The following is a 72,089-nucleotide window of genomic DNA, read 5'->3' on the forward strand; positions in this document are numbered from 1 at the left end:
TATAATGTAAACTGTAGTAGTGTTGTATTGGAGTTACTATGTAGTGACAGATGCCCCTTTTTACATTTGAACCCTTGAGAAACACTCTGAGAAGAGTTGTATACATTGTATACATGTATGCCCTGTATACATAGGAGGATTTTAATAGGTTAAAGTTACCAAATACATCTGAAAAAACGGGGTCATCTTATAGTCGGCGTCTAGACTGTTACATTTCAAAAATGCACCCGCAACCACAGGAAGTGCCAAATAGGTGTAAAATGAGTGTTTGCCCCAGGACTGAAGCGATACGCCCCTGTAAACGGCCGGTTGTTAGCAGTGTCAGGGGACTGTATGATGGCGAATGACCGTCTAGAACACAGCAGTTCAAAAGTTGAGCAAGTGAACAGCAACTGAGGAGAGGATATGATGCAAACTTTAAGCTCATGGTGAGAAACGCTGTGGAGTCATCGAACAACTCTCATTAAGAAGCCGAGAAATACGGCGTCAGAGTTTAATGTTAGAAGATGGCGAGCCCAAAAAGGGTCTTAAAAATGCTAACAGTCAAAGAAAGCTTACCGTGGCTTTAAAAGCGGCGGCTTCGAAAAAATTGACAGGCAAGTTTGTCAGTACATAGCTGAAAAAAGAAATACCTGAAGGACCTGGAAATCATCAAATAGGTGAACTTATCCACCAGTGAGGCCCTCGTTTCTTATTACAGCTATGTACCAACACACCTGCCTTTCAATTTCTCAAAAGCGGACGCTTTAATGCGGCATAAGAATACAATACAAATTTTATTTCTATAGCACATTTAAAACAACTACTGTTGCCGTTGCTGTCCAGCGTAATGAATACAACAAAAGCAATAGCATAGTCACACAATCAGAATAAAATCCTGTTCACTCTAATCAGTTCTAAAAGTGAAATGTATCTAAAAATATATGATTTGAAACTAGCTTTAAAAGCATCCACAGATGGGGAAGATTTAATATGCATTGGAAGAGGAATCCATAAGTGTGGAGCTGCAACAGAGAAAGCCCGATCACCCTCTGATTTTAATCTAGTTTTAGGAACATGAAGAATTGTCTGACTAGAAGATCTCATATCTCTTGTATTTTGATAAGGTATCAAAGGTCCAGATTTTTTAACATCAGGAAATTGGACAGATAACCTACAGATACGCATGCCCTTCTACACTGCCAGAGTAATCACGATAAATATATATTTATGGGTATAGTGAAAGCTCAACTATTGAGATTCAAGAGATTATGCACAAGGGAAGCGGATAGGACTGCGGCAGATTTTCAAGATGTTGTTCCAAGCTCTGAGAAAGAGGAGGTACAAATGTGAGACATTCAAACTCACCAATCAGATAATGACAACTTCCCCCACCGTAATAAAGGTGTGACAGTTCGCTTTGGTAAGCTGTTTCTCCCAAAACAAACTCCAAACAAAATTAGTTTCGGCCTGATTTTGTTCGAAATTACATCACATCAGTTTGTTCTTCGATTTGGTTTGAAGTATATCGAGGCCTTAAGCCTTACGGAAAGAATACAGTTGGATGATGGAAATTTATGGAATTTTAACCTAACTAAGGAAAATATGTTTCAGATGAAGGAATAAGAAAATATAATTATTTCTGAGAAGGGAGGGAAGCTGATCAACCCTTTCAAAAACATGCCCTGGCCAGTGCCTTTCTGCGGCCTTCCTAAACCAAACTGGGCGGCCTGGTGAGGTCTACAAATTCTACAAATTCAATTTGAATTCTACAAAAAACCTAATGCTATCGAGGATGGCAGATCATGTGGACAGTGTAAGTTCAGCAAAGAGGGTCTGAAAGCTCAATTTATTTAAAGGAAATTGGCAAGTTCCTTTAACCACCAGGAATCAACCATTGAAAATTTCTGCTTTGGTGATGCCAGATCGATTTCTACAATATAATGTTATATACAATCGCTCTATACATGTGTGGGGTCATATCGACCCCAGAGACCAGTGCCCGGTTGCATAAAGCACCTTAAGTGTAATTTTCCCTTAAGTTCGCCCTTATGTTTCCCTTAAACCTAAAGGTGTTGCGGAAAAAAAACCTTAAGTGTTACTTAAAGGTTTCTTTTAGTGAAACGTCATAAACACTTAGATTTTCCCTTAAATGCTGTTTTTTCACTTAAGTAATCCCTTAAAAAGCATTAAGTGTTGCATAAAACCCGTTAACGGTCATCTACCTAAGTATAACTTAAGGTTTGGAAATCGTAACCTTAAGAGTAACACGGACAAAAGTAAGACGACGTGGCTGAATTTATGGAACCAGCTGAAGATCATTATGTGCAAAGAAGAATTTTTAGGGATAGGGAGAACCCTTTGGACCAACTTAGCGATGAAAAATTGTTGCAAGAATACCGATTTGATCGACGCGCAATGTACAGCAATAAAGCGAACTCTTCACCACGGTGCGGTGCATACAATCTTAAAAGCGTAGTCTTGCTTAATCTTACCTATTTTGTTGGCTTCTTTCTTTTCAGCACTCGGCTCTTTTTTTGCAAACACAGAGATGTTTTCGTATTTTCTAAAGACTTCCTGAACCGTCCTCTTAAGATCAAGATTCCTTGCATTGTTTTTTTTTTCCGTTATTTCTTCCCACTGTTTCTGTTTTTTTGCAGTAGTTACATTGGGATTTAGTTTGCTTTTCAAAATTGTTTTTCTTTTATCATATTTGTCAAGAAGAATGCATTTCTCCTCTCTCCAATTAGGCTTTCTTTTTTTGTTTTCTTTATCCATTCCGATATCCTAGCCTACTTTATTTGATGAAACTGCGAAATTGCTAGTGTTAGTGTTTTGCGTATATATGGCAACAACAGACTTTTATAACATGAATCCAGGATCGCTGTCATGAAACCCTTAAATGTTTCCCTTACCTAAGAGAACCGTGTAAGAGATTATATGCAACACCCTTAAGTTATTCTCTTAGGTAAGGGGAAATCGCCCCTTAAGTATCATACTTAAGGGAAAAACTTAAGCGGCTTTATGCAACCGGGCACAGAAGTGTAAACAGGAAACAAGGACCATTTGGTCATGTATCTTTACTAGAAACGTCTACGGTTACGTATGTAACCCTCGTTCCCTGAGTAGGGAACGGAGACGTTACGTCGGATGACGACGAATGGGGTTTCGCTTAGAAAGCCTATCAACTTCGAGTATTACAAAACGAGCCAATGGCAAAGAAATGCCATGGGTCTGCGGAATTTGCATGGCGTAACTCCGCCCCACCTCGTGGGTATAAAAGGAGGAAGCCGGCAGCAAGCAGATATGTTTCTTCGCTGAGGAGCCAAGACTGAGCTCAGGCGATCCCCGCGGTACAGCGGAAAGTGGCAGGCAGACGTAACGTCTCCGTTCCCTACTCAGGGAACGAGGGTTACATACGTAACCGTAGACGTTCCCTTTCGTTGTCACTCCGAGTTACGTCGGATGACGACGAATGGGGTTACCAGTCTAATCACGCCACCTTCTCAGCTGTCTTCCAGTGCCCTGCGTAAATCGAGATCCCTGTCAGCCTGGACAAAGGACTCCATATAACACAGGAATACCAAGGTACACTGGGAAGCATATCCCAAGCTTAGGGGAAGTATGCAATTAATGCCAGCCCGGAGGGGGGGGGACTTAGAGAATACACATATGACCCGAAGGAAGCATATGGAAAACACTGGGGTGTCCAGCCGCAGGTGGAATATTTCAACCCCAGGGGTGGCAAGGTGGCTTGCCAAGGGAAAGACACATGCTCAGAGAGGCTTACAGTGGAAATACACATGTGGGGGTCGCTCAGAGGAGGGACCATGCACACGGGAGGCACCTAGCCGACGCACAGGCAATAGACACTGGCGCCGACGTCAGGAGTGCTGGAGGAGCTCAGGGCTTTCGGAGAAGCTCACCTGAGGAAAATATCGCACGTATCCAGTCCGTGGAGTGGAATGGCGAGCAAGCGAAGACACCTGAGCGGGTCCGGTACTAGCTGGTTGAAGCGAGTACACGAGAGGACACAGGCTCCACTCGGAGATTATAGAATCTGGCGAATGTGTTAGGTGTCGCCCAGCCTGCAGCTCTGCAGATGTCTGTTAGCGAGGCGCCATGCGCTAGAGCCCAAGAGGACGCCACAATCCGGGTGGAGTGGGCAGTCACACCAAGGGGGCACGGTCGACCTTGCTGCTGGTAAGCCAAAGCAATGGTGTCCACTATCCAGTGGAGAGAGCCTTTCCCTTCAGCTTCCCACCATAACAGACAAAGAGCTGGTCTGAGGTCCTGAAACACTGCGTTCTGTCTACATAGGCCCGGAGAGCGCGTACTGGACAGAGCAGTGCCAAGGCTGGGTCTGCCTCCTCCGAGGGCAGCGCTTGCAGGTTCACCACCTGGTCCCGAAAGGGAGTGGTAGGAACCTTGGGCACATATCCAGGCCGGGGTCTCAGGATCACGTGAGAGTAAGCCGGCCCAAACTCCAGGCACGCTTCGTCAACGGAGAATGCGTGCAGGTCCCCAACCCTCTTGATGGAGGCCAGTGCAACCAGGAGCGCTGTCTTCATAGACAGGAACTTAAGCTCGACTGATTGCAGGGGCTCAAAGGGAGCACTCTTCAGGGCAGTTAGAACCACTGAGAGGTCCCAAGAGGGAACGAGAGGAGGACGAGGAGGATTTAGTCTCCTCGCTCCTCTCAGGAACCTGATGATCAGGTCGTGCTTCCCCACCGACTTACCTTCGACGAGGTCATGATGTGCGGCAATGGCGGCAACATAGACCTTCAGGGTGGAGGGAGACAGCCTTCGCTCCAGCCCCTGTTGAAGAAAGGAAAGCAAAACACTGATCGAGCATCTCCGGGGGTCTTCTCGGTGAGAAGAGCACCAGTTGACGAAGAGGTTCCACTTCAACGCATAGACGCGTCTCGTGGACGACGCTCTAGCGGAAGTGATGGTAGCCACCACCGCCGGTGGTAGGGTACTCAAACCTGCCTCGTCCCATCCAGGAGCCACACGTGGAGGTTCCAAAGATCGGGACGAGGGTGCCATAGGGTGCCCCGTCCCTGAGAAAGAAGGTTCTTCCTCAGAGGGATCGGCCAGGGAGGTGCTGTCGCGAGGAGTACTAGTTCGGGGAACCAGGTCCGGTTGGGCCAGTAAGGGGCAACCAGAATGACCTGCTCCTCGTCCTCCCTGACCTTGCGCAAAGTGTGCGCAAGAAGGCTCACTGGGGGAAACGCATATTTGCGGCCCTGCGGCCAGCTGTGCGCCAGAGCATCCGTGCCGAGCGTGCCCTCGGTCAGGGAATAGAACTGGGCGCAATGGGTCGAGTCGTGAGAGGCAAACAGATCTATCTGTGCGTCCCCGAACTGGTCCCAAATCAGCTGAACCGACTGGGGATGGAGTCGCCATTCTCCAGGGAGGGGCTGAAGCCGTGAGAGCTCGTCGGCTGCACAGTTCAGCGCTCCGGGAATGAAGATGGCTCGAAGCGACCTCAGATGCTTCTGACTCCATAGGAGGAGGTGGCGAGCGAGTTGTGACATACGGCGGGAGCGTAGACCACCCTGATGGTTGATGTACGCTACAGTGGCGGTATTGTCTGAGCGGACTAGTACGTGTTGACCCCTGAGCAACGCTCGGAAGCGGTGCAGGGCAAGGCGTACTGCCAACAACTCGAGGCAATTGACATGCCATAGCCGCTGGGGTCCTGTCCAGGAGCCCGCAGCAGCATGTCCATTGCACATGGCGCCCCAGCCCGTGGTGGAGGCATCTGTTGAGACAACAACATGCCGGGAAGCTCGAGCCAGGGGGACACCGGCCCTGAGAAAATCGAGGTTCGTCCACGGGGTGAAGAACTGACGGCAGGTCGGAGTAACTGGTACTCGGAACGTGCCGTGTTGCCATGCCCACCTCGGGACTCGGTCGCGAAGCCAAAGCTGAAGCGGTCTCATATGAAGCAATCCGAGCGGCGTGACCGCGGCTGCAGATGCCATATGCCCCAGGAGCCTCTGAAAAAGTTTCAGTGGAACCGCACTCTTGCCCTCGAATTGTCTTAGGCAAGTCAGCAGTGACTGCGCGCGCTCGCTCGTAAGCTGCGCGGACATGGCGACCGAGTCGATGTCCATACCGAGAAAAGAGATCCTCTGCACGGGGCAAAGTTTGCTCTTCTCCCAGTTGACCCGAAGGCCCAGACGGGCTAGGTGCCGGAGCACTAGGTCCCTGTGTTCGCAAACCTGATCTCGAGAGTGAGCTAGGATCAGCCAGTCGTCGATATAACTCAGGATGCGAACCCCTTGCTCTCGAAGGGGAACAAGGGCCGCCTCGACGACCTTCGTGAAGATGCGAGGAGACAGGGCTAGCCCGAAAGGGAGAACCGCGTACTGGTATGCCTGCCCCTCGAAAGCAAACCGGAGGAACGGTCTGTGTCGAGGAAGAATGGAGACATGAAAGTAGGCGTCCTTCAGGTCGATCGCTGCAAACCAATCCTGGGGCCGTATGCATTCGAAAACGCGTTTGGCGGTGAGCATCTTGAACGGCATCCGGTGAAGGGAGCGGTTCAGCACGCGCAAGTCCAGGATTGGCCGTAACCCACCGGTTTTCTTGGGGACAATGAAGTAGGGGCTGTAGAAGCCGGACCTCATCTCGGCTGGAGGGACAGTCTCGATTGCACCCTTCGCCAGCAGGGTGGCAATCTCTGCTCTCATGATAGGGGCATTGCCACCGACCAAAGTGGAGCGGACTCCCCTGAAGCGGGGAGGAGACCGTGCGAACTGAATCGCATAGCCGAGCCTGACGGTACGCGCGATCCAGTGGGACAGACGGGGAAGCTCTAGCCAGGCTCCCAGGAACTGAACCAACGGGATCATGCGAGCCACAGGCGTCCCCCCGGAGGGACAGCGAAGCGGAGTAACTGGCCCAGATGTGGACGGCATAGCGGCCCGGAGAGGGGGCACAGTTAGCAACCGCGCCCTGGCAGAGGGGGCCAGGGGAGGACCAGGCTTGTCGTCCCGCGGGGGCCTGCTCTGCCAGGGGTCTGGCGACAGAGGGGGACAGGGGCGAAGCGGTCCGTGGACGGCACGCCGTGTCAACCGCCTCTGGGACAGAGGGGGGCGAGGAGAGCACGGCTTGTGAGCGGCGCTCTGTGTCGCCCGAGAACTCTGTGAGCTCAGGGAAGAGGGGATTGTTTCTGTCTTTAACCACATTAGGGTGCTGCCCACCCGTGGGTGAGCAGCGGGGAGTGGAGAACAAAAGATTCTCCCCCGGCCCTCCACCGGGGGAAGGAGTGGTCCTGCTACCACCTCCTGAGAAACAATCATCATCCCTGAGCAGCCCGTCTCAGGAGCGCCGCTTGGCCCGGCGTTTAGCGGGGGGCGGGGCAGGAGAGGGCTGTGGCGCCTTCTTACGGCTTCCTCCGCGACCGGCGAGCGGTCCCGAGAAGACAGGGGGGTCTTCCAGGACTTCGAGATCTCATCATGCACATCCGGGAAGAAAGGTATTGGGGTTTGCCGAGGACGAGGGTCGGCGGCCTTACCCAAAAACCAATCGTCCAGCCGCGAGCGCTCAGGACAGGGTGGAGGCCTCCACTCAAGTCCGATGCTCGCGGCTGCCCGGGAAAGCATGGCCGTCATCTCCGGATCAGACTCGAGCACAGCCGTATGCACACCGGAAGGTGGCAGCTGTGACGAGCCCTCACTTCCAGAAGAGTCAAACCCGCCAAGTGATGCTGCAACAGACATGGCATCTTCCTCTGTAGCTTCAACTGAAGCACGCGGGCCACCAGAGGGTAGACCCGCGGGAATCAGCAGTTCACTAGCGGGCACCGTCATTGAAGAGGGGGGCTGGGGTCGCGGACACATAGTCGGCGCCTTGTTCCAGACCGTAACCCTCAGATCACCCTGGCCACCAGCCGCAGGACGGGGGGTGGATGAGGGGACTCTCACTCTTGCGAGTTCACCGAGTCTCGACCGTAATGACGCGATGGTCATGTTCCCACAGAGAGAACATGAGTCATCCACGAGCGCTGCTCTAGCATGATCAATGCCCAAACATACTATGCAACGCTCGTGCCCATCAGAGTCCGATACCAATCTGCCGCAACCAGAAGTACACGGGCGAGACATCTTTAAAAAGACGTGCCACGTGTAAGCTCTTTTAGTGAGAGAAAACTCAAGTGTTGAAGCACCCGGGGAGAAACGCACCGACTGGCAGACCACTGCAACAGATCAGCAGGAAGCACGCTCTCGCCGTAGATCGCCGTCACACCAACACTCGAGGTACTCGTTTGTAAAGCTGACAATTCAGAGATGGCTTGTGGAGAGAAGAATACACTTGGCTCCGAAGCGAAAACATATCTGCTTGCTGCCGGCTTCCTCCTTTTATACCCACGAGGTGGGGCGGAGTTACGCCATGCAAATTCCGCAGACCCATGGCATTTCTTTGCCATTGGCTCGTTTTGTAATACTCGAAGTTGATAGGCTTTCTAAGCGAAACCCCATTCGTCGTCATCCGACGTAACTCGGAGTGACAACGAAAGGGAACAGTATTAAACACCTTGAAATGCATCCTTGGCACTAAATCTCGCATAGTGTGAGATCAGGAAAACGACTGTGACCTGTTTAGATAAATTGGTCGGACAGGGTCAAGTGTGAGCCAACTAATAGACACCAGCTGCATAGATTTCTTGGCATGGCTGGTTATTTTAGGATTTTTTTTTTTCAAAATGCTTCCCCTGATGTCACTCCTTTCCTCAGTCCTGCAGGGTCATATGTATGGTCACTTGCTTTTGACCACATCAAAGCCCTGTATTGCAGTGCTTCAGTGTTCCCATTCCCATTCAAGCTGGAAGTAATGTAGGAGCAAGTGCTGTTCTTTTGCAGGAAGGGACAGATATGATTAATCACCCTGTTTGATATTTTTTGAAAGTTAGAAAAACATCTGTGTAACCATTTTACTAACATAACACACACAAACCAAGAGACTGTGATCGCCCCAGTCGACAGGAAAGATATTTAGCCATCATTATGCTTTATGTCACCACTGCCTAAATTTTGTAACATTATTAATTTTACAAATAACCTGCTCAAAAGACATTGCTTACAAGTATTTATCTTTTGCTGTTATGTCTTTTCTTTTAAGAAAGGGCGAGTTTTGACATTGTTAGTGAAATTTGTGATAAAGTGATAACGTGTAACCAAGGGTTTTATGCCTCAACCACTAGAGGCCAAATCTGCCGCACTTCCGCTTTAAACATTGATATAAGATTTTGAGCATATCAGATTTTTATATCAAGTCATTCATTTAAAAGCAATCATTCCTTCCCTATTTGACTTCACACACACTATATGTGTGTATCATTTCTAAACACACATCCACACCCATCTGTGGCTATATTTCAGTATTTCAAATCGTCAAACTTATTTGTGTATTTATTTATTTCTGTGTAGATTTTTTTACGCCATTTTTTACAAAATGCTTACCATTTCTTTTGTATGTTTTTATGTATCTTATATATATATATATATATATATATATATATATATATATATATATATATATATATATATATATATATATATATATTGCCAGATTCAGGCCTCCATAGTGAATGGTGATCAATGTAGAAAGACCGTGCCTCGTATCTCCAAGCTGCATTTGCTGAAAGAGCAGCCTGACATCATGTTGAAGATCTAATCTCTTCAGCTGTTGCAGGAATAAATGTCCATAATGATTGTGGTTACAGGGGACAAACACCAGACTATCCTGCCACTGCGCTTTGAGCTGAAGCAGATGTTGGAACTGAATGAATGATGAAAGACGTCTCTCGCTTATACAGCAGGTGAAAGCACTGTGTGTCACATCACATACACAACACCTGCTGTGAAAGATCCATTACCACAGCAACACACACACACTCAAACCTGTGAGCCGCATGGTCAGCTTCAACCATTACCTTTGATGGGTTCAAAAGCACTTTAAAAGGAACATAAAAGGGGTACATAAGCACCATAAAAATCTCATTAATGTTATATATAAGGAAAAGGTTGACTTATGTCCAATATAAATTAGACCAGAGGTTCCTAAATTGATAATTTCTGTTTATTACTGTAAAGCTGCTTGAAAAAAGTTATATTGTATAAAGTGCTATAAAAATAAAGGTAACTTGACTTAATAAAGTGAATCAATGCATCGCAAAATGCATCCCTCACAATTACACATGTAGTGAAATAAATGACCTAAATTATTATTGCACTTTTAGCATTGATCAGGAAAATTAGGCTGGCATTTATTTAACGTCACAAGGTGATATGTACTGTAACAAACTTTCAGTCTATATCCACCTTTTCCTGACGAACGGTCTAGATTAAGGGTGGCACTTCCGGTTTGGGGAATTTCCACACAAAAAGACTGAAACAAATCATTTTAGATCATAAGGTTGTACTACAGATAGCCATTATCCAAATATCAAAAGCGCTTTTGCATCCTATTTCTCCCAATTATTTTCTTTTTTTCATTTGTATTTCGATGTTACATATGAAAAAAAAAGACAAGATATATTTGCATTTGTGTTCTGCTCTCCCGATTTAATTTATGATATATCCCATGAATAATTAATTGGAATGCACTGAGAATCTCTCCTTTTCCTCCCTAAATCCTTACGCCTCTTTCCAGGTTTTTCACATGGATGCTGTAAAATGTACTTGTCTCCCCTTTTAACTTCTAATCTCTATTAGCAGTTTACTGGAATGCTTTTAAAGCATTTACGGTCTGTCAAAATGACGGAGATATCATCACTCAATATTCCCGTTAATGAACATTTTTGCTTCTAGCTTCAGCAAGAACCAATGAGGTTAATTATCGTGTTACCCAGCACCTTTGAGCTTCAACAAGCTTCAACAAGAACCAATGAGGTTCATTCTTGTGTTACAAATCACGTTTGTGTCACATGTCTGTCCTGTCTTGTTATGCACATGGGTGTTTTGTTATTTTGAGCCATGTGCTCTTGTCATTGTTTAATCCCTCCCCCTTGTTATCTGATTATTGGTTTAATTGCTCCACCTGTCTGTCTCGTTACCCTCCTTTGTTTGCCTCCCTATTTAGTCTTCCTGTGTTTGCTGTCCTGTGCTCGTTCGTTCTGTCACGGTGGGTAGTGGGAATAAATCCGTGGACTCAGGTGCAGAGTGAATAAGTATTTTAATAAAGACTAAACATAAAATAAACAAATCAACAAAAGAAAACCATGATCATACTAACTAAATCCAGAAACAAACAAGGCAGGGCAAGACAGGCACGGAACTAAACGCAACAACATATGTAACAAATACAACGAACGAGCACAGGACAGCAAACACAGGAAGACTAAATAGGGAGGCAAACAAAGGAGGGTAACGAGACAGACAGGTGGAGCAATTAAACCAATAATCAGATAACAAGGGGGAGGGATTAAACAATGACAAGAGCACATGGCTCAAAATAACAAAACACCCATGTGCATAACAAGACAGGACAGACATGTGACAGTTTGAGCTTCAGCAAGAAACAAAGAGCTTCATTATCGTGTTACTTAGCACGTTTGAGCTTCCTCAAGAACCAAGGAGGTTCATTATCGTGTTATGCAGCACCTTTGAGCTTCAGCAAGAACCAATGAGGTTCAATCTCGTGTTAAACAGCACCTTTGAGCTTCTGCAAGAACCAAAGATGTTCATTATCGTGTTACGCAGCACCTTTGAGCTTCAACAAGCTTCAACAAGAACCAATGAGGTTCATTCTCGTGTTACGCAGCACGTTTGAGCTTCAGCAAGAACCAATGAGGTTCATTCTCGTGTTACGCAGCACATTTGAGCTTCAGCAAGTACCAATGAGGTTCATTATCGTGTTACGCAGCACGTTTGAGCTTCAGCAAGAACCAATGAGGTTCATTATCGTGTTACGCAGCACGTTTGAGCTTCAGCAAGAACCAGTAATGTATGTTCTCACGCATCAAGCATGTACGGTTGACCTTCTGTTTATGTTCGATGATCAATGTTTTCCTTGCAGAACTTTGGACTATATTATTGTGTGGACCAATTATATTAAATGTTTTTACAAATATAGTGAAATATTATAGGCAGGGGTTAAAGTGGGCCGGAACGGTCCAGAACTGTGCTCCGGCACCTCAGATAAATTAATAAATAAATAGATGCATTAATCTCAATGAATCTCACTGGTCCCGAGATCAACCTCCCTTCCTCCCCGCTGAACGCGAGTGATTATAAATTCGTGCAATGCACTCACGGTGGTTGAGCGCGGTAAAGTTAGTTTTAGATTCGATATTTCCCCGGACATTTGTTTTCCCTTGCCACTGTTATATAGGGTCGGCAGTCTTACAAAGATATCAATAGCAGGATTAGTTTTAACGTAACCATTATCAACATTAAACATTCGTTCAAAATCACCGTGCATTAATGCTGCATATTTATACCTGAGAATGCTTTGACCCGTTTCCACAACGCATGCCTAAGGGAATGTCTGCCAATTCCACCAACTGCGTTAAACGTAGCCTATAATTTGTATTATTTAAAATTACTTTTCAAATTCCAAAGTTTGTAGAATGTTCCTCTTGGCAATGCTGATCTGGAAGCCTTGAGTAAATTATTTTATCTAAAAAAATGATTCATAAAACTCATCAGTTGAGCCTATGTTTACTTTCTTCACTGACACAGATGAAAATGACAAGACTAACAGTCAAAGTTCAGCTTTAGGAGGGGAAGAAATACGGAAGGATAAGGAGACTGAGAGAAAAGAAAGATTAAGATGAGAGAGCGGGTACTGACAAATAATCTAATGCACACTGACATGGTTTTAAAGCTATTTATTATCCATTTTTTTGGCCTTCAAAAGTCTTAAATTGCACATATGTAGGTCAGAGAAATCAACATTTTCTCAGGGGAGCATGCCCACGAACCCCCCTAACTACCTCATATTTATACATGGCTGTGGGGGGTGAGGGGTAATGAGCGCTGATGTGGCCACAGTGCCAGGGCTCAATTTTTGTCCCAGTGTTCAGCAATTTTAACATAGTATCGTCATCATATCAGTGTTAATGGACCAAAATAAAACCATTAAAATATCAAGTAAATAAGTATTGTGATACTGATGCCACAGTGACACTCTTGTCCCAAAAAGTATTGCTATAACACTACTCAATATGTTGTCCCATGGTGAGTCATTTTTCCCTGTTGCACCTACACAAAATTTGACGCCCCCCCCCCCCACCAAATCCCACTTTAACCACTGATTATAGGGTTAAGGATATTCAAAGTCACTTCCTTTATTTCAAAGATTCATTAATCAGTCCAGCAATGTTGTGCTTTAAAAATAATGTCATGTAGTTGACAATATAATAGTTTACAGCAGGGATTGGCAACGTAGGTCCTGGAATGCAGCAGTCCAGAGTTTAGCTCCAACCCTAATAAAAAACTGACCTGCCTGTAGCTTTAGAAATCCTGAAGATTAGCTTGTTCAGGTGTGTTTTACGAGGGCTGGAGCTGAACTCTGCAGGACAGGGGAACTCCAGGGCTGCATCTAAACCCTTAGCTAGCCGACTTGTTGCCTCGCTGCCCTATCAGGTAATGACTTTGCAGGCAGCGTTTGCATACAAAGGATCGCACAAAACTGATTTCGGACAGACTTCTGAGGCAACGTAACGGTTTAATGATCTACAGTAAAATAGAGCGAGCTTTGGTGAAAATAAATTTTGACACGCCCTGTCTGTCATTCACATTAATTTGTTTCAGTATAATGATCGGTCATAACCACATGAGACAAACTATATTCATTAATTCTTTATTGTTAGGTATACATATGTTTACATTTACAACACATTTTTTATATACATTGTTACTGATTTGAAGTGCACACAAGTTAGTTGCGTTGTATCTGTTACTTATATTTTTTTCTATTTTTGAGTTTAAGTATACCGGTGATGTTTGGTGATGAACTTCAGACATGATCCGCTGCAGCTGCATCCTGGCATGACGAAAATTAGAGTCCGGGCAGGAACATAGAATTTAAACATTATTGGTTCCGCCTGGACATACCATTCGCTGGGAGTTCCCCGATGGAGGAAGAAAAGTTGATGCCTTTATTAATTGATTTCTTTAGTTGTACATTTATGGTATTTAATTACCTTTTGCTTTTTCTTTATCGTTATTTAATATATAGGCTACATACATATATGTTTGATTCGATTTTGATTTACTTAAGGTTATATGATGAATGTAAAGATTAATTGTTTTCCCTTAATTTGTAATGGGCCCATCCTTTCCTTTTATAAGCTGTTGCTTTGTTCATTTGAGCAGGTCAGTTTTAGTTTGTTCGGTTGGTTTTTGTCTAACTGTTTCTTGACCTCATTTTCTGTTTGTCTGTTTATTTTATTTTTGTTGTAAGAAATGTATGAGTTTGTAAAGCTGATTTTTTTCATGGGTTCAAATAAAGACCCATTTTCATAAAAAGCTTGTGTTCCTTGTTCCTGACTTCTCGGTCTGAGTCATTGGAAACAATAATATGAGAGATAAATTCCTTGCAACCTTTGGATGGTAGGATCTCCTCACTGTGACTCGGTATCCCTGGTAAATAATAGACAAGATATGTTTAGTACACAAGAGATTAACACGATCCACACACCAATGACTATATTATTGGCTATACTGTGACAAAAAAACAAAGAGAAAAGCCCAGTGTCAGCTACTTCAATGGTCTAGTAGTAGGAACAAGACTGTAGTTTACAGTGAAGCATGTTATGATTGAATTATAGTTTTTATATCGTTTTGATAAAATATTAATTAGGAGTATATTATAAGCTATTTACCATAACTACATCTCAACAATAAAAGACTAAAGATAGTTTAGACTATTGTAGTAGACTGTCCTAGCTCCAGACCACTGAGATTAAAGGCAGTACAATGTAACATATTCTGGTTATTATATATTCTGCTAGCTTCACCACTCCATAATTTACCCAATTAGTGCCACATCAACCACTGTAAAGTCATTGTTGCTGGTTGCTTTGCAGGCAAACGCTGAGATACAGATGGAGATGATGAACTGAAGGATGGAGAACACCAGCAATATTCCAAGGATCCCCAGATCATTTCTCTAAAAAAAAAAAAAAAAAAAAATTAATACATAGCACTCGGGTACAAGTCCTGAGAAATCATGAATCACAACTCTCCATAAAAGTGCTCAAAGACTTGTAAAAGCTAAAATGGCATGGTTGCTTTAGCAAATGATTTTTTATCTCACGTTTGATTTGTTAATACTATCGGTTAGGTTTAAGACAGGGTTTAATTTAGGTGGTACTTTATTTTTAAACTTTTAGCACCACTCACTAGACATGTCATCTTCGAACTGCATTCACATATTCACGTCATCTCAGGAGAAAATTTAGAGTCACTTACAGGACATTTTACTTTTAAAGTGAAAAATAAGCTGGATACTGCCATCAAGATGACATCTTTCATGGGAAGCAAATCAATGCCAGGCCTCATTCTGCACATGATAAAACTGAGTGGTTTCTGGACACTCTGAACCATAGATGGGATGTGCTTGACTGCCTTTCTGCAGTCCAGATCTGTCTCTTATTAAAAATGTACGGCCCATCGTGAAAAGGAGAATCAGACATACAACCACAGTCTGTTGAGCGGCTGTCTGGTTTCAGGCGAGTTTTGGTAAAAATGCCACTTGCAAAACTTCAGCAATCAGTATCCTCAATTCCCCAACGTGTAATTAAAAGGAAATTGCATATGCCTAATAATGCCTCGGTTTTCTGGAGTGTGTTGCAGTCATTGAAGTTGGTCATTGAAAACTTTGAAAATCTTTTCTTTGTACTTTTGTCACTTAAGGGTTCAAGAGATTTAACAAAATAACAGATTCTTAATTTTATTGTGTTTTACAAGATGTCCCAACTTTTCTTGATTTGGGGTTGTAAATTATACATTTAGTACCTCAAACTTTAAACACATAACGTCTTCAGTTCGATCGTAGGTTTTGGGACAGCTTTGATACTTCATGGTCTCTGAGCCGAGTCCTATGTCCATGGGTATGAGAAGAATGGCGAGCCCTGCAGTTACGGCACTGAGCACATTCATGACAAGAGAAGACTTCACCTACAGTATACAGGAAGAAAAGATGAAAATAGAAAAATTACATGAAAGAATAGTAACAGAATACACTTGTAAAACGTCCTCAGCTCAGTTTTTAAATTGTCTTGATCTGGTGATAAAAGGATGAATGTTGTATTTAACTAAGAATAATGTCTAGAGAAGCATAAGCCACACAGTTTGCACTCTTTAAATTTCAACTGGTATACTGTAAGTATAAAGCTCAATGTCTGCACTTGTAGTAGACCTTTCTCTTGCTGAAAACCAAAGCATCAGTGCATCTGTCCAACAATAACAGGATGTGCTTGTTACAGACACAGTGTCACAGTGTCTGGTTGTGTTTCCCTGGGTTATCACTAGAGGTCCTCGTTCTCACGGTGTCATTCACATTAGACTACAATTCCCAGCATTCTGTTCTGTCACTTATCTGATTATTGCACTCAGCTGTTTCCCATCACCTTGTTAGTTCTGTGTGTATATATTCCCTGTCTGTGTTAGTGTTTGTTATGGAGTCCTTGGTTTATGTCACCTCACTTTCTAGTCTGTATCTGCCCGTTTCTTGTTTTTGTCTTGTGTTTTGGATTGCCTTATTGGATTTTGACACCTGCCTGGATGACTACGAGTTTGGATTGCCCTTTAATTAAAAACTACTGCTCTTGGATTTTCTGCCTCCTGTGTGTGTTCCGTGACAGAAGGACTCCGTCACACCTAATCCAGCGGTATGTTTTGTAACATCTCTTCCCCAGCCACTGAGCGGGAGAGAAGGGAGTTTTTTAAAGGGACCCGATTGGTCAAGTTTCGCGGGACCCGTGGAGGTCGCAGTGGAGGAGGTGGTCGAGAGACTGTTCAGGTTCCGTCTGCCCAGTCAGAGACTGTTCACGTCAAGTCTGCTCAGCCAGAGACTGTCCACGCCATGTCTACCCGGTCAGAGACGGATCAGGAGATGCCCATTCGCGTGGCCGCGAGGGCACGGATGGACTATTTGGAGCATCTGATTTGGATCCTAGACATGCCTGTGCTCGCTGTTCCAGAGCTGGAGCCAGTGTCCGTTCCAGAGCCTGAGCCAGTGTCCGCTGTTCCTGAGCCGGTGTCCGCTATTCCTGAGCCGGAGCCGGTGTCTGCTGTTCCAGAGCTGGAGCCAGTGTCTGTTCCAGAGCCAGAGACAGATCAGGAGATACCCATTCTCGCAGCCGGGGGAATACCGAGCAACTATCTGGAGCGTCTGGCACGGATCCTGGAAGGACCCTTCAGACCTTTTGTGTCCCTGGTTCCAGAGCCGGAACCAGTTTCTGTTCCTGAGCCGGAGCTCGTGTCTGCTGTTCCTGAGCCGGAGCTCGTGTCTGCTGTTCCTGAGCCGGAGCCCGTGTCTGCTGTTCCTGAGCCGGAGCCCGTGTCTGCTGTTCCTGAGCCGGAGCCCGTGTCTGCTGTTCCTGAGCCGGAGCCCGTGTCTGCTGTTCCTGAGCCGGAGCCCGTGTCTGCTGTTCCTGAGCCGGAGCCCGTGTCTGCTGTTCCTGAGCCGGAGCCCGTGTCTGCTGTTCCTGAGCCGGAGCCCGTGTCTGCTGTTCCTGAGCCGGAGCCCGTGTCTGCTGTTCCTGAGCCGGAGCCCGTGTCTGCTGTTCCTGAGCCGGAGCCCGTGTCTGCTGTTCCTGAGCCGGAGCCCGTGTCTGCTGTTCCTGAGCCGGAGCCCGTGTCTGCTGTTCCTGAGCCGGAGCCCGTGTCTGCTGTTCCTGAGCCGGAGCCCGTGTCTGCTGTTCCTGAGCCGGAGCCCGTGTCTGCTGTTCCTGAGCCGGAGCCCGTGTCTGCTGTTCCTGAGCCGGAGCCCGTGTCTGCTGTTCCTGAGCCGGAGCCCGTGTCTGCTGTTCCTGAGCCGGAGCCCGTGTCTGCTGTTCCTGAGCCGGAGCCCGTGTCTGCTGTTCCTGAGCCGGAGCCCGTGTCTGCTGTTCCTGAGCAGGAGCCCGTGTCTGCTGTTCCTGAGCCGGAGCCCGTGTCTGCTGTTCCTGAGCCGGAGCCCGTGTCTGCTGTTCCTGAGCCGGAGCCCGTGTCTGCTGTTCCTGAGCCGGAGCCCGTGTCTGCTGTTCCTGAGCCGGAGCCCGTGTCTGCTGTTCCTGAGCCGGAGCCCGTGTCTGCTGTTCCTGAGCCGGAGCCCGTGTCTGCTGTTCCTGAGCCGGAGCCCGTGTCTGCTGTTCCTGAGCCGGAGCCCGTGTCTGCTGTTCCTGAGCCGGAGCCCGTGTCTGCTGTTCCTGAGCCGGAGCCCGTGTCTGCTGTTCCTGAGCCGGAGCCCGTGTCTGCTGTTCCTGAGCCGGAGCCCGTGTCTGCTGTTCCTGAGCCGGAGCCCGTGTCTGCTGTTCCTGAGCCGGAGCCCGTGTCTGCTGTTCCTGAGCAGGAGCCCGTGTCTGCTGTTCCTGAGCCGGAGCCCGTGTCTGCTGTTCCTGAGCCGGAGCCCGTGTCTGCTGTTCCTGAGCCGGAGCCCGTGTCTGCTGTTCCTGAGCCGGAGCCCGTGTCTGCTGTTCCTGAGCCGGAGCCCGTGTCTGCTGTTCCTGAGCCGGAGCCCGTGTCTGCTGTTCCTGAGCCGGAGCCCGTGTCTGCTGTTCCTGAGCCGGAGCCCGTGTCTGCTGTTCCTGAGCCGGAGCCCGTGTCTGCTGTTCCTGAGCCGGAGCCCGTGTCTGCTGTTCCTGAGCCGGAGCCCGTGTCTGCTGTTCCTGAGCCGGAGCCCGTGTCTGCTGTTCCTGAGCCGGAGCCCGTGTCTGCTGTTCCTGAGCCGGAGCCCGTGTCTGCTGTTCCTGAGCCGGAGCCCGTGTCTGCTGTTCCTGAGCCGGTGTCTGTTCCTGAGCCGGTGTCTGTTCCTGAGCCGGTGTCTGTTCCTGAGCCGGTGTCTGTTCCTGTGCCGTGGCCGCCCGAGGGGTCGTCTCCGCCCTGGTCGGCCGAGGGTTCTTCACCGCCCTGGCCGCCCGAGGGTTCTTCACCGCCCTGGCCGCCCGAGGGTTCTTCACCGCCCTGGCCGCCCGAGGGTTCTTCACCGCCCTGGCCGCCCGAGGTTTCTTCACCGCGCTGGCCGCCCGAGGGTACTTCACCGCCCTGGCCGCCCGAGGGTTCTTCACCGCCCTGGCCGCCCGATGGACTGTCTGCTTCGCCCTGGTCACCGGCTGAGCCATCACCCCCTGTTCTTGTTCCCCTTCATGGTCCTGGCCCTCCCATCCCTCCCTTGGATTTCCCACCTTCCTCTTGGACTCTTGTGTTGTCTTGTGTACTGTCATGGAGCGTCTGATAGCCGCTCCGTAGAGGGGAGGTTCTGTCACAGTGTCTGGTTGTGTTTCCCTGGGTTATCACTAGAGGTCCTCGTTCTCACGGTGTCATTCACATTAGACTACAATTCCCAGCATTCTGTTCTGTCACTTATCTGATTATTGCACTCAGCTGTTTCCCATCACCTTGTTAGTTCTGTGTGTATATATTCCCTGTCTGTGTTAGTGTTTGTTACGGAGTCTTTGGTTTATGTCACCTCACTTTCTAGTCTGTATCTGCCCGTTTCTTGTTTTTGTCTTGTGTTTTGGATTGCCTTATTGGATTTTGACACCTGCCTGGATGACTACGAGTTTGGATTGCCCTTTAATTAAAAACTACTGCTCTTGGATTTTCTGCCTCCTGTGTGTGTTCCGTGACACACAGAGGTTAAAGAGTTTACCATGGATATAATTGTGGTAGCCTTTTATTCTGTTTATGTAAATCCACCAATGGAGTACAATGAGTCTAAAAGACTTTGCATCTCTAAGAATGATGACTTTTTCTGATCCCATTGTATGCAAGCACATACATGTGAAAACCCATTCTCACTTCTAAGTCATAAAAAATTGAAGCATAGTCAAGCTACCTGCGAGTAACGATTAACCCTCTATGTGATATTATATTTTGTGATAGAAGTACTATTTGGACAGAGTTTGTTACGACAGAATGCATTAAAAAGAAATCAATGGAATGTGAGTTTGTGATATCAACTTCAAATTTGGAACACAACTTGGTTAGACATTGGCTTTTTAGAGTAAAACATATTTTGTAAAATATGTATTTTAAATAAAAGAAAAAAATAGTACAGTACACTTGATTTACAGTAAATTTAAACTTCCCTAACTTATTCATACTTTCATTTTTTTATATATATTTAATCTGCTGAGTGTCTTCTTTAAGACAAGACCAAACTCAGGTCTTAGGTCCAAAGCATTCTTGAATTACAACCATTTACATTTGGATTGTGTTTTTTTCACACCCATTCTCAAAAAGGCTGGTGACATTAAGGGGTATACGTTTCCACAGAGATATGACACATTATATTATCATATTATTATAATATTATTTATTTTGAATTTTTAGACAGGGTCCTGTACAGCCATGTTTGAAATCAACATGATACTGGGAAAAGGGCTTCCAACACTTCCTGGTATAAGAACAATTCATGGCTTGAATACTCTGTAAGTCAAGATTCAGCTTACTATTTTGTCTGTAGGCATTATCTCTGCCCAATATACCTGAATCTGCCTTTACATCCCAGTCAGATTTTGTGACTGGAAAAAAACCCTGTTTAAAGAATTTGAGTTTAAGCTCAATTCAAAGGCAGAGCATCATATCAATGCCTGGAATCAGCATAAAAAACTATTGACAGCAACTCAGTGTTAGGGTGTTTTCACATATTGTTCATTTTAAAAGAACCAAACCCAGTTCACTTAAAGTGAACCAGAAAGGGAACCAGCTGAAAGTGACCTCAGTTCTGAAAAGAGAACCTGGTACTTTTTTTGGTCCTCTTCAGCACTGAAGTGATATCAGACCCTTTCTTGTTCACACCACAACCCCAAAAGAACTCAGACAAGCACAACTGCTTGAACCCAAAATATCATCCTGGTCATCATAGAAGGAGCAGGAATCCTTAATTTCACCCACTTCAACGCATTTTGTCACAGGTGCTCATGTACTTGTCATAGTTTTTTGTTTGTTTTACTTTTACGTGGCATCACTGTTCTGTTATAGCCTCTTTTAGGGGTGAGTGATTATGGCAAAAATATCATTTCACAATTTTTTTCAGGAAAATCACGATTCAAGATTTTATCATGATTCTTTTCATGTTTTTGTTTTTGACTATTTTGCAAGTGACAGAGCAGTACAGGCAAACTAATTTCCCTATTTTAAAAATGTAGCCTTACAAGGTAACAAAATAATAATATTATTATAATTACAGCCACAGTAGGTGTAGGCTTATTGAATAAAAAATGTAAAAAATAAAACACCACATAGACTTCTCTATATAAATTACACTCGTATTTAAGCTACTAAAGTTTTTTCAGAAAAGAGCAGTGAGTTATTTTCTCTTTTATTGTTTTATTAAATGGTAAATGGACTGCATTTTTATAGCACTTTAACAGACCCATGGCCACCAAAGCCCTTTACACAGCGGTGTCAGCCATGCAAGGCGCCATCCAGCTCGTCAGGAGCAGCTGGGGTTAGGTGTCTTGCTCATGGACACCTCGACACTTGGTCAGGTGGAACCGGGGTTAGAATCACCAACCTTAACATTAAGGACTAGAAGCAGCCTGTTTATAATATCACTGTCACTTTAAGAGCTCATGCAGCACGGATACAGACAACGGATACAGACACGCATCCGATTTTTTCCCAACTGTCTACCTCGTGTGTATTTGACAGTTTTAGCCCAATTAGACTTGAAAGATAATTTAGTTCAGTACTCACGCGCAGCAGGCTTTTAGTGAGTGCACACTGCGGAGGTACACGCTCAGAACAGCACGCGAATGAAATGTTTAACTGGCAAGACATCAAATGCATGCAAATTATAAACTTTCATGACTGTGAATAGCTGCAGTGTGATGTGTGCATAATTCTAAAGCAGCGTTAAAATGTGATATGAATGTATGTCGAGCTATACAGCACGGAGGCGCCAGAACTGCAAAATATAGAATGCACTGTAGCACGATAGTTTATGATATTTATTCAAAAGCAGTACATATGTCAAAACGAAACGCAAAGCAGACCATGATCTCATCGCTTTCACATATCACAAAGAAATCTAACCACAAATGGACTCACAAACGAACCATGGTTTGCTTTTCGGACCTTTTAGGCGGGTCTGAGATCACTTGGTTTGTTCACATACACGCTGAACTGCTCCAAGTGCATTTGGACGGCTCAAATGAACTAGGTGTGAAAACACCCTTAGATCTCATAAATGAGGACCGGAAAAAGAAAGGGGAGGTAAACCATACATTACATTAAAACAATTGCCAATGTGCTACTATTAACTGCCAATCAAAATAAAGCACAGAGAGGTCATTGAGAAACTTATGACTCAGACAACAAGGGACATTTTTGGACAATCTTAAAAGAAATAGCAAAGCATGGCCCTTTCATTAAGAAAAGGCTTAATGCGTTTGGTGATGTTAAGAACACAAGCCACCAAATCCAGAACGCAGTTCTTGATGGCTTAGCTGAGATGGCACAAAGTGAGATAATCAGAGAAGTAAGAGAAACGTCTCAGGTTACGTATGTAACCCTGGTTCCCTGAGAGGGAACGAGACGCTGCGTTGAGACGCGGTGGGAACGCTCTGCGTGATTGCGTCGTGAAGCACGTGTATAATCAGTCCAATGGTAGAACGAGACGTCACCGGCGGTGACGTCATAGACCAGGAAGCTATAAAGCACACCAGAAATCAGACCGCGACAGCTTCTGAAAAGGCCTGAAGCAAGTCGATCAGGGCATGCAGGAAGTATGGCAGGAGAACGCAGCGTCTCGTTCCCTCTCAGGGAACCAGGGTTACATACGTAACCTGAGACGTTCCCTTTCAAGGGAACTCGAGCTGCGTTGAGACGCGGTGGGAACCCCATGTCCACTACGCCATAATGAGAAATGCCCGTTCTGTGTGGAGTCCTTGCGCACACTAAGAAACAAGCAGCCTAGCCCCGGGAGTGGAGAGGTCTAGGTCGTAGAATCTGACAAATGTATGCGGTGAGGACCAGCCTGCCGCATTACAAACGTCCTGCAGGGAAACCCCTGAAATTAAAGCCTTAGAGGTAGCCATACTCCTGGTAGAATGGGCGCGGACAGCCATAGGTGAGAGCTGTCCGGCCGCTTCATAAGCAAGTGAGATAGCCTCAACTACCCACTTGCTCATTACCTGTCTAGATGCAGGGCAACCTTTCTTGGTTGAACCAAAGCAGACAAATAACTGCTCTGATCTACGCCACAGGGCAGCTCTGTGAACGTAGGCATCCAAAGCCCTAACGGGACATAACAGATTGAGACCTTCCTGATCTGGGGTAACGAAAGGTGGAGGGCAAAAAGCCTGCAGCACAATAGGGCCCGCCACATTAGTGGGGACCTTAGGAATGTAGCCCGGCCTAGGGTGTAAAAATGCTTTCACCATACCAGGTGCAAATTCCAAACATGAAGGAGCCACCGACAGGGCTTGCAGATCTCCAATTCTCTTGATAGAAGAAATAGCGAGAAGAAATAGAGTTTTTAGTGTAAGGAACTTCTCTGAAACCTCTTCAATAGGCTCGAAGGGAGCCAGGGCCAGACCCTCAAGTACAATGGCCAAATCCCAAGCCGGTGCTCTAGAGTGCAATGCAGGCCTAAGCCTCAGTGTACCACGGAGAAAACGAGTAATAAGAGGATCTCTCCCAAGAGAAGAAGCCCCCAAAGGGGAGCGATAAGCAGATATAGCCGCTAGTAACACCTTTAAGGTGGAGGGAGATAATCCAGCAGAGAAACGGTCTTGAAGGAAATCGAGAACTGTACCAATCCGGCAGTTAGCAGGATTTAAAAAACGTTCTCCACACCCTGTAGAGAACAATTTCCATTTCAATGAATATAGTTTTCTCGTGGAAGGAGCTCTGGATTGAAGGATGGTCTCAACGACCTCAGTCGAGAGACCGGATTCTAAGAGCTGGGCCCCCTCAGAGGCCAAGCCCACAGTTTCCACAACTCCGGGCGAGGGTGAAATATCGTGCCCCCTGCTTGAGATAACAAGTCCCCCCTGACAGGAATCTCCATGGGAGAGCCGTGCAGAAGGGACACTAGGTCCGAGAACCACACTCGGGTCGGCCAGTGCGGGGCTACTAATAATAGATGAGCCCCCTCCCGGCGAACCCTCTCCAGAACTCCCGGAAGCAATGATATCGGGGGGAATGCGTACAGGTGCAGCCTCGGCCACTCTTGTACCATAGCGTCCAGTCCGAGAGGAGCTGGATATGTGAGGGAGAACCAAAGCGGACAATGGGTTGTATCGTAAGATGCGAAAAGATCTATCTGAGCTTGACCATAGTTCTCCCATAGGAGCTCCACCACCTCGGGGTGAAGTCTCCACTCCCCGGGCCTCAGCCCCTGTCTTGACAGGATATCTGCTCCCACATTCAAATACCCTGGAATATAAACTGCCCTGAGTGACAGTAATTTTCCCTGGGCCCATAGGAGGATCTGATGAGCCAGTTTGCATAATAATAGGGACCTCAGACCCCCCTGATGGTTGATGTAAGAGACCACCGATGTGTTGCCTGTGCGGACGAGCACATGATGGCCTCTCAGGTCTGGCAGGAAGTATTTGAGAGCCTGAAATACCGCCATCATCTCTAGTCGGTTTATATGCCACGAAAGCTGATGGTCCTGCCAGACACCTGTCGCCGAGCGGCCACTCATGACCGCCCCCCAGCCTGTGAGGGAAGCATCCGTCGATAGCGTTACGCGTCGACAAGAAGCCCCCAATACTGGGCCTTGGGCGAGGAACCAAGGTTTCTTCCACATGACCAAGGCACGTAGGCATAGCCGCGTGACCTTGATCGTGCGAAACGGATTTCCCCTCGGAGAAAACCCCTTGGTCCTGAGCCACCACTGCAGGGGTCTCATGTGCAGAAGGCCAAAAGTAACTACGTTGGACGCAGCTGCCATGAGACCCACCAGTCTCTGGAACTGTTTCACAGTGAGTGACTGGCCTAGTTTTACCATATTTACGGCTGTGAGAATCGCAGAAATACGAGCTGGAGACAATCGTGCTTGCATAGTTGTCGAATCCCACATCACCCCTAAAAAAGTGGTCCTCTGGGCTGGGAGGAGCACACTCTTCTTGGTGTTTAGCCGCAACCCCAACCTTTTTAAGTGAGACAGAACGACATCTCGATGCCGAACTGCCAACTGCTCGGAACGAGCCAGGATCAACCAGTCGTCGATATAGTTTAATACGCGAATGCCCTGGAGTCTCAGAGGAGCCAGCGCTGCATCCACGCATTTCGTAAAGGTGCGGGGTGATAAACCTAGGCCGAATGGAAGGACCCGATATTGGTATGCTTCGCCCCCGAAAGCAAACCTCAGGAACTTCCTGTGATGAGGATGAATGGATACATGAAAGTAATCGTCCTTCAAGTCTATTGTGACAAACCAGTCCTCGGACTGAATCTGATACAATCTGTTTGAGTGTAAGCATCTTGAACTTGAGTTTCTGAACTCTGCTGTTTAACTGACGCAGATCTAGAATAGGACGCAACCCCCCATCCTTCTTGGGAACGATGAAGTAACGGCTGTAAAACCCTGACTCTCTGCTGGGAGGAGAAACCCTTTCTAGAGCCCCTTTTTGCAGAAGCGTCAGTACTTCTAGTTCCATGACCCGAGCCTGCCTTGGGTCCACCACTGTGGGAAGGACCCCTTGAAATCTGGGCGGACGAGAACCGAACTGAATTCTGTAACCCTTTTCTATTATATGCAGGACCCACTGAGAAATATTTGGCAGTAGTTTCCACGCTGCCAGAAATTCTACTAAGGGGACCAGTCTCTCGAGACTGGCCTCGGGATTCGGTTGTACGGACATTTCGGTGCCCTGAAGCGGCGAACCGGCAGGGAACAACCGAACTGACCGTTCTACGATCCTCCTCGGAGAATCGTATGGGGACGCTGACACCTCGGTGCCCTGAAGCGGCGAACCGGCAGGGAACAACCGATGTGGCAGCGCTGCGACTCTCCTCAGAGAATCGCCCCCCAGAGGGTGCCGAGGATGAACGATTTCTCGAAATCGTCCCTCCTCGGAGGGGACCACCCTCAGAAGCCTGACGCCTTGGGCGTCAGGACTTCTTCTTAGCCCAAGCCTTCTTAGAGATGACAGTCCTCAGATCTTGCCTACCCCTAGCTGGCCTGGACTGCGACCGCCACCCAGATTCCCCAGATTGTGGAGGAGCCCGAGTGGCGACGCTCTGTTTTTGATGCACTCTGTGCTGTGAGGAGCTTGTACTCGGATGAGACTGCTCGGATTTAATAATCATTTTTCACCCAGCAGTCTCAGGGATATTGAAACGTCGAGGAAGAAACCTCTGGAACGCAGCCGATTGTTTTTTCGTTTCTTGAAACCTATCGACGACACAGTTGATAGCGTCGCCGAACAAACTTGAAGGTGACAGTGGCGCGTCCAGAAGAACAGACCTATCTTTATCCTTTATATCAGACAGATTTAACCAAAGATGCCGCTCCGTGGCCACCAGGGCTGCCATAGAACGGCCCACTGATTTGGCCGTCTCCTTGGTGGCCCGGAGAGACAGGTCTGTTGCGCGACGCAATTCTCGAATTGCGTCAGCGCTGACTTCCTCACGTTCATCGATATCTTTCAGCAGATCAGCCTGGTATGCCTGCAGTATAGACATAGTGTGCAGACATGACGCAGCCTGACCTGCTGCCGAATAAGCTTTACCCACCAGCGAAGATGTAGATTTTAATGGCTTGGTGGGTAACGTCGGGGTTTTTAATGATGACGATGACTCGGGAGAGAGATAGCTCGCGAGCGTCTCTTCAGCCCGAGGCACCTAACATAACCATAATCAGATGCACCCAAAACATTACTGTAACATGAAGTTTGTGGGTTAAATACTCTGAATGACGCCGGTTTATTCCACGATCTCGAAACCTCATTGTGGAGATCGGGAAAAAACGGGAGTCCCCGACGTGGAGGCTGTGTTTTAGATGGTAAAAATCTTTCATCTAATAAACTTTTTCTAGTAACACTCAAAGAATCATCGGCTGGCCATTCAATATTTAATCTAGCTACAGCACGAGATAAAACCTCCATAAGCTCCTCATCATTATCGGAGGCATGAGCTGGCGAAAACTCAACATCCCCCATATCAACACTGACGACATCCAGATCCTCAGAACTGGATAGCCGCAACAATGGTGCCCCAACCTGGGAAGGAGAAGCCGCAGCGCGGGCTCCTTCCTGGGCAGAGGCACCGGATCCAGCAGGTAAGGGTTGAGAAAGGGCTGGGCCCGTCTCAAGCCCCGCTACTAGATCCATATGCGAACCCCAGGATGAAAGCCTTCGCTGTGCCTCGGCAGCAGCGGGACCCGCACCCCGGGGAGCGCGAACCGAACCGTCCTCCTCAAAGAACGCCCGGCGAGAGCGGAGCGTCCTCACGGACAGCTTCTCGCAATGCTCACAGTCAGCTCCCTCGAGAACTGACTGGGCATGCTCCACTCCCAAACAAGCAACACAAAGCTGATGTGTGTCCCCACCCGTGATGAAACGAGGGCAAGGGACAACACAACGCTTGAATTCTTGTTTCGCCATAATATATATATATATATAGATAGATAATGTGCTTGTGACAGACAACAATAAATAGACAAGGACAGTATACAGAGAGCGCTTGCTGAAGGCAACAGAAGCTGTCGCGGTCTGATTTCTGGTGTGCTTTATAGCTTCCTGGTCTATGACGTCACCGCCGGTGACGTCTCGTTCTTCCATTGGACTGATTATACACGTGCTTCACGACGCAATCACGTAGAGCGTTCCCACCGCGTCTCAACGCAGCTCGAGTTCCCTTGAAAGGGAACTGAAGTTTGTGTAATTGTATATGAAACCAAAGATTAAAAGAACAGAGCTCTTTAGTTGTGAGGTACTATTACAATGGGGCCATCCACAAAAAGTGTTTATACTTTCAGTTAGCCGAAAACTTAGATGTAACAGGCCTAACAAAAATGATAATAGCAGCCCAGGTAATTACAGAGACTTACGGATGTAAGGTGGGCATGCAGATACATGGCATGCCATAATCTGAGGGAATGGCTTCCAGCAGTTCTGAAAGTGCTACGGGATATACCACTTGAAACTAGTGGTGATGGATCAGTGGAGGCAATGGGCAATCTATCTCAGATAGATGTACATTTCTCTGGGCTTTTGGTTACCTTCTGTAAAGTGCTTGGTGATGCCAAATGTCTTTCTGACATGCTCAAATCAAGCTCTCTTGACCTAGCAAGGGCTGTGGACATAGTAGGTGACTTTACAAACACATTACAGAACTAGAGAAGTGAAGGTTTCTTTGGAGTATTACGGAAAGAGATTGTAGAGTTTGTACACTACAAAATAAGTGTACAAACAGTGTGTAAAAGACAACCTAAAACAAGCTTAAGATGTTGTGACTCATTGATGATGAGCACTGTAAGACAGAAAAATAGTGACCAAAGTAATGGTGAGAGCTTCCAAAGAGCTATATTTTACTTTAGAGGCATTTTTCAAAGAAGAATTGTGAGATAATTCAAAGGGTCCAGTCTCTCAACCCAAAGAGTACAACATTCTTGAATGAAGAATCTCTGTTTGCCTATCCTCAGATATTTGAGTCAGATTCAGAGGAATTCAGAGGTTTTTCAAACATAGCGGCTTCTTGATAGGAGAGAGAAAAGTGGTAGTGACAGACAGTCTACTCTCCTTGACTTTGTTGTGTTTCTAGAACCTTATAAAGAGGCATTCCTAGAGGTATTTCGAATTAGTAAGATTTCTCTTGTTACACCAGTCAGCACTGCTTCTTGTGAGACACTTTTGTAGGGTGCTGGGAGTCTTGGGACCATGGACAAGTGTGAGTGTATAGTAGAGCCTTCCCCTGCTGTGGAGTTTTAAAGTAGGGACTTCCACTCCATGTTGGAGCTCAAACGGCCCCGGGGAGACTAACAGGTATAGGTCAAATTTGCTTTTAAGCAGCTCTTCTTGTTATCAAGCACCTTTGTCCGGTACTGGGAGTCTTGATACTGTGGACAGGTCTGGACAGCCCTTCTGGGTTGAGTGTAGCCAATGTAATTGTTTTCTGTATACACATGCTTCAGACAACGGACACATTGATGGCCTTCCCTATAGCGCAGATCCAAGATGCGGTGTCTCGTTCCCCTTCTCAGGGAACCATGGTTACATTCGTAATCTGAGACATTTTCTAGCCCAAAGTTATGATCCAAAATGCAAATTGCTTTGTTAAACCTCTATCTCATGTCAGACGAGTGTATGTTTGTGCGCCTGAGGGTCCCAGCACCTTTAGTGGATTATCCCTTACATATATTAGTAAATGTCAGCAAACCTTACATTTCTTTAATATGCATTTTGTCAAGTCAAGTACAATTCAACAGATATCCTGTGGTCTAAGAATGGGGAGCGGTAAACACTGCATAATTGAAATGCATTGTACGGCTTCATACCAAACAACACCCATTAGTTTTTCTAAAAACACTGTAAATCCAACTTTTTGAGGCTGGATATTATGTACATACCACACACGGATTTAGTTTATTTTGCGCAGCAACAGACAGAGCTCCAGCACTGATGTTCTGAGAAAGAAACAAAGGACATTTCAGAGTTCATTCTGGAAATTAAAATGAGAGACAATTAAAGCAAAACCCTAAAATACAACTTACAACAAGGGATCCCCAGTAAGTTATTCCACTAAACAAAGAAACAGCAGGGAAATTGTAGACATCAGTGGTGCGCACAATACCAAATAGGAAAACCATCACTCCAGTCATTATCTGGACAGTCTAGAGAGGGCAGATATGGGTCAAGTGTTTATATTTTTCCATATTATATTTCTGTCATGTTATATATTTGGAAACACACACACATTTTAACATAATTGTGTGTGTATGTGACCGTTCAAGCATAATAAGACATTGCATACTGTCTGAGAGAGGCATCTTTCTGTGTGTGTGCTTCAGGTGTGTCAGTCAGCATATGCACCACTTTTGAGTTCTTTATGCATGGCTTATTGAACTTAACTCTTTTTCTCATTTATGCATGCGTCTTTATCTCTCTAATGTTTCAATAGCTTTAAGTCGTACTGTGGTACACTGATATATTTACATACCACAATATAAATGCAGATAGGTATAACACGTAATATTGTCACCACACTATATCGTCATACTGTCCAAATTCATTATTAAATGCATTACCCCCAATGCCTCTGGTTGTGCTTTGAGAAATTTGTGATATGCTCCTCTGGCTTCCTGTCCATCATCACATATAACAGTATTTTGTGCCACCTGTGGATTTACTTGGATGACAACTGTTGCTTTGTCCGTTGAGATGATCTTGCTGGTTTCCATTCTAGGCAAAGTTTTGGATTTCCCCTGTAATTAAAGGACAAGTTTGCACATTTTATGAGTTCTTTAATGTGAGCTATGTGTTATTACAATGTCAGCAATAGAGGTGAGCGGGACACAACCTAATGAGGGGCTAGTTATAAATAACACACATGGTTTAAAAGTTTCCACATATGCCAGCATGACAAAACGTAGTGAATTTACTAGTTGCCATATCAAAAATGTATAGAGAAAAAAATGGTGCCAAAATTCAAAAATATTTCAAAGATATCACTGTACAGTTATATAACCATATCAAAAGTAAAGTTCATTTAATAATACATAAATAATACATTTAATTATTTTAATAATACAAATTGTATGTTTGTCATCTCTGTTTTTTGTGTTTATTTTAAAAAATTAGACACATCTGATATTATTTTAATATCTGATCTGTTATTTAACAGTTGAGATAGGTCTTTAATTGTGATCTAACCATCAGAAGACACTTTCTGGGTTTAAATCCCAGTTACACAGTTGTAGCACGTTCTAACACTACCTTACAAAGAGTGCCTATTAGAACTATGCTATTCTATGATGTTAGCAACACAATTCACATGAACAACTTTAATGCATTCTATTGAAAAACCATGAGATAGAAGTGAATAAAGACAGATAATCAATGTTCAGAAATTATTAATTATTATTATTATGTTTTAAACTATGCTGTACAGCTGTGTTTTGCGGTGTGTTAGTTGTCAAATTCTAAATTGTATTATTTTGAATTATTAAAAAGTCCATTATTTTATTATTTTTGAAAAAGTTAATCATTGCTTTTTATTGACAACATATATAGTTTGTCTTGTATATATTTTTGTATTAGATCAGAATAAACATTTTAAGCTGTAATATAGTCATGTTACAATGTACCCTACCTATGGGGCATGTTGTCACACTTCACTTCCATTCTTTTGGGGTAAATAAAGAAAAAATTATGCACTGTTTTAATGAAAAAAAAAAAAAAAAAAAAACATACTAGTCATGTTAAATTAATGTGGGAAAAAATAAATACCTTGAACCCCAAGTGGATTTTTCACAAACTGAGAAAGTCAAAAAGCCCTGCTCTCACTAGGTGTAAAAGAATAATGTGTATTATTTCTTGGTTACCTGGACCCAGATCTACAGCGAAAATCCACCAGATGTATATACCTAACTAATATATATAAATATAAATATAAATGCCCTGTCTCATCCCTTAATGCTGACTTTTGTTGACTTGGGACAAGGAAACGATGCATTTTAAAGCTAATGCTGTCAGGATACAGGCACGGAGACAGAGGTAATTGAATCCAAACACAGTTTTATTTAAAGTGACACAAGTGCAAAGGTGAGTATTCAAAGTTCAGGTTCAAATTCGGTGAAGAGCACAACGTGCGGGGCAGATTACTGGAGAGCAGGTCCTCTTCAGGTTAGTTGATGTCTAGCAATCATAGTTCATTAATACTTGTCTTTTCTCTTACAGATGCAGTCACGAGCAAGTAAACTCAGCGTGAACACAGGGAACTCAGATGAATACCGGATCTCGGGAAACATGGATTCAGCCAGGCTTTCTGGAAACAGCGTGAACAAGGATACAGAGGTTAGTAATTCACAGGTGAGTATGTTACTCCGCAGGTACTGGGTGCATCAGGGACTTCGGAAGACGATGGATAATGGTCTGTTCCTGTTGGAGGCTTGACCATGAACTGAGGCTTTGGTGAGTATTTTATAGAGCTTGCTAATGAGGCTGCTGATTGTGAGCAGGTGCAGGTGATAATACTCAGGGGAGAGTAATTGCAGGTGCGCCAAAGAGGATTCTGGGGAATGTACTGCAGAGATAGACGGAGAACCGTGACAAATACACGTTTTACACACAATTACCGATATCGGGGGCTAAAGTCCTGAGTCTGATTTTTTTATGGCATCTTTTTATGAATAAAGGCCAGTATCACTGATATTAATATAGCTAATGTCTCCATGAAAATGATTTTCCCAAAAATGTTAAACATTTATTAGGCTTCAAAAATATAACAACTTTTAATTTAAGTTAACTTAAAACAATCCTCACTTAAACCCATAATAAATGTCATATTTACCTGTACCTTTCCTGTCTAACAGGTATGATACAGAAATTGAATAAAGTTATAAAACAGTTCGCACTGCATAAATTATAAATGAAATATTGATTAATCCTTATTAAAGCAACAAAGCGTTCTTTAGTCAAGAGCAGTGAGTAATTTTCTGTGTTCCCTTTGTTCTTTGGTTAACTTTACAGACAGAGAGAATGAGTGCCGCTGTCACTTTAAGATCTACCGCATCTCATTCTCTCACTACTCTTTACTTCTTTTTAAGATTTTATTTAACTCATTTAAGACTGTTCTTGTGAGGATACTCGACAAAACTGACATTTTGGCATAAATGTGTGGGTTATTGTTCGTTCAAGCGCGAAAGAGAACTCGATACTGGCGCGCGTCTTTCTGTGTGTGTGTGTGTGTGTGTGTGTGTCTGTGTGTGTGTTAGGAGGACATTCACTGACAGCGCGTTCTCTTTTCGTCTTGTCGCGAATGAATGGTTTAAAAGCATTTGCTTGAATAAGAGCGTGATCATATACAAACATGTATCGCATGTGTTGCCGGAATACTTTAAGCTCTGCGATATTAATAGAGCTGCATACAGAGTTATTCTTTCTACGCGTGTTCGCGCCTCCCCTGTGGCTCTTTGGCGCTCCCCAGGGGAGGCGTGCCTCACCTATTGAAAACCGCTGCCTTAAAACAAAGCAAAACACTAAATAAAACGTCTCGGGTTACGTATGTAACCCTTGTTCCCTGAGAAATGGAACGAGACACTGCGTCGGTTACGACACTAGGGGAACGCCCTTCAGCGTAGTGCGTCTGAATTTATGAATGAAACTGAAACCAATCCTATTGGCATTGCATGGTGACGTAGCGTGTGATGACGTAGCGTGTGAGCATAAGCGGATGTGTACAAAAGCACGCCGGCACACAGAAATGACAGCTTTTGCTATGAAGCAAGTGCTCCAGGCGGGGTGAGGTGTGGCTAACCGACGCAGTGTCCCGTTCCCTTTCTCAGGGAACAAGGGTTACATACGTAACCCGAGACGTTCCCTTTCGAGGGAACTCGAACTGCGTCGGTTACGACACTAGGGGAACGAGATACCCACTATACCACAACAAACCCCGCTCATCCTAGTGTGAAGCTGTCTTCAGGCACAATGTAGGACGAAAGCACTCGTGCACCGGGTGAAGAGGTAAGGTCCAGACTGTAAAACTTCATGAATGTGTGCGGAGTGGCCCTGCCAGCCGCCTCACATATGTCATGTATAGAAACCCCTGAAAGGAGGGCTGTAGAGGATGCTATGCATCTGGTGGAGTGAGCCCTCACGGCCATAGGTGAAGGCAAATTGCGCACCTGATAAGCCAGAGAAATTGTCTGAACGATCCAGTTGCTAATGGTCTGCTTAGAGGCGGGAAGCCCCTTCTTGGGCGACCCGAAACACACCAGCAACTGGTCCGACTTCCGCCATGAGGAGGACCTCTGGATATAACACTGCATAGCTCTGACAGGGCAGAGCAGATGAAGTCTCTCCTCATCTGCCATCACATGAGGTGGAGGATGAAATGCCTGCAGAACCAAAGGCCGTGCCACATTAGATGGCACCTTGGGTAAATAGCCGGGCCTGGGGTGTAAGATGGCCTTAATGTTGCCTGGAGCAAACTCCAAGCACCCATTGGAAATAGAGAGCGCCTGGAGATCTCCTACCCTCCTCAGAGAAGTAATGGCCAACAAAAAGACCACCTTAAACGAAAGGTTCTTGGCCTTTACGGGGTAAGCCCGGCAGAAAAGCGGTCTTGGAGAAACTCCAGTACTGAAGCCACTGAGCAGTGAACTGGTTCCAAATCGCACTCTCTGCACCAAATGGAAAAAACATTCCACTTAAGGCCGTATAACTTCCTTGTGGAGGGAGCTCTGGAAGTGAGTATAGTTTCAACCACTTCTGCTGACAGGCCGGCTTCTAGGTACTGTGCCCCCTCAGGGGCCAGACCCACAGTTTTCACAGCTCGGGGCGAGGGTGGAGAACTGAGCCCCCCGCCTGAGACAACAGGTCCCTCCTCAGAGGGATCTGCCATGGCGGGCCTGCCAGAAGCAGGATGATGTCCGAAAACCATACTCGGGCCGGCCAAAACGGGGCTACTAATAGTAGGCTGACCCCGTCCCGACGGACCCTTTCCAGAACTGCTGGGAGCAGAGCGATTGGGGGAAAGAAGTACAGACGCAGCCTCGGCCATGTCTGCACGATGGCATCCAACCCCAGCGGGGGTGGATGTGTGAGGGAGAACCACAGTGGACAGTGTGTCGTCTCTCGAGACGCACATAGATCCACTTCCACTGGGCCAAACCTCTCGCATATTAACTCCACCACCTCGGGGTGGAGTCTCCATTCCCCGGGCCTTAGCCCCTGCCTCGACAGCATGTCTGCTCCCTGTTTCTGGTCCCCCGGGACATACATCGCCCTGAGAGACAACAGTCTCCGCCGGACCACAAGAGGATCTGATGCGCCAGTCTGCACAGAGGGCGCGACCTCAGACCCCCCTGTCGGTTTAAATAGGACACCACTGACGTATTGTCGGTTCCACGAGAACATGGTGACCATGGAGGTCTGGCAGAAAACTCCTCAGTGCTCGGAACACCGCCAATATTTCTAGGCAATTTATGTGCCAAGAGAAATGATGGTCCTGCCAGTGAGCTCTCGAAAAGCGGCCTTCCATGACCGTGCCCGAGCCCGTGAAGGAGGCATCTGTCGAAACGGATACTCGGCGACATAATGCTCCCAATTTGGGACCCTGGGACAGGAACCAAGGTTTCTTCCACATTGAAAGGGAACGAAGGCACCTGCGCGTAACCCTTACCAAGCGGAACGGATTTCCCCTCGGGGAAAACCCCTTGGCTTTCAACCACAACTGCAGGGCTCTCATGTGTAGCAGGCCAGAAGGTATGACGCTTGACGCTGCTGCCATGAGACCCAACACCCTCTGGAAGTGTTTTACTGTGATGGTGTGGCCTAGCTTCACCCTGGTTAGTGGGGTTAATATGGACTCGATGCGTGCAGGAGACATGTGTCCATGCATCGTCGTTGAATACCATACCACCCCCAAGAACGTAGTTCGTTGGGCGGGTGTCAACACGCTCTTCTTTGTGTTGAGCCTCAACCCCAAGCGCTGAATGTGGCCAAGGATGACATCTCGATGCCGAACTGCCAACTCTCGAGACTGGGCCAGTATGAGCCAGTCGTCGATATAATTCAGCATGCGGATGCCCTAGAGCCTCAGTGGGGCCAGAGCTGCATCCATACACTTGGTGAACGTGCAAGGGGAGAGTGCTAGGCCGAATGTAAGAACCCGATATTGGTATGCTTCGCCCCCGAAAGCAAACCTCAGGAACCTCCTGTGAGATGGAAGGATGGAGATGTGAAAATAGGCGTCCTTTAGATCTATCGTGACAAACCAATCCTCGGATTGGATTTGACTCACGATGATAGAAATAGTGAGCATCTTGAACCTGAACCTCCTCAGAGACCGGTTCAGATGCCTCAGATCTAAAATTGGACGCAGCCCTGCATCCTTCTTGGGAACTATGAAGTACCGGCTGTAGAACCCGGACTCCCTGACTGGTGGGGGAACATGCTCTATGGCCCCTTTTTCCAGCAGCGAGTGAACTTCCTGTTCCAACACCAGACCCTGCACTGGGTGAACTGAAGTCCAGACCACCCCATTGAACTTTGGTGGGCGGACCTGGAACTGCAGTCTGTACCCAATTTCTACAGTGCGCAGGACCCATGGAGAAATATTCGCGAGGTTTTGACATGCCTCTGCAAAATTCGCCAGGGGAATGTCCGGTGTTTTGTGCGAATCCTTGACGGCAGCCTGAAGTGGAGGACCGGCAGGGGAAGGCCGACAACGAGTGTGCGAGCAGTGTGCGAGCTCGAAACGCTGTCTGGCTGCAAGCTTTTGGGGCAGACAGATGGGTGTGAGCTCGCTGGGAGCCAGCGCGCCCCGAAGCGTCAGAGACGGCGGCCCTTGGAGGTATTATGAAAGTTAGGACCTCTTTCCCTTAGCCTTTCTGGACTGAAGGCCGGTCCTCAGATCCGTCATTTCAGGAGGCTGCGGGTGCGAGCGCCGCCTACAGTCCCAGGCTCTCTGAGGGGGAGCTCTAGACGCGACACTCGCCTTCTGACTCTGGCGGTAAGAGGAGGAAGCAGTGGGCTGTTGCTGCTTTTCTCTAGCAGCCGCCGTCCTAGACCTAGAGCGACGAGGGAGATATTGCTTGAAAGCCTCGCTCTGTTTCTTGGTGTCCTGGAATCTGTTGACGACAGCATTAACTGCCTCGCCGAACAGACCCGTAGAAGAAACAGGTGCATCAAGGAGAAAAGATCTGTCCTTCTCCTTGATGCCAGAGAGATTAAGGCACAGATGTCTCTCCGTGGTTACCAGGGCTGACATTGAACGGCCGATTGCACAGGCCGTCTCCTTGGTAACCCAGAGAGACAGATCCGTGGCTCTGCGAAGTTCAGCAACATCATCCATAGAGGGCCCCTCACCCTGATCTATTTCTCTTAACAGGTCGGCTTGGTACGCCTGCAAAAGAGCCATCGTGTGCAGGCTCGCACCAGCTCGACCCGCCGCCATATAAGCTCTGCCCACCAAAGCAGATGTAGTGCGACATGGCTTGGAGGGCAGCGCCGGTGATTTAAGGGATGATGCAAGCGATACTGGAGCACCGGAGAGATACTGCAACATTCCTGGTGACAGTCAACAATCCGGCCGCAGCATTCTGCACCAGTTGCAGCCCTGAAAGCAACTTTTTAGACAACCCCAAATAAAAAGAATTACAATAATCCAATCTGGACGAAATAAAAGCATGGATCACAGTTTCCATATCTTTAAAAGACAGGAAACCTTGTAATTTGGCAATGCCCCTCAATTGAAAAAAGCTGCCCTTAACCACGGCATTTACTTGTTTATCAGATTTCAATTCGAAATCAAAAATCACACCAAGGTTCCTGAGTATTAACATTAGAGGCCAAAGGGCCCAAGTCAAGGGCAATCTTATTTGCTAGCTTTGGTGGACCAAAAATCATCAACTTGGTGTCATCAACAGCTTTATTCCGTCCAGCCAGTCAAGCAAAGGTGACCATTTCGAGATGTCATTAAATTTCAAAGGAAGATACAACTGGGTGTCATCTGCATAACAATGGTATGCCACACCATACTTTTGACAGATTAATCCCAGGGGAGCATATATAAGGAAAATAGGACAGGGCCGAGACACGAACCCTGAGGGACCCCAGAGGTGATGAAATAGAGCTCCCTATTTCCACTGCAAAGGTTCTCCCCTGTAAATACGATGTGAACCACCTTACAGACTCAGACGCTCAAGGAGGATCCCATGATCCACTGTATCGAAGGCTGCACTCAGATCCAGCAGCACTAAGGCAGCACAGTTCCCAGAATCTACTGACAAAAGGATGACTTCAGGGTGGGTAATGCACAGGCTAATTTCAATTTTTGGGTGAACTATCCCTTTAATGTTTAAGTCTACTATCATTTAAACTATAATTTGATACAATGCACTTATTATATACATATATGTTTTACATTGTTCTAATATAAAAAAAAAACCTGCATTTAGTCACAGCTGTAATTAATTTCTGTAATTACATCTACAATTATACGGTTGACCTTTCCCTTATCCCTTAAACCTATAATCATACCACCAAACCTGTCCATAACCTTACCTGTATCCCAACTTAATAACAGCAAAAGTGTTTTGCAACACAACTGTCATGTTTGTGTCTGTTTTAATCTTCGGTTTTCATTCTTAGACCCTGTTCAGACTGCAGGCAAAAGTGGCCCAAATCCGATTTTTTGGGGGGTCAAGTGACCAGGTCAGACTTCTTCAGAAGTAGTGTGAACACTCAAATCTTGCCCAGATCAGATTTTTTCAAATCAGATTTAGAGCACTTCCATATCAGACCTCAATCAGATATCAGACCCAGGTCTGGTTTTTTTCCAATGCTGCCGCAGTGTGAACAACCAAGGCGGATTTGATGCGACTTTTACGTCAATCTACATCGACATTTGTCACAAATTATGCACCGGCGAGTTAACCCTAGACACAGACAGTAAAATAAAAACTTGACTAGGCCTACAAAATGGAGAACAGTGATGGAGCAAATCAATGGAGGGAGAGTGAGATGTTAGACCTAATTAGTATATGGGGAGATACTTCAATTCAAGAAAAACTAGAAGGATCATACCGTAACCGCTCCGTTTTTGAATAAATAGAAAACGAAATGATTTTCGGGGACACAGGAGAACGTGGCTGCAGTGCCAAAGGAAGGTGAAGAGCCTTAAAACTAAATTTAAATGTTACGGCTACCATTACGCAAACATTTTCAAATAAAAGCGAAAATGCTTACTTCCTCGATAAACTCCCCAACTTCAGTGCAACAGCGTGCTGCGTCTGATGTCATTGTTATTCTTTTGCGTGTGTGGGTCAGTTCAAAACCGCAAACAGTTCACACTGGAATCTGATATAGGCCACATTTTAAAAGGTAATGTGAACAGCCAAACCAAAAAAATCGGATCTGAGCAAAAAATCAAAATTGAGCATTAAGACTTGTGGTGTGAACAGGGTCTTAGTCACATGTCTTTTGTCCACTACTAATTTATTACCATGCCTACCGTCATTAGTTCATCTTCATCACCTGTGTCCTGTTAATCACCTCCATCTGTATCACCTGGCTATGTTCATCAGTGTTTGTATTTAGTTTGTTCAGTTCAGTCAGTCTTAATCGGTTGTTAGTCTTATTTAGTGCCCGCGTGCGTGCGTGCGTGCGTGCGTGCGTGCGTGCGTGTGCATGTGTACCTTTGAGTTATATATTAGTAAACTGTTTATATTGGAGCTTTTGACTTTGAGTCGTTCAAGCCGCAACACTGTGACAGAACGACCGACCAAAAGATAAATAATGGAGTTTGCAGCGGTGGAGATTCTCCTTCACTCCCAGGAGGACCCGTCCCTCGAGGCCCACACACTGAGGTATTTCAATTTAGTACTATATGTTCATTATGATGACACCAGCATCAGTGTGTTCTTCCGGGCAGGTCTCAACGCTGAGACCAAGGCACGCCTGCCCTAAGATGGGCCTCGGTGGAACTTTGTGAAGTATGGCAAGTGGATGTTGAGGAATGATGGTGAGTCTCATTCTGCCGAGACTGTCTCGCCGCTGGTCCCGTCCAGCCCCGAGCCTTCGCCGCTGGTCCCGTCCAGCCCAGAGCCTTCGCCGCTTCACGTCTCGTCTGTCCAGCCTGAGACTGTGCTCCCATCCAGCCTCCCTCTCCTACCTCCTCTCATCTGCCATTCCACTCTTCCGCCACTGCCTGTCATCCCCTCAGCTCACATAAGTACCTTTCGGCGAGGTGGAGTCGCTGTGGGCCTGCCAGCCTGCAGCTCCAGCGTGGCTAGAGGCCGAGTCCCCAGCTACACCTTAGTCCTCAGAGCCCACACCTTCATCTCAGCCTGTCAGCCCATCGCCTTCACCTAGATCCACGACTCCTTCATCGCCTCCGCGGACCGTCTGCCCGGAAGCTCCGCTGTACTCGATCGCCACTCCAGGTCGGCCTTCGGTGGTCGAAGTCCAGTTCCTGCCACGGACTTCTGGGATTCGGGCTGCACCCTCACCCTGCACCCCTTCGGCTTCCCTGGACTCCCTGGTCGCGCCTTCCGGAGGGGGGAAGTAATGTCACGTTTGTGTCTGTTTTGATCTTCTGTTTTCATTCTTAGTCACATGTCTTTTGTTTTCACACCACTGATTTGTTACCATGCCTACCGTCATTAGTTCATCTTCATCATCTGTGTCCTGTTAATCACCTCCATCTGTATCACCTGGTTATGTTCATCAGTGTCTGTATTTAGTTTGTTCAGTTCAGGTTGTTAGTCTTCTTTAGTTGTGTTTAGTGTGTGTGTGTTCCTGCCCGTCACCCTGCCTGCCAGTCTGTACCTTTGAGTTATATATTAGTAAACTGTTTGTATTGGAGCTTTTGACTTTTAGTCCTTCTTCAACCCGCACAACACTGTGACAACAACATGAACACAATAAGTGCATTGTACTTTACCTGACCGTTTTTAATGAAATAGTAGTTAAAGACGCATAATATAAAGTGGAACCCCAAAGAATAACAATAAATGAGCAACAACATGCACTAAAACTTGTGTGAAGGAAAACAAAAGACTAAAGATGATGGTTATTTTTAATTGATGTGTATCAAAGTGTGTAAAAATCATAAATGTTAATTGATGCATGAAATATTTTACCTGGAATGAAACGAGTTGTTGATGTGGATGTCTGCTGGCTCGTGTATCTGTGTGTGTGAACAGAGAAGAACCGCTGAGGAGGAGCTTCTGCATATGAACTGGCTTTATACGTTATTATGTTGATGCCTTTCCTCCTCAAATTTAAAGGGCTTTACATATAGTTCAAAATTAAAGGTTACATAAATTATAGCCACTTGTTGAGATTAAACAAAATATATGCTTAAAAGCACCAGCTGTCTGTGTTCAAAACACACAAAATAGTCCTATTGTATCTTTGTATGGCTGAACTGAATTATAATGTCCCCCATTTAACACAAATGAGAGGGACACTGCACTGAGGCATTACTAAAAATATATATTTATTTCTTATTAGGTTAGGATGAACTGATAAACATTTCTGGATTACACCCACATAATTATAATTTTCCAGAACAATTTAGATTGCATTCAACCTTGAATGCAATCTAAATTGCTCTAGAAAATCAAAATGTAATGTAATGTACATTACACGGGTGTAATGTAGAAATCAAATGTAATAGTGAATAATGTAGATGTCTTGTTGTGAACAAGTGTAGAAAACTATAGCAGAATGCCCTAGTTTCACAGTGAGGTGAAAGGCAGTTTACCATTGTGGTTGCTTTATTTCCTTTCCATCTAACTGTAACTTTGCTCTTGTTAACAGAACCGTGGGAGTGCTGTATTTGATCAGACTGCAGTAATGTAATACTTGTACAATCTAGAACATGTAGGTTGCCCCTTCATCAGCATGGATAATAGCATATAGGTCAAATATTGCCTGCTTTCCTAGTTATGTTTGTCACAACAAGCTACCAATTACCATTGAATTAGTGTAGTGAAATATTGGCACAAGATGCAGGTGTTTTTGCAGATACTGAGACTGGACACAGAAGATGAATTGACCACAAACTTTAATGATGTTTTCTTTTCATACACAGGGACAACTTCTTGTTCATTTAACCTGCATGGGTTGAGCGTGGGTTTAACTTGGTTAGACAGGTAAATTGTATGCCTTTATTGTAATTATTATTATTATAGGTTAAAAAAGTCACCAGACACACAAACATGTCTTTGTGTCTTTCCATTCTCTATTCTCTTTTTTTTCAGTTGAGTTCCTCTAACAGTTGAAACCCTTGCTTATGTAATGACCCTACGACAGAGTCCAACGGGTGGGCAAAGGTATAATGTGTGTAGATCTAGATGGGTGAGGAGAGAAGTCTGGGCAAGGCGATGTCTCTGAGGTCTTCTCTCCAGATTACTGAGTTTTATTATTTTATTGCAGGGGGTTTGACCTCATCTTCTGAAAACCAGTCTTACATTTGAGATTGTAATTCCTTGTAACCTTGGTTGGACCTCCTCACTGTGGCCTCATCCACACTACTGCTTTTTAGTTTAGAAACGGAGAATTAAAACGAATACGATCTCCGTCCACACCAGCGTTTTAGCTGCGTATTAGAATTGATCTCCGTCCACATTAAAACGATTGGAAACGTGGATCACGTGACCATTCACCTACACTGGACGTGCGCGTGCCGGTGTAAACAGGAATCAGATTGACTATTCCTCAGATTTCGCTGAAGTTGATAAATGCCGATCTGGACATTCGAAAGTTTTCGCACCGTTCCTCATGAACTACAACTTCATTGATAAAATTATCCAACCATGCGCTGGTTCTTCCCGGCTTAACCCAAAACCGACGCTCCATGTACGGTCGATACCACTGCTGCACACGGGAATTGTCACAGATCGCTGGAATAATAGCTTGCCTCCAGCGCATGTAGGCAGTTATAGCATTGTAAAATGCAGAATTTACTTGCACTAACATAACTGGTAGTCCAGGCTGTTGTATGTTTTCTTCCGTTGTATGATGACAGCCAAAAGCCGAGCGTGAGCCTCTGCGTCATCGTTTCTAAAGTCCTCTGTTTTGACCAATCCACACAAAAACGCCCTCCGGAGATCCAAAACGCAAAATGGGGTCGGCAGCCTTTCTAAACTTCTCCGTTTTAGGTCTTTGTTTTTGCCGTTTTAGTGTGGACGGGAGGTGCAAACGTAGCAAAAGGTCTGCGTTTCTAAACTAAAACGTAGTAGTGTGGATGGGGCCTGTGACTCAGTATCCCTGGGAACTATCAGACAAGATATGTTACAAACATTCACATTCATATCAGTTTTAATTTTACCAATAAGATCCACACGCCACACAGACTGGGACAAGGATCTGCAGCTTTTTACTTTATTAAACAAAACAAAAACAGTAATCCAACAGGTAATAATAAATGTGACAGCTTCACACTACTGACAATAAAGTACAAAGAAGTGAATGAAACTGACGGCTTAAATACACTCAAGATAACAAAACAAGAGATCGTAGTAATCATAGTTTCTAGACTAGGGAACAGGAATTAAGAAAATCAGGAACATACAAAATAAAAGTCCATGGAAATGAAACTGTATAACCAAGACATCATCATTAAATTAATGAAGTGGAGAACCCTGCTCTAACCCACTTCAACAATCTAGCAATAGGGAAAAGGATGTAGTTTACAACGAAGCATGATTTGAAATCATTACCCAGTTAGTGCCACATTAACCACTGTAAAGTCATTGTTGCTGGTGGCTTTGCAGGCAAACGCTGAGATACAGATGGAGATGATGAACTGAAGGATGGAGAACACCAGCAATATTCCAAGGATCCCCAGATCATATCTCTAAAAAACATTCAACATGATCATATGAATGCTGTTTCACAAATAATATCCCATCAATTATATTGACTGAATTTATATATATATAACTACATATGTAACTATATATAGTATATAAGAAGGCATAATATGTTTTTTGAACACTTGTAACATAGCGCACAAGTTGCATGGACTAATTTTTCATTTTTATAATACTTTTATGATTTCATTTTGAAGCATAACATTTCCAGTGGCTAGTCATTGTAATTGCATATGAAAAATATTGAACAGCACAATCTTTATTAGTAAAAAATATTTTCAATTAGGAAATGATGATTTAATTGTCATTTTTTTAGATGTCATCATTCAGAAAACATTTAATATAGTATTGCACTCTGTACATTTATTACCTTAACATTTAAGGAGATACGCGGAGTACTATCATAGACGTTGTAGGAACGTAGATCAGAAATCAATCCTATTTCTATTGACACCAGAAGAATGGCGAGTCCTGCAGTTACGGCACTGATCACATTCATTATAAGAGAAGCTTTCACCTGCAGGAGGAAAAGCTGACATGTGAAAGGTGAAATAGTGATGGTGTACACTTATGTCCTGAACTAACTTTTTTAATATGCAAATGGATAATGAGTCAGATGTCCTTTACACATCTTTACAGGATGAATGTCTCATTGTTCGGTAACACTTTACTTGTTGTGATTGGTTTTGACATTGGCTGTCATGAGGCCATTATAACTGTGTCATGAATATTTTTCTTGACCTCAACTACAGTGGTACAAATTGAATTTGTCATTAAAATATCATTAAGTAATACTCTGTCAAATTATTTTATAACAGTGTCATGTATACTTTTCTTGACCTGAACTACAGTGGTACAAATTGAATTTGTCATTAAAATTACATTTTATTGACTAATTCAATTTGTACCACTGTAGTTGAGGTCAAGAAAAACATTCATGACACAGTTATAATGGCCTCATGACAGCCAATGTCAAAACCAATCACATGACAGTTTAATGTAATGTTAACCCATAGAGCTAAGTGGTTTCTTAAGTTTGATAACATATTTAACATGTATATAACATGTTATATATAACATATATAACATTTTTCTGACATATTTATGACAGGTTATGTTGTCTTGGTAAAGTCAAGTTGTCATTACCAAGACACTTTACAGGTTATGATGTATTGATTTATGTAAAGTCTTCATAACAAGGACATCTCAAACAATGTCATATTTGCATGGAAAATGTCATAATTGGGGGAATGACACTTAATGACAGTTGTCATAAACATGCATAAAACCTCCTTCATATTAATGGCATGTGTCATGTCATGATTATGAAGGTGTCATGCCAGTCTTATGCACACCCCTGTAAGTAAAGTGTTACCCATTGGACTACGAAAGTTAAGTTTTCATATAAAAAAAATCCAGAGAAAGGTAGATATAGAAACATGCTTTGTAGGGTTTTGATATTGAGTGTTTAGAGATGAAAATAAAATCACAAAGACCTTTTACCTTGTAGCCCCATTTTACCCTAACTCTTTACTTAAAGATCAGATGACTGAAAGCACTTTGTGCTCGCACAGCAATTACTCATGAATGTGAATGATAACATGTGTTTACAGTAGAAACCAAAGAAGAGTTATCAGCAACAGATTTCATCACTATACTGTATGTACATACCACACACGGATTAAGTTTATTCTGCGCAGCAACAGACAGAGCTCCAGCACTGATGTTCTGAGAAACAAACAGGACATTTCAGAGTTCATTCTGGAAATTAATATCAGAGGCAATAAAGCAAAACCTTCAAATGAAACTTACAATGAAAGATCCCCAGTAAGTTATCCCACTAAAGACAGAAAGAGCTGGGTAATTGTTATGGTAAATGTTGGTGGTGCGTACAATACCAAACAAGAAAACCATCACTCCTGTCATTATCTGGACAGTCTAGAGAGGGCAGATATGGGTCAAGTGATTATTTTTTGCGAGATGACATATACTTCATGTTTTGGCGTGCGCGCACACACACACACACACACACACACACACACACACACACACACACACACACACACACACACACACACACACACACACACACACACACACACACACACAAATATTAATGTTTTATGCATTACTTTCTAAAGGCAATCAGACAAACACATATCTATTAACTTGAGGACATATGACAACAGCTTTTTATTTTTTGTTAATTTTATCACAGAAGAAAATGAGATACTAAAAGTATTCACAAAATCATACATAATTATAATTCATCATTAAGTACATTACCCCCAGTGCCTTTGGTTGTGCTTTGAAAAATTGAGTGAGAGCCGTATGGTGATATGCTCCTCTGTTCTCCTGTCCATCATCACATATAACAGTATTTTGTGCCACCTGTGGATTTACTTGGATGACAACTGTTGCTTTGTCCGTCGAGATGATCTTGCTGGTTTCCATTCTAGGCAAAGTTTTCCCCAGTAACTAAGCATTCAAATCCTGCAGTTCACAACTCACTTAAGATAGCTTCTTTCTGCTTTTCATGTACAGTACAGTATTTATTTTTGGTTACACTTTATTTCTATGGTCTGCTTTAGGCACTCTACTAACCATAAGTAACTTTGCAACTACATGCAAACTAACTCTCATTAGAGTATTAGTAGATTGTAGTAGACAGTCTGTACACTGTTAGTAGAATAAAGGCGTATTCGGACAGGACTAGTTTAACATGTAGAGGAAGGGTAAAGTCATTATCACCAGAGCTTCTCAGTGATTATACTCCCGTCTGAATGTGCATCTCAGTAATCATTAAAGGACAATGTTGTTAATGTCCGGAAAAATGACCTCAGGTAATACTAATCCCATGCGAATGGACCCGCTGTAAACACACTGAAAAAAGGTTTTCAAGCAGTACTTCATTCAATTAATATTTTTTCTTTCAATTCAGTTTACTATTATTTGTTTTATTTTTTAAGTTATATTTTATTCGTTCAAAACAGTGTTAAATATAAATATTTTTCATTAAGATCTTAAATAAGAAAAATTTGTTTCAACGAATGTACAATTTCAAGGTTACACACAGGCCCGCGCATGGGCATTAAACATAAATCTCGACCAGTGACAGTCAGTCACCAGATCGCTCTTCAAGTCGCTCCGTGGATCACCATTTTCTTTCACCAGGCCAGACTTTGAGAATCAAACAACCATCAGAATCATCGCAGAAAAACTCTGGTAAGTGAAACAAACAACCATTTAAATCTGCTGTATTTAGTAGCTGTTAATTTTATGCCAGACATGGCGCTGACTTTCTCTTGTAACGTTAGATAAGCATGTAGCCTACTACGATAGTTTGAAATGTTAACTTGGTGTGTTAGCTAGCTGAGTTTACACAATATGTCGACGTAAATCAATTCCTGACCGATTTCAAAAGGGAACATACGTTTAAAGAAAACCCGTGGACTTTTTTGATTTTACAATGGTAATTAACGTGAACGTTTAAGCATTGAACGGAACGTTATCTCAGTCAGCCATAAGAATAACGTTAAAACCGTTAGAACGGTTAACCTGATCAACTAACTTAAGTGAATAAGCTAATGTTACATGTTAAGGGACTGGCTTAATGTATGGATAATTATGACTGACGAAATACAACATTTATTTATGTCTAATATTGCTCCATTGGCAAACTTTTTTTTTATTGCTGCATTGGCGCCAATCGGGCGATGTCGGTTGGTTTTCAAAAATAAATAGTACTAGCCAGAGGACACAGGGGGGCAGTAAAGCCACGTTGAATCCAACCTTGACACAGGATGCTGTAGACTAGTGTTTTTTCACTCTGTCGAACGAGCGACGTACGCAACAGTCATTCATTAATACGTTATTCGAGGTTAGTAAAATACTTCAGAATTCAGTTTATAATTAATATAAAGGCTTAATGTTTGTCTGTTAATGTAGATGACTTGTACTTAAGTGTCAAAAAACTACGTTAGGCTGAGATAAAAAAAAATAACGTAATGGCCTTGTAAAGTTAGCCCTTACATAGCCTATTACGATATCACACGAGCAAGAGCGCTTTCTCCCAAAAAACCAGCATGATTGCCAACATATTTATTTTATAAAACAGTTAAATAACTTAAAATTGCAAGTTTCATTTTAGACAGTATATATTTTTAGACACGTTTATTCCGCCAACGAAAATTTCATTCTAAATTAAACCACAGCAGATTCGTGTCTCCAAGCAAACAACACAAAGCGGTGAGACCAGAGGGTAGAGGGAATTTCTGGCTAAACTGATGTGATAGGTCCGCTTTGATCTGAACATCTTAAAATGATAAAAAGTATGGATTTTAATTTTTACTATCTTGATGCAGGATACTGACATCGCTACAAAGAGGGAGATTGCACTTAAATGTCTCATCCTTTACATGGGAGAAGCAGTGGAGGACCTCATCAAAGATTTCCTGGTAAGGCAAGATTACTTTAGAGATGAGAAAATGCTTGCTATATAAGGCTGTCCACTTCCAAATTAGACATCAGACTATGTTCAGATATATGTCTAAAAACAGTCTGAAGGCTAATTTCAAATAGAGAAATGTGCAAGCAAGGGCTACCTTAATAGTTTACAGTAGGGGTGTGCGATATCAAGATTTGATCGTGGCCGATTAAAATGTCTCCACGATCTACTTTTGAAGAAATATCGTAGTATCGTGCATTCTATCGGTTGCAGTTCTGGCGCCTCCATCTCAACATACTGTACAACACAACGTATATTCACATCAAATGTTAACGCAGTGGAACGGGACACTACAGTTCATAAAAGTTCATTATTTGCATGTGGTCTTATATTCAGGCCAATATGGTATTAGCTGGCCTGAATATAAGAATATACGATATAAGGCCGTCGGAATATTAATGGGGAAAACCCAAGCTGTATCGATTGCTTAATCATTTTTCTTTTTTCTCCTTCTTAAATTATTTTCCAGGTGTCAGAGGAAGAAGAGGCTGGACAAATTCTTCAGCAAGAAACGATGGCAGTCTTCATCATCAGAGATGCACAAGCTGTACCCACAAATATTGGCATCATTCTTGAGGGTCAAGAGGTTCTGAGCAACTTGCCGTCTGTTGCAAATGCTGTTGCAATTCTCCTGGGCCTTCTTTATGCGTGCAATCTGGAATATCCCAAGACATTGAAACTGACATTTGAATATATCCAGAAAGTCATCATGGAGCTGGACCCAAAAGGCATGTCCAACAAAGTTAAAAGGCTCTATGACCAGCTCTACAATAGAGCTTAATTCAGGGTTCCCACACATCCCAGTTTACACCCGTAAGTGATGTTATGTTTGAGATGTCATGTTTGAGTGACTGGCTATGGTTCGGCGTTCTAAAGAAATAGGTTCAGTATTTCAGTAGTAGAACCTGTCATGCCTTGAAGCAGCCCAGTTCAGATACAATTGCGATGAGACTAGTTGGAACCTGCAACTGCTTGCAGTTTATACCTATGAGATGAGATTCTGTACCTTCATTCAAATTTCTTCTGTGTTTTTTTTTACGGTTGGATATTATTTGTAGCATCATAAAATACAATGAGGACAGAGATAGTGAGATACTTACCACAGCTGCATTTCTGATAAAACTGAGTAATTGTTCCATTTCCCTAATTCACTGCATTGTTCTCGTTAAAGGAACACGCTACCGTTTTTTTTAAATGGGGGTTATTCACCGTCTCAGTGCGTGCATTGTCTTTGTCTGGCAGCACCACCGCTAACTTAGCTTAGCATAATGAATGGAATCCTTTGTTGCCGGATAGCATGTCGTGAGTAAAAGTGATTAAATAAAAACAACCTAATTCTTTCTCGTGGTCTGCGCATTCACAACGAGTACAAATAGCGATGCAGATTAAGACTAGGCGATTTCCTAGGCAGATATTGATTTGGGACTATATTGGGATATCACGAGATATCACACGACTGATACATCATTCAGGTGTTGTGTGATATCTCTGCACCCAAGTAGTGCTTCGCCCCAATATAGTCCCAAATCAATATCTGCCTAGGAAATCACCTAGTCTTAATCTGCATCGCTATTTGTACTCGTTGCGAGAAGGAATTGGTTTTTTTTTTTTACACTTTTACTCACGACATGCTATCCAGCAACAAAGCATTCCATTCATTATGCTAAGCTAAGCTAGCGGCGGCGCTGCCAGACTAAGACAATGCATGCACTGAGACGGTGAATAACCCCCATTTCAAAAAACGGTGGTATTCCTTTATGGCTGTAGTTTTCAGGTCAATGTTTGCCAGCTCAGAAGTTAAACATCTGACACTTGGAGCACTGAAATTGTGGATGTTGAAGTTGTGTATAAGATAATAAATATCAATGCAATGAAAATGTATGTCTTTTTTTATTATATTTTGGATAAGATTAAATATTAAGTACAATGAATGTTCCTTAATGGGAAACATGTTTTATTAAATCCATATATTTTTGTTTGTTTAAAATAAATAATTTCTATTAACTTATTTTTAAAAATTAGAAATAATTGTTTAATTAAATCGATATATATTTGATTCGAGAAAACAAATAATTTCTAATACATATTTCTTAAATGAGAAGTTTTGTTTTGATTAAATCTATATATTTTTGCTTAGATCAAAAATATAATTTAAATTAATTGACTTAATTCAACAAGAAAAATATACTTTGTGCCAGGTTTAAAAAAATAGTTTTAATAGACAGAGAAAATATTGGTTAGGGCAAGTTATTTATTTTTCATTGGCTCAAGTTATAAAATATAGATGTGAACCATTACCCTAAATTTTTTTAATTGGATGAATGAAAAACTTTTTTCAGTGTAGCGTGTGCTGCTCCTGTACCGCATACGCACTGCAACACGGAGTATGTGTGAAACGGGCGTCAGATCTGGAAACGGCCTGGATCCGGCAGGCTGCGGGAAAACCTCGGGATAAACAAAGACACTAAAATTAGCGTAGATGCCATTCTTCTTATGATGTAACAAGTACATCAATATTTAAGGGAAGTTTTCCCAGTATAAAAAGAAGGTCGATCGCACTTTTTAGAGGCACAAAACTTCTTTTAGCTTTAGGTAAGAGCCTATTACCAACATCATCAACCAGAATTTAATGAATTTAATTCATAAATCGTTCGACCGGACCTAACTGTTTATATAAAGTAGCCTATATATATATATATTTATACTGTATATTGTTCATTCTCTAAGCAACGTAATACACACATGCCGACAGGAGGGTGACGGTGGTGTGTAAATTGAGTGTGTAAACCCATCACACTTCTGCTGGTTTTACTGGTTTTACTGAGATTTCATATCCTGTGCGAACTGGCCATTAATATGTGGTATGTGGTAAATGTGGTAAAATTACATTACTCCATCTAGCCTTGAAAAACTAATCCTGTCTGAATAGGGTTAAAGTTGACATGTAGTTGCAAAGTTGCTTATAGTCAGTAATATATGTTGGAGGAGCATCACGATAAAGAGTCTGCAGATATTAAGCTGACGGTCTACTAGTACTCTGAGCGTTAGTTGACATGCAGTTTCAAAGTTTCTTGTAGTTTGTAGAATCTCTAAAGTGGACCATCAAAATAAAGTGTAGGACTCTAACTAAAACTCTTATAATACTCTAATATATACTCATTTCATAATTATTTGATTTTCTGAGATAAAGTTAAGCTAAATGTAGTTTTAATAAGAAAGCCTTTGAGTTTTTTCTCTATTCTGAAAAATCAGAGAATACAATTTACATTGTTAGCAAATATTTAGCATGATTGTATTTCCTGAAGCCTAATATCCAAACAAATCCCAAAACTTTTTAATGGAATTTTATTAGCCAAAGTATATTAATAAATGAGCAACAATTAAAACAATCACTGGAGTGAATGATCACAAAAGTAAAAAAGATAGATATTTTAAATGATTTATCAAAGTATGTAAATAATGTAAAAAAACAACAACAACAACAACAACAACAACAAAAACAAAACCTTTAAACCATGTTAAGTAATTGAAATATTTTACCTGAACTGAAACGAGTTGTTGATGTGGATGTCTGCTGGCTCGTTTATCTATGTGTGTGTGTGTGTGTGCGTGTGCGTGTGTGTGTGTGTGTGTGTGTGTGTGTGTGTGTGTGTGTGTGCGTGTGCGTGTGCGTGTGTGTGTGTGTGTGTGTGTGTGCGTGTGCGTGTGTGTGTGTGTGTGTGTGCGTGCGTGCGTGTGTGTGTGTGTGTGTGTGTGTGTGTGTGTGTGTGTGTGTGTGTGTGTGTGTGCGTGTGCGTGTGTGTGTGTGAACAGTCAAGAGCCGCTGAGGAGGAGCTTCTGCATATGAACTGGCTTTATACTTTATTATGTTGATGCCTTTCCTCCTCAAATTCAAAGGGCTTTACATATAAAAAAAAACTAAAATGAAAGTGGCATAAATCATGGCCAGATCTGTCATTTCACACGTACATATAATCAGATAAAGGTTATGTATATTTGGAGTCTGAGCTCAGGATTTGGAGACCCCCCCCCCCCAGGTTGTGATAGGAGGAGGAGGAGAAGGGATGCTGATAAACTGATGAACAGAGGTAAGTCTGCTGTGTATATACACCTCTTATCTCGTTCACTGAGTTGATTACTGTAACGGAACGTGCTCTTCCTCAACTTTGTTAATACAACATCATTACAAGCACCAGCAGAAGTGTCTGTGTTCAGAACAAACGCACACATACACACAGACTTGTTGTTATATCATTATGTAGACTTTCCATAGACAGTGTTTTTTGCACTTTTTGAACCGCATATTCCATACCCTAAACTTACCCCTTAACATGTTTCCATGGAAACATAGACCAATCATAGAAAACATGTTTATGTACAAACATAATGCCCTAGTTTCACAGTGAGGTGCTGGGCTGTTTACCATTGTGGTTGCTTTATGTTTCCATTACATTCTGCTACATTCATCACCTACAGTATAATGGTCATGGTTGCCAAAACCATTTTCTTTGTTTTAGTGGAGCATTTCTCAGTATGCAGGTGTTTCTGCAGAAACTGAAACCGGATGCATAAGTCATTTGACCTCAAACATTTCCCAATGCCGGGACAGCTCCTTGTTCATTGAACGGAAACCTTTCATTTTTGGTTAAAAGCAAAATAAAAAGAAAGAAAGTGCAAGTCTTTGTTACATCAAGTAGTTTGATCAACTTTAATTCCTCAATTTACCTGTAGATCAATTAGTACGCTGGTATCCCTGACATAGAACAGAACTGTGTGTGTGTGTGTGTGTGTGTGTGTGTGTGTGTGTGTGTGTGTGTGTGTGTGTGTGTGTGTGTGTGTGTGTGTGTGTGTGTGTGTGTGTGTGTGTGTGTGTGTGTGTGTGTGTGTGATGGGTAGGTTTAGGGATGAGGCAGTGTAAGGGGATAGAATATACAGTTTGTCCCGTATAAAAACCATTACGCCTATGGAATGTCCTCACAAATCACAAAAACAAACGTGTGTGTGTGTGTGTGTGTGTGTGTGTGTGTGTGTGTGTGTGCGTGTGCGTGTGCGTGTGTGTGTGTGTGTGTGTGTGTGTGTGTGCAGCCTTTAAAAGGATCTCCTCAGTATCTCAGTATCCCTGGAAGTAACTGACAATACATATTATTACACAAGATCCACACACCATAAATACTATTTTATAGTTTATACAGTGATGAATAATAGGAGAAATGCCTACTATCATCCACTTCAACAGTTTAGAAGGAAAAGTTTACTGTAGTTTACAATGAAACATGTTGATTTTTGTAAAATAGTTTTTTTTTTTTGTAGCATAAATACATTTCAACAATTAACTAGAATAAACTTATTTTGGTAACACTTTAGAATAATGGTCCATTGTTAACAGGAAGTAATAGGTAGTACTACGTTAACACCGAACTTTTACTATTAACTTTTTATTTTTTATTTAACTAACGGAAGCAAGATTAACTAAGCAGAAAGTAATAGCAAATTTAGTACAAAGGTAGTTCCTTATTAGATATTTGATTATTACTAAAAAAAATACATATCCTCATTGAGAACTACTTGTGAACTATGACCAATTAATAAATAATAACCAATTAAATCACAAAAGTAACATCTCTAAAAAGTGAACTATTGTCATTTTGTTTACTCTTAACATGGTCATAAGATTTCAGAAGCGTGTGCCTCAAATGAGTTCTTTGTGGAAACCACACTGAAAAAAATGTTACGTTGAGTTTACTTAATTTTATTATGTCAAGGGGTTGCCCGAAATAAATTCATCTAAATCCAGATATATTTTTTTAGTTGATTTTAATTATATTTTTTACGTTGATTTTAATTATATTTTTTACGTTGAGTTTAATTATATTTTTTACGTTGAGTTTAATTATATTTTTTACGTTGAGTTTAATTATATTTTTTACGTTGAGTTTAATTATATTTTTTACGTTGAGTTTAATTATATTTTTTACGTTGAGTTTAATTATATTTTTTACGTTGAGTTTAATTATATTTTTTACGTTGAGTTTAATTATATTTTTTACGTTGACTTTACTTTTTATGTTGAGTTTAATTATATATTTTTTGTGTTGTTTAATTATATTTTGGATTAACATTAATTTTAGCATGTGAACATCTTAACTTAATATTCAGACAAAAAAAAGCAAACCCAGTATTTTCAACTCTAACTTTATTTTTCTGATCCAAGAGATAGATTTTTGCTCTCCCAAACAAGAGTGCAGTCAATTTCTCAAATAGCTTTCTTATAACAAAATGCCCAAGAATCATCTTTTAACATGCGTTGTACCAGAATAGCTGGAAGACAGCAACTACTGAGGAACGTTTGAGAGATTATATTAAACTGTAAACACTTACAAAGAGTTAACTCATTTTTTTTTCAACATTTTGAGTCAAGCACATATTTCTAGAACTCAAGGTATTCATTGAGAAAATATTGTAAAATATCAGCACAGCTTTAAATGTTCACAACCATAGCTGTATATAAATTCATATATACACGGGAGAACTTTGGAGGAAAGCCTTTTACCACCAATTTGAAAGAGCACAACATATACAAATAACAAAATACACCAGTACTATACAAATAACAAAACATACTATAGTACCAGAACCGTCCACATCTGCTAAACAATGCACAGAGGAATTGATGCTGAAATTACAACAAACTGCAAAGTTACATTTAAAAATGCAGCTTAGAGGCGTTCAAGAGCGGCTGCAGAAATCCTACAGTCCAGCAAGTTTGTTCTTTAGTCCAAGGACTTTGGGGGAAAGCCTTTCTCCATCCATTTTCAAGAGCACTTTTTGGACAAATTCATAAGAGTATTTGAACTCTTTGGGGTAAGCAATGTTCAGTATATAGATGACTCCAAGCAACATTGCACATGCTTGGGCTACAGATCCAATGTTGGCCAGAATGATTTCTCCTTCAACATAAATGCCTATGTCATCATGTGCTCCAATTTCTCCACCCTCCTTGTTGATAACATACACGCCCATGACGGATTTCTGGAGGTCTCTCTGGATGTCATCTCCTTCGATGTCCTGTATATTTGTAGAGAATTGGGGGGGGGGGGGGGGTATGTTAATAGATTTTAATGACCTGTAAATTTAAAATTTCTTACAATATAAAATTACACTGGTCATTACAACTAATACAAATATTTTGATCAGTTAAAGGTTCATGGGAATTAACAAACCACAGATTTTTTTTTATGGCATTATGTGGAAAATATCAAAACTTTTCTGCAAATGAAGCAGAGACGTCAGAATAGATTGAGAGATGGACTAACAAATTGTTGGTTTTGGTCTTTTCATTGAAAAATCAGAAAAATAATGAATAAAGCCTGCCTTATCATTTCAAGAACCAAACTGATGGTTTAAAATGTTTTAGCCAATTAATGAAAATCTCCAGACACAGACAAATGTACTTCATTCTGTGACAACACCCATGTGGTTTTACTCTTCAGGATTTAATTTCCTCAACACAAAGTTTGTCTGAGTCTGTTAATTATTGGATGTCAGAGTTCTTGAATGCACCAGGGTGTGTTTTAAAAATGGTACCTGCTTTGAAAACTGTGCAGCAAATTGTTGATTTTTATACAAATATTCTCAACCTTACGGCTACTTGCATGGTTAAAATTAATTTTCTAAAATTGAAGCTTTGGAAAATAGTCAGTGGTAATGTTAATGCATTTGCCATCAATGGGCTAGAACATAAAAACACCAGTATGATCCTTACGATCCTGTAGTAACATGGTTTAGTGGCTAGAGCATTTTTTCAAGTTTTGCATTAATTGATTTAAATAAATAGCAGGCTTCCACACCATAATAAATCTAGACCCCAAAACACGACAGGGTGTAGACAGTGATAGGACTACAGCTGCCATAGTTTTGCTGTCAACACAGTGATTTTGTTACAATGACTTGCCTTATACTCCCGAATGAGCTGTCCATCATCCTCACCAAGGTAGATGCAAAGTGCCTTGAGGACTGCTCCCCTTTTAAGATTGATGTCACTTGTAGCCTGTGTAAAAGGATTACAACTATTAAAATACAATAAATAATAACAATGTCTTGAAACTGTAGAATATTTCAAATCTGTGGTAACTTCAAAAATATATACATAATGACTTCATTATACATTCTGTAAATTGCCCTCTTTAGCTAAAGCAGGGTATCTGCACATTTTTTAACAGCAAATTTAATGACTTTTAAGACCTTTTTTAAGTCCTCTTAGTCACGTTTTAATAATTTTGTCTTTCATAGTTTTAGTCTAGTTTCAGTTGACATTGCATTTTTTGTCAACTTTTAGTCATTACTTTTGGTCAAACTTCAGTTCCCGACATTAACTTTGGTAGCTATTTTATATGTAGTCTTTAGACAAAAAAAAATGACATTATAATTTTTCGCTTCAGGCCAATTCAATTAAGCTTGTGGAGACATTTGAATCAAGGTAACAGGCTGTATTGACAATGCACTCTTTAGCAGTAGCACTTGAGCAATTCTACATATCCCTGTTCCTTAGTTCAGTGGTTCTCCAATTTTGTAGAATGCAGTAACCACTCTTGCACTTAGACTGCAGTCACACCTTTTCCATTAAGGGACAAAATCTGCCCCTTTTAATCGATTTTTTCCAGTTCATTTTTTTTTTCAATACTTTTATTTAAATGAAACAATGTTCAATAAATATGCAATGATGATAAAAACTAGGTGATACTTAAATTAAAATCGCCAGAAGGTGGCGGTAAGTCACTGTCTTTATGAGTGAGTCATCCATCATCAAGTCATTCATTCTTTAGTAAGAAACAGTCTATGGTAACAAAGCAAGTGGCTGTATTTATGAACAGGTCATTCAATCTCACAATTCGTTCAAAGCCACAAATTCGTTCTCGAATCACCGCTGAGTGCTGCAGTTCGGCAGTGGCTTTCGTTGCAAAATAGCAATAATATGATCAACATTAACACTGCTGGATATCACCCTGTATTGATGGCAGATTTAGTCGCACAAACAGCTTGTGGCAGAATAAAGACCAACTGAATGACACTTTAAATAAAGAAGAAAATCTCAAATGAAGATCACTGGACTCCAGCTACTTGTCTGTGTTATCCAGTGTTGGGGGTAACTTATTACAAGTAACTTGAGTTACGTAATCAGATTACTTTTTCAAGTAACTAGTAAAGTAACACATTACTTTTTCAATTTACAACAAAATATCTGAGTTACTTTTTCAAATAAGTAACGCTAGTTACTTTTTCACATTTATTGACTGACAGCTCTCCTGTCCCCATGTTGAGAGAAATAAAGTGAGGTGTTGTGTGCATTTGCATTGAACATGCATTTACTCATCTCACTTGCACAAAAACATTCAGTATTCCTCAAAATGAATAAAAACAGTCAAATGCAATCTCAGAATTTTGTGCAAAAGTTTTATAATTAACTATGTTAAATTACACAAATATACTTTATGTATTTAATCTCACTTTATTAACCAGTGTCTTTGCTGCTGACCTACAATGATCTAATTCAACCATACTAATAAGCAAAAATGACTTTAGATTAGGTTTAGAAATAAGAGTGTTGAACTTCCTTCTCCTGTATCCTATTGTTATTTAATCAAGAACAGCAGCAGCTGAAAGGTTTGTTTGAGCGGCGCCCTCTACTGTACAGTAGTAAATATGCATTTCCTTCAGCCTTAGGCTTATTCATTTAACTTTTGATGTGAAAGGGCCTTAACAATGGGCAAAAATAGATTGTTTTAGCTGTTATTAAAAATCAAACAAACAAGCCCATGCAGGTGAGAAAAAGTAACGCAAAAGTAATGTAACGCATTACTTTCCATAAAAAGTAACTAAGTAACGTACTTAGTTAATTTTGTGGGGAGTAACGCAATATTGTAATGCATTACTTTTAAAAGTAACTTTCCCCAACACTGGTGTTATCAGATCATCTGCGCTTTAGCAGAGCGTGCACGCGAGCATGGTTGCCAGATACTATTGACAAGACCGGGTAGAAAACGTGTTCTTTTAATAGAAAAGCTCTGACTGGGGATTTAATTATTTAAATCTGGCAATAGTAAGCATGAACGCTCGTAAACATGTCTGTATAATGTGGCGTTGTCTCCTTTATTCAACAAAAAAAGATGTTTTAGTCAAGTTTGTATTTTTTTAAACAGTTTAGTCTTGTCTTTTTTCGTCAACGATATTGTACATGTTGATGTAACTGTAGTCACAGTTACGAGTCAGACAAGAAATTAGAGGTCCGTACGTGAAATTTAAGACCTCCTTATCTGAAATTTCAGATGTTAAGACATTTTCAGACCTTAAAAAGTAAAAAAATTATTTAAGACGTTTTAAAACTTTTTAAGGATTATGACTTATTTTTCATAAAATATCAGGTCTGAATGTGTAGGACGATAGGGTTTCAGTTCAGCAGGGTTCTCAAGTTTTATCAAAAGCTTGGAGTGAGATCACATGCGGTTAGGGGAGGAGCCCATGGGGAGGGGCCACATTGGAGCCCCGCCCCCAATTTTACCCATTGTTCATAATCAACCAGAACAAATTGAAATTATAACAATTGGTAAATCTGATAAATGACAGAGCAATTCATCACATCAAATATACTCTTTAATGTTATATTTCAAAATCACAAAAATATAACAAATTGCTCCAAACAGTTTGGAAAAACCATTCTTTTTGCATTTTTCCCTGAAGTCTTTGAAAAATACAAATGCAATGGCAATGATTAATGTATGTTTTGACAGGATATAAAATATTACCCAGATCGCTCTGCTTTAATACATGTAGCCTTAATGTAACTAGAAAGACTATTAATACAGTATAATATATAATTTAAAATAAAAATTAGAAATACATCTTCATTCCTTCCCCTAGCCACTAACATTTCCCTTAGCCAAAGCTTCTGGCCTGGTTGCAAAGTAGTTGTAGAGTTTTTGACTGCACCAATAATAATGTATACGATGGGGTAAATGTTCTAGCCTAAAAATGTTAGACAAGCTTTCTTCCAACTTACCTTCTCCATCACGACCTATGATCATGACGTGTGTTCGCGCGATATTGTTGTTACCTAGTAACGAACGTACGGTGGCCGAGACTGTGTGTGCGTGTGTTCGCGCAGTGGCCGAGAATGTTCCGTCAACTTCCGTGTGTTCGCGCATCTATGTTGCCTAACGAACGCAATCTGGCCGAGATACGGACGCGCTGGCGGCAGGAAACTTCACTTTGTGTGCCTGCGCCTCGTATACAACGTTATATAAAGCTTGCAGGACAACTTGGTTGGCATTGCCTTTTCAGCGTGAGAAATACATGGTGTGGCGTGTGAGCGTGTGAACTGGTTGAATTGCGTGTGTCTCACGGCCAATGCGTGAGACTTGAGAACCCTGAGTTCAGTATGGAGTGGATGGTAGGTGAAAATGTACCAAAAGGTCTCCATTTTAAAACAAAAATGTAGTAGTGTGGATGTAGCCTTAGGAACGCCGCCCCTTAAAATTAATCAAGGCTGGCACTAGTGTTGCTTTCGTCAACGAAAATTATGACTAAATATTGTCGTCAACGAACCTTTATCACGTGACGAAAACGAGACGAGACGCAACGTAAATGCTGGTCGTGTGACGATGACTATAACTAAATGTAACTAAGCCTACTACTAGGTTGGCTACTTATATAATGACTGGGTTAAATAGAATTGCCTACTAAAAAGAGACTAAAATACAATTTTCATTGACTAAAACTAGACTATGTCTTTCGTCAACTAAAACTAGATTAAAATGTCATCGGTTTTCGTCGACTAAAACTAGACTAAAATGTCATTGGTTTTCGTCGACTAAAACTAGACTAGACTAAAAAGAGTATGAACGTGACTAAAACTAACAAAAACTAAAATGTCAGCTTGACACAAAGACTAGACTAAAACTAAAATTAAAACAGGCCGCGAAAAACAACACTAGCTGGCACTAGACAGGTACATTTCAAGTTTCTCCAAAGTGTATATGATATTTTCTACTATAATGTAAAAACATTTTTACCTCTTGCAAGATTGCCAGATGTTTGGCTAGTTTTTGGCCAGAAACACCTCCCTTATTGTTGAAAATAGATGTCAGCTTGGGTAAATGGCTGTCCAACTGAGCCATGAAGGTTGTTTCAAGTGGGACTGTTGTTATGCGCTGGAATTCAGCATTTATCTATTACACACAAAAAACAACCACAACAGAAGAAAAAGAGCATTGTGATCAGCCATCGGTGTAATGATATTTTGTAGCTCCTACATCATTCAAATATATATTAAAATTTTCTTATATTCTATATTCTTGGTGTACAGTGTGTTCTAGCCAGATGTATTGCTATCAATCAAGGGTAATGGCAAGAAATCAAAACTGGACCAGCAGCCTGCATTCTTATTTAAACCTTGTTAATATTTTTGCTAATATTTTTTTATATTTACAACGGGTCAAAGTGCAATGTAAAAACCCCAAGGAGCAAGCATGTGCTTACCTCGTCAATATGAAAAAGTGCAGGCCACCTGGCTTTAAACTCTCCAGCAGCTGGATTTTCTTGCACTACCTCTTTTCTTCTGTAGGAGAATGTCTTCGACATCTTCTTTTTCACACACGATGCACTATTTCTTTGTCTGACATCATTCAGCAGTTCAAGTCTGACATTTTCTAAGCTTTCATCCGTTTCGCCAGCAGGGTGTGAAGGACAAAAGTTGACTTCAGCCTTTTTAGGCTTCTTAACATTTTTGGCTGGAAGGCAGTCATCACTACGTTTGTTTTTCAAACTATTTACAGTCACTTCTGGAAAGCCAATGTATCGCATCTTTGTTCTGTAATTTGCCATTTTATATTTTAGGCTAATCATCCAGCCATAGTAACCAGTGGCAGACGGTTCCTTCAAACAAGGAAATTTTTTGATGAGTGCCTCTGCTACATCATCTATTTGGTGACTTTTTGGATATGCTGTATACTGGAAGATCTCCTCTGCTAGCTTCTCTAAGATGTCAGACTTCAACCCTGGAGTAATTTTCAGTTGAGTGCCTGTTTCTCTGAAGCTGTCATTTCCACGTTGAAGCTGCACCTCTACATTGTATGGAAAGCGAGGAATGGGGAATTCACGTGGCCATGCCTGTGATCTCAAGTCATTGTCTGAATGTGTCAGAATGATGGTGTCACACGAGTCTGTTGAGGGCAATGATGCCTGTGAGGAAATTAAAGATGTTTGGTTGCTCACTGGTGCTCCAGATGACTCAAAGGTGCTGGGAGCATTCTGTATTAAAGAAGATGGACTCAAACCCACATCTAGGGGGGTGAGAGTTAGGGTTGCCATGTACACCAACTTGATTGTACTTCTGTCCTTTATGTCCTCTACTGATGTAACATTCATGAATTCATTGTTGAAGTCAGGATCCATGAATTGAATACGAAAGTCTGTTTCAATTCCAAATGCTTGGCAAATTGTATTGTGGAACTCTGCCAAAGTTTCTGGCATTCCTGAATGGAGATCAAGTCTTCTATAGTCATCGTCGCCCACAATGACTCTCAACTTCAGATGCTGTGCCATTCTTCAATCTAATTGTTAAAGAAGACAAAAAAAATAAATCAGCATTTCATAGTATTGTTACTAAGTGTAACTTTTTATGAACCAAATTAGAGCAGGAACATACTGACACACTTTTCCACACATTTGAACACTAATTTTCTATTATTTTAGTCATAAATGTTTTCCTTAACATGTACATTTATATAATGGCAACATGAGGGTAATATAGTACAGGGAGATGTCAGATGATTGGATAGGATTTCCCAAAGAAAATTCTTTCTATCACTACTAAAAACAAAATTATTCCTCCTGTAATACATGTTAGACAGCCCTCTTGTTACCATATTTAGTGTATTAGTGTATCAACTCATGCAGCGAATGAACAACACAAACTACCATAATCCGACCTTGTATCTGTATGAATCTTTTAAGTGTCACCAGTCGCCGGCCTCCAATCCTGTAATCTGCCAAGGGGTACTGGTCCAACAAGGCACCAAGTTGAATGAGGGAGACTTCTGAAGTGGGACATAACTCAAATGCCCTAAAATGCTCCCTATACCATGCATCAAGCTTCTTAACAATAAAGCTCAAGCTTTTCTCCACTACAACCATCTGGATAACCTCTGCAAACTCTGGTAATCCACCTACAGAGCCACAAACAACAACCATACCTTCTCTGTAGTTAACTCCATTAACAGACACATTCTTTGTGAGCTGAATGTGAGTAATATCAGGATATTCCAACTGCAGAACCTTCTGCACATCCTGATGCAAAATGTCAACAGAGACAGTTGAGACAGCGGAGACAGTCAAGCTGGAAGTTTCGGTTGTGGTTGACGCCAAGTTATATGCAATCATGAACTGATGCTTCACCGCCATGGACAAGAGTACGTTTTTAAAGCAGCGTGTGTGACGGACCACCTTCTTAAAAAAACTGCCTCAAACCTCATTGTCCACAACCCAACTAGTGGACCAAAAAATCTGATCATCTGTGGATAATGTTCCACAAAATGATGTTTCGGCAACAGCTTTAGAGCAGGAAAAACCTCTTGTAACCTACCTCTATGGTCACAAATCTTGGCTTCGAGGAAAGCAATGGATTGTGTCGTGTGCACTGGTGCAACAACTAGATCAACGATATCTTTAAGGTCCAAAATGACCTGCCAGGCCGGATCATCTGGGGGCACCAAATGTCCAATCAAAAGTGGAAGCAATCGCAAAAGACTCCAATTCTCATGAGCATTTCCTCCAATACTTTTCTTCAGCATGAATGTCCTGGGAATAGCATGAGGACGATTACTTTTGTCTGTCCACTTGTAAGGAAATTTCTGAATGGAGTCATTGAGTTTGTCAAGCGTGAAATACTTTTTTGAAATTAACAAGTTGAGGCAGTGTGCCAACTCAACAGGTAATATGCCTTCAAAGATGTCATGTGCAACATCTGGAGGGTACCCTGTGCAGACATTGAAATGAGAAAGAGATGAAGAGAAAACACACTTCCTTTTAACACCGTAACAAGGTTGTGCATTGTCCTGTGCTGATCTAACATGCATTTCATGCATCTCTTTGCTTCGGAGAGTAAATGTCCCTGAACTCACTTCGCTTTCCTGAATTTCTGCCTTTTTTGCCACACAAAAGCGGCACATGTATTCACCTGCAAAACTTTCAATAAATCCAGCAATTCCATGTGCCCCCAAATTGTCTGCTATGACACACTGTATTGTGCCTTTAAAAAAATCTCCAAGCTGAGCAATAAAAATACCTTGACTTTCCAAAATGGCAAGATCCCTCAACAAGGGCTCTAGTACCTTTTCATAGCCATATTTCCTCACATCATCAGATCTGCAGAGTAAGGCCAAATAAATTGAAGACAACGAAGAATGACAACCTGGTGGTAAATTGCTGAGAGTCCAGTAAACACCACAGATCTTGTGCTTTTTACGAGATGTGCCAAGTGGATTACAAATTTCAAATTCATCAACATATAAATTCAACAACACTCGCAGCTCACCTTCTGACAAAAAATGGTTATCTTTGAAAAACTGACCATCTCGAAAAGACTCATATTTCACTTCTTCTCCTCTGCCCTCTGATGTGAGGTGACTATCTAATGCTTTGTTAAGAATGTGATCATTAGTAAAAAGCTGCTGTAAAAACTTTAGTAGTGGAACATAATGCAACGTTCTTTTATCTTTGTCATCCAAGATATATTCTATGGGTTCCACAACTTGAAAATTGTCTCTGTAGTATTTTTTGCGCTTAAAGGATGTTGCCAAAGGACAACCTTTGCCAATTGACTTATAGACAGGATTAGATGTACACAGGGCAGATGCAAGTTCTTCAATGACTGACTGGTCAATTTGCAGGTTGTAACTATTCAGTGTGTCATGTATCACATTTCTTGTACTACACAAAGATGCTGTGCTCAACAAGTATTGAAATTCTTCCAGCAATTCATCAATAGCAGCACTTGGCACGTGAAAAATATTTTCTAACTTTAATAACACTGCAGCAATTTTATGTTCTATTATCTCTGGCTGATCCTTTGACTTATCTAAATCAACGTCGTCAGACTGACTTTCATTACAGAATTCTTCACTGTCTGAAACACCAGGCTCTTCAGTTTCAGCTACACTAGTTCCCTGGACTACACCATGTTTAAAATCTCTTAATGTATGCAAGCTGTGCTTACGACTTTTATGCGACTTGAAGGTGCTGTAAACATTGGATTTGTATTCACAGCCTTCAAACATACATGTGACTGTCTCATTGTTTTTCAGATGATAGCCTATGTGCACAAAATAATCATGTTCTGTTCCAAGTTCACTACAGCCACATAAATGACAGGAAAATGTAGTAAATTTGTCAGATTGCTTTAAGGAATTTTTGTGATTCCTTGACAAATGTGACAAAAGTGAATTCCAAGTCGTAAATACGCATGGACAATTAGGGTATATACACTTAATACGATGACCACGGCCACAATGACTATGCTTTAGTCTGTAATGTTTAAGAATTTCTGATCGCCTAGACACTTCCGCACCACAGTCTTTACACTGCCACATAAACTAGACAAACCACAAAGAGAGAAAAGGGGACAAAAATCAAACATTAGTGATGGTGTCGTAACAGTCACATTAAGGGCATGGTGATCCACATCAACTTTTATTACTTAAAGCTATGTTCTGTAAAGACTATGAATGTATAGTTTAATGTAGGGGTGAAACGGTACATGTATTCGTATTGAACCGAAACGGTACGAGCGTCACGGTTCGGTGCACAAATTTGCACAGAGAATCCACGGTATAATAAATAAAACTGTAAATAGCGATCAATTTCGCTCTATTCGCGTTTGGTATGAACCCAGCATAATGAACAGGCTGCAATGTCAAGATTGCAATGCTGGAGTGTGTGTGCATGCGTGTGAGAGAGGGAGGCGCGGGCGCGATCGAACTGTTTCAAACCTAGACAGACAGCAAGGAAGGTGAAGCTACAATTAACATTTACATTCGCAAAACTGTTTTGCTTTTATTCGGCTACCAAAAACTAAATAATGTAGAAAAACACAAAACTAACATTAGCTAAATATTTTTTTTTAACAAATGTTTTAAAGTGTGATTATAAATTGCTTACTTACCGAAAATGCAGAGCTGGATGCAGCATTTAAAAGAGTGCGTCACGTACGACTGCTTCCCATGGTGCCTTCAGAACAAAATGGCTTCGTTTTGCGCAAGTGGAGTCACAGGAATATCACGGTCGGTCGGAGCCTCTTTGGTCGAAGCCAGAGCCGTTAGTTAGCGGCAGAGTAAGGGCGGGTCTACGGGTGTGAAAAAATACAAACTTTTAAAGAAAGGGTAAATTCGGCACCTAATGTTACCTAGGCCTGCCATTATGTAGAAGCATAAACTCTTGCCGTCAGTGCACATTAACCACATTTTACAAACATGATTTCACAGATATATTTTGTCCCAATCTTAACACATTGACAAGATTAGAAAACATGCTTACAGCCAGTCAGGAATAACGTTAGGTTTGGTCAGGCTAACGTAAGTTTCAAACCTAGACAGACAGCAAGGAAGGTGAAGCTAACGTTTACATTCGCAAAACTGTTTTGCTTTTATTCAGCTACCAAAAACTAAATAAGTCCAACAAGACAAACTGAATTTTCCACATATTTAACTTACACTTAAACCAAGTCAATTTAACGTTACTAACCCAAACGTTACACAACTCACGTTAAGCTAGCCCATGTAACCTTAGCTACTAATATAATGTATAGAAAACACAAACTTAACATTAGCTAAACACATTTTTTTCTATCAAATGTTTTAAAGTGCGATTATAAATTGCTTACTTACCGAAAATGCAGAGCTGGATGCAGCATTTAAAAGAGTGCGTCACGTACGACTGCTCCCCTTGGCGCCTTCAGAACAAAATGGCTTCGTTTTGCGCAAGTCACAGGAATATCACGGTCGGTCGGAGCCTCTTTGGTCGAAGCCAGAGCCGTTAGTCAGCGGCAGAGTAAGGGCGGGTCTACGGTGTGAAAAAAATACAAACTTTTAAAGAAACGGTAAAGATTCGCCACCTAATGTTAGCTACGCCACAGATATATTTTGTCCTAATCTTAACACATTGACAAGATTAGAAAACATGCTTACAGCCAGTCAGGAATAACGTTAGGCTTGGCCAGGCTAACGTTTCAAACCTAGACAGACAGGAAGGTGAACAATTAACGTTATTCCCAAAACTGTTTTGCTTTTATTCGGCTAACGTTACCAAAAACTATAAATAAGTCTAACAAGACAAACTGAATTCTCCACGCATTTAACTTACACTTAAGAAGTTAATTTAACTACAAGCTAGGCGATGTAACCTTAGCTAACCTAATGTAATGTATAGAAAGACACAAACTTAACATTAGATAAACACATTTTTTTTCTATCAAATGTTTTAAAGTGTGATTATAAATTGCTTACTTACCGAAAATGCAGAGCTGGATTCAGCATTTAAAAAAGTGCGTCACGCTCGACTGCTCGTCTTGGCGCCTTCAGGACAAAATGGGTCTGCACATGCGCAGACCTGACTGTATATGGAAATTAAATTGAACGTATTTTTTTATTTTATCAATTACTTTTAATTGAATGAAATTAACTTGTTTTAAACATTGGCAGTGAATTTGAAAATTAATCATAAAAAATAAGTAGGATTAAATAACACATTAAAATCAGTGAAATTAACCAGATAAAAACATGTAACATTTACAAGGGGTCATAATCATTTTTTTCAGTGCAGTTTATGAATATTATATTCCCCCAAATACGTTACCTACAGGTTGAGATTGTGACTACTACTCTTACCGAAGGATGGACATATGTTCTCGGTTTACTTCAAACTTAAACATAGAATAATACTAATAATGATAATTTGTTTAAAAGTTTAAATAATTAGGAAGTGATGCTGACTAGTTCACTATTATGAGCTCTATTGAGGGTCAGTTCAATATGTCTCAGACTCCAAAGACCTTCCTTTAAGTTACAATAGCCTCTTTAGGATATGAATATGAATATTGATGTTCTCTTGTGAAAAATAATTTGCATCCTTAATGAAGACATTGGCTGCATTTATGTTGCGTTAAGCACAAAACCACATCTTCCAGATTACAATGTTTGTTAGAATATCATCACTAGAGCCTCACAGAAATGTGTTCCTGTACAGTATGTGTCAAAAATAAAACTAAATAACTTATTATATTACTTGTGAAAACATGTTAACCCCTCACTAATTGCTCCTGCGTTACCTTGTCATCCCGCAGGAACTAGTGATGTGGCCCATTATTTTATTCCCATTTCAGCCGTGCGGACTTGCAGAGACAGAGACTTTCTCTTTACAGCATGTGGTTTTAAACGTTTTAAGATTATATATTCGCTGGTTATTGTTGTATACTACTGCTAATCAGGCTGACAACTTTAACTCTTCAAACATTTATTTTAATATTTCCCATTCCAACATTTATTTTCCACCGACCCCAAGTGTTAGACTACTGAGATTTGACTGGTAAGCCTATGGCTATAATTGTATTTTGTTAATTGATGAAATATGCTGGTAAATCTGTATATTCTATTGAAGTTCAGCAATGAAATGTAAAAGATGAAACCTGAATAAAGCTGTTTTTGTGAAGCAATAACTGGTGTTATTGAATATATAAACAGAACCTTGTTAAAAACTTGTTAAAAAAGCTAGCCTATATAAATTAAGGGGACTTGACTTAAAACTAATAATATAATAATAATAATAATAAAAAAATAACAGTATAATGCTGTACTTTATTTTACAGTAGGCCTATGCTTAAAACTACTGTAGTTAGTTTAACAGTAATTTTACTGTGGTATAAAATACAGAAGCTTGCTGGCTATTTGTTGCCATTAAATTACTGTTGATGTTACGCTGTTTATTTTTACTTATCCACACCATCACCCTCAAAACGTTTTTCCTTGTAAAAAGAAGTGTTACTAGCCAATATCTTTGTCAAATGAAAGACAGGCGTTCATAATCTTTGAACATTTGGCAAAAACCCCTTAAAATCACAAACCTATCACAAAACGAAAGCATGATCATGATGATGTGTGTGATAATAACTATTTCTTCTACATCACTGTGATGTCCTAAAGTGATGAAGTCTGATCGGTCACCACTGATGCAAACAATCTTCTGTAAGGCAGGGTTTATCTAGAAAATATAAAACTGTAGTATGCCTGCTTAGTTTGTTTTTCATTTTATGCCAACAATGTAAGTCATTATATCATTTTGAGTTGTTCAGTGTCGTGAATACATCCCCACACCGGTCATGCTGATGCAGTCCATGCCTGAACCCTGCTCTGAGTATAAGGACCGGATTATTATCTTGACATTAATATCTTTTTAAGCACTCATGTTTATTTACAACACACATGATCTATTTGTGTTGCGTGACATAAGGTCTGTTCCCTTTCGAAGGGAACTCAACAATACGTCAACGACGCTATGGGGAACGCCTCAGGCGTGACAGGTGTCTGAAATCACTATCAAATCACGTCAATCATATTGACCGGCGACAGCCCGTGAATCATTAGCGTGAATGATTAACGTGCGACCTGGAAGTATAAAGGGGCGCCTTGCAAACATGACAAATCATCTCATCGTCTTCAGGGACTGTCTGTTTGAAAACGCTACTCAATGAAACGGTAAGAAAATGAAATGTACAGCACACGAGTGTGTTTTTTCCTGCCTGGGAGAAGAGCGCGCACGAGGGGTTCTCGAGGGAATCCTCTGTGTGAACTGTGAGCGTTTTTCTCTTAAAACGCTCCGCTCTCGTCTGGCCCTCTTCTCGAGTGAAGGGGGTTCAACGTCTGGTCCGCGTGGTCCCGCTCGTGCCGAGGCAGAGCGGCGACTTGCATCATGGGCTTCCAGATAGAGCTCATCGATCATCTTGAGAGTCCTGTAAACCTCTCAAATGATTCGACGGCTGACGAGGGCGAACTGCAGGCACCAATGGTTTCCTGCAGTTGCTGCTCTTCAGGACGAGCAGGAGATGGCTGAGGAGGTTTATAATCAGGTAGATCCTGAACCCTCTCAGCCACCCTGCCCCGTGTATGCAGACCTGGTGGATGTTGTGGAGCGCGCCGCCAACAGGCTGTAGCTGCCATGGCGACGCGCTAGAGGAGAGACCGCTCGCGGTAGGCTTGGCGATCGGTTTCTCCCCTGCCATACACACCAGCTCAGGTGAGCCTTCCATTCCTTCCTGATCTTCACACGGAGATCGAGAGGGCATGGAAGAGCCCATACTCTGCCAGTATTCACCGACATCAGCGGGTTAATTTCGCTGATGTTGAGGGGGTCGCAGAGCATGGGTATGTGTCGATGCCGCCCATTTGACGAGTCGTTTGCGAACTATCTCGTGTCTGGGCAGGCGTCGACACTGAGAGCTCCAACCCTGCCATCCAAACCGCTAAAGTCAACAGCACGTTTGAATGGCAGAGCATACACGACAGCGGTTCAGGCTGGTGCTTCCCTGCACACTATGGCGGTGCTGCAGGCATATCAGGCCGACCCGCTGCAGGATCCTGCATACCGCTGAGATCCGGTTCCACACCCAGGCAGGCGGGAGGGCCTGGCCCTTCACGGTCCGAGGACCGTAGACAGGGCCAGAGAGCCAGTGTCGCCTCTCGTGCGCCCCCTCCGTGGAGGAACAGGGCGCAGAAGAGGCGTGACTCCCGCAAGAGGAGGGATCTGAGGGAGGTTATCCAGCACAAGCGCACACAGTGTCGCTGATGGATAATCTCCCCGGAGGGCTTCATTAAAAAGAAATCCAGCCCTCTCCTCTCTTCTGACTCCCCAGACGTTCATTACATCAGGCCTGGGGCTGGGCCTATGATAAGAACGATGTTCCAATGGCCCGCCTAGGCTTGGCTAGTAGAAACGCCTCTTTCAGGCATGTAAAGTGGTGGACCCCAGGGTCATAAAGAACTATCTGGCGAGTCTTCACTCCGCACGCCGCAGGTGAGCTGACTGGTCTTTTAAGAGTAATTTTTTGTGAATTAAAATTCCGAGATGTATCTCTCTACAGACCTCGTTCCCTGTATAGAGCTATGGGGTCATGTCAAGGTAATAAGGTAAGAGAAGTTTCCTGGATCATTAGGGCCCTGAAGTTCCCCGTTAGGTGGCCAGAACGATAACTATGTTAGCCTTCGGGCTGTTAGCCACCTCAGGGTAGAGTAGTTGGTCTCTCTCTTAGAATTTTTTACTTAGAGTGTTGACTGACGCTAGAGCTTCAGATAGATCTTATGTCCGGCCCACGGGTCCGTTGACTTCTTCCTGAGTATTTCGCCCCTTGAGCTCTGTTTGGGTTTCATTAGGCTGAGCGATTCTGCAGCCCTTTGTATGGAATAATACAGACTATATTCTTTAGTAAGGCTGTGGCTCCTCCGAGCCCTCAGATTGATCTATGCTTGCAGGCTGGCCCTCACCAGGGCCGCCTCTGTAGCTGGCCTAGGCTGTGCCAGGGATATTAGAGGCGCTCTGCTAAAAGTTTTAGCATTTCTTCCTCTGACCCTTCACTGTGTGAATGTTGGTTTCTAGCATCCCTGTATAAACAGCCTCCTCCCGTGGGAGTCGTTAGGCCAAGGCCCGCCCCCTTCTCTGCATTCTGGGGTGACTAGAGTAATGCAGCGTGGTGCTGAGGATGGTTTGTAAGGACATGGTAGGCCTCAAACAGGCCTCCGTGGTATATATGTCTTTATTGAGCAGGGTTAGGCCGTCTTTCGCTTCACGAAGAAGACTGGGTTTCCTGCCCGACCCTGCCATGCAGAACTGGCCTATGGATTTAGGCCGCCAGTTTAGGCTTCACTCACCTCGCTGAGCTACTGCTCGAGCGCTAGGTTGTAGGTGGTTGGCTTTCATTCAAGCCCCACTCCCCTAGGTTGGGCACAGATACATTTCTGTCACCCCTAGAGCCGCTGGCAGGCCCGCACCCTGATAACCTCAGGGTGAGGTGTGAGTATTCCCCTGTGATACAGGGTAGGTCTGAGCACTTCACTCCCAGTTCTGTTTTATCCCACCTCGCACCACTATGGCTCGGGTCGAGTATGAAGTAAGCTTCACTTCTTCTAAAATAAGAGAATGGTCGAAGTACGCTCCCCTGAAGCCAGAGCATTGCCCTGAGCTGACGCCCATGCATAGATGGTAGGCCCCTGGGGCCTCCGTTGAGGCAGAGTGGCGTATTTTGTACTCCCCTTGTTTTAAGGGTGCTAGCTTTCTTGCGGAGTACACTGCCATGGGCAATGTGATTAGGCACCAGGATGCTGTAGGCGGCCATTAGGTAGTAGGCCTCAGCAGGCCTCCTTGATTGGACAGCCCCCCAGAGGGCACTGTAGGCCAGCTCACTTTACGTGGCTGGCCTTGGTGGTTCGGGCAGTTGACTCACTGATGGGTAGTAGGCCTTAAACAGGCCTCCTCGGAGGTGAGTCCCAACATTGTGGGACATACCTTATAGCGCTACTGGAAGCCCATTAGTGAATTATGCTGTGTAGTATGGTTTCCAACAGTGTACTTTATGGCAGAATATGACTTGCTATTAGCTAGTAGGCCCGACCAGGCCTCCCTGATAGGCGAGTCCCCAGCTGGCTGGCCTTAGCAGGCCACCTTATACTTTCACCCGGACTCAGGGCTCAAAGCTACCAGTGAGTTCCCACAGATAGTGGTGACCAGGTGGTAGGCCTCACCAGGCCTCCCTGAAGGTGAGCTCCCCACATACTGTGGTTGTAAGGTAGCAGGCCTCTCTTGGCCTCCCTAAAGGATCAGGTAGTAGGCGTCTCCGGGCC

The 72,089-nt window shown here is 42.8% G+C and overlaps 2 protein-coding genes across 3 annotated transcripts; both read right to left on the reverse strand.

The window, feature by feature from the left end:
• Nucleotides 1–13,783: 13,783 nt before the first annotated feature.
• On the reverse strand, nucleotides 13,784–40,998 carry LOC143747017 (membrane-spanning 4-domains subfamily A member 4A-like). The gene is made up of 7 exons (XM_077239437.1): nucleotides 40,914–40,998; nucleotides 30,354–30,530; nucleotides 29,820–29,939; nucleotides 29,676–29,732; nucleotides 15,959–16,120; nucleotides 14,974–15,110; nucleotides 13,784–14,581 (listed from the first exon to the last, which is right to left on the reverse strand). The coding sequence occupies exons 2-7, from the start codon at nucleotides 30,504–30,506 to the stop codon at nucleotides 14,563–14,565; spliced, it is 648 nt and encodes a 215-aa protein (XP_077095552.1). The 5' UTR covers nucleotides 30,507–30,530; nucleotides 40,914–40,998; the 3' UTR covers nucleotides 13,784–14,562.
• An 827-nt stretch (nucleotides 40,999–41,825) lies between these two features.
• On the reverse strand, nucleotides 41,826–51,946 carry LOC143747025 (membrane-spanning 4-domains subfamily A member 4A-like). Of its 2 annotated transcripts, none has more exons than XM_077239450.1 (7): nucleotides 51,700–51,946; nucleotides 45,939–46,107; nucleotides 45,465–45,590; nucleotides 45,324–45,380; nucleotides 44,023–44,169; nucleotides 43,131–43,636; nucleotides 41,826–43,037 (listed from the first exon to the last, which is right to left on the reverse strand). In XM_077239450.1, the coding sequence occupies exons 2-6, from the start codon at nucleotides 46,104–46,106 to the stop codon at nucleotides 43,496–43,498; spliced, it is 639 nt and encodes a 212-aa protein (XP_077095565.1). In that variant the 5' UTR covers nucleotide 46,107; nucleotides 51,700–51,946; the 3' UTR covers nucleotides 41,826–43,037; nucleotides 43,131–43,495. The 2 variants fall into 2 exon arrangements, with proteins under 2 accessions (XP_077095565.1, XP_077095576.1); XM_077239461.1 differs by having other exon boundaries at nucleotides 45,939–46,130; nucleotides 51,700–51,759.
• Nucleotides 51,947–72,089: the final 20,143 nt, after the last annotated feature.

Source organism: Siphateles boraxobius, unplaced genomic scaffold (assembly GCF_051911475.1).
Source record: "Siphateles boraxobius isolate OS27281-9 unplaced genomic scaffold, OSU_SipBor_1 100, whole genome shotgun sequence".
Lineage (NCBI taxonomy): Eukaryota > Metazoa > Chordata > Actinopteri > Cypriniformes > Leuciscidae > Siphateles > Siphateles boraxobius.

Bases quoted from the DNA above. Each gene is read 5' to 3' on its own strand.
- LOC143747025 (XM_077239450.1), bottom strand. From the start codon at position 46,106: ATGGAAACCAGCAAGATCATCTCGACGGACAAAGCAACAGTTGTCATC. The intron at 45,591-45,938 runs GTAATGTACTTA...TGCCCTCTCTAG, and splicing joins CACAACCAAAGGCACTGGGG to ACTGTCCAGATAATGACAGG. The intron at 43,637-44,022 runs GTAATAAATGTA...AATGTTTTTTAG, and splicing joins GTATCTCCTTAAATGTTAAG to AGATATGATCTGGGGATCCT.
- LOC143747017 (XM_077239437.1), bottom strand. From the start codon at position 30,506: ATGGAAACCAGCAAGATCATCTCAACGGACAAAGCAACAGTTGTCATC. The intron at 29,733-29,819 runs GTAAGTTGTATT...TTTCTTTCTCAG, and splicing joins CTTACTGGGGATCCCTTGTT to AACATCAGTGCTGGAGCTCT. The intron at 16,121-29,675 runs GTATGTACATAA...TGTATACTGTAG, and splicing joins ATAAACTAAATCCGTGTGTG to GTGAAGTCTTCTCTTGTCAT.